The sequence below is a fragment of the Perca fluviatilis genome, chromosome 18, assembly GCF_010015445.1.
Source record: "Perca fluviatilis chromosome 18, GENO_Pfluv_1.0, whole genome shotgun sequence".
NCBI classification, from domain to species: domain Eukaryota; kingdom Metazoa; phylum Chordata; class Actinopteri; order Perciformes; family Percidae; genus Perca; species Perca fluviatilis.
In genome coordinates this window covers 6,570,761-6,642,849 of record NC_053129.1, presented here as the reverse complement: position 1 = coordinate 6,642,849, position 72,089 = coordinate 6,570,761, and the positions used below count along the sequence as shown (strand labels likewise).

General features: G+C 41.9%; 2 protein-coding genes across 2 annotated transcripts; both read right to left on the bottom strand.

Annotated features, from left to right (window-relative positions):
* Positions 1-28,625: 28,625 nt before the first annotated feature.
* Positions 28,626-36,596, bottom strand: LOC120546791. Its single transcript, XM_039781995.1, has 9 exons — positions 35,922-36,596; positions 32,802-32,943; positions 30,627-30,761; positions 30,420-30,488; positions 30,228-30,322; positions 29,772-29,898; positions 29,555-29,672; positions 29,279-29,355; positions 28,626-28,963 (listed from the first exon to the last, which is right to left on the bottom strand). Exons 3-9 carry the CDS (start codon positions 30,744-30,746, stop codon positions 28,796-28,798), a joined length of 774 nt encoding a protein of 257 aa, XP_039637929.1. The 5' UTR covers positions 30,747-30,761; positions 32,802-32,943; positions 35,922-36,596; the 3' UTR covers positions 28,626-28,795.
* A 12,539-nt stretch (positions 36,597-49,135) lies between these two features.
* On the bottom strand, positions 49,136-53,913 carry LOC120546783. The gene is made up of 11 exons (XM_039781980.1): positions 53,719-53,913; positions 53,344-53,547; positions 53,126-53,252; positions 52,710-53,008; positions 52,495-52,585; positions 52,291-52,407; positions 52,050-52,125; positions 51,693-51,950; positions 51,390-51,561; positions 49,889-50,037; positions 49,136-49,187 (listed from the first exon to the last, which is right to left on the bottom strand). The coding sequence occupies exons 2-10, from the start codon at positions 53,448-53,450 to the stop codon at positions 49,914-49,916; spliced, it is 1,371 nt and encodes a 456-aa protein (XP_039637914.1). The 5' UTR covers positions 53,451-53,547; positions 53,719-53,913; the 3' UTR covers positions 49,136-49,187; positions 49,889-49,913.
* Between the last annotated feature and the right edge of the window lie 18,176 nt (positions 53,914-72,089).

Genomic DNA, 72,089 nt, shown 5'->3' with positions numbered 1-72,089 from the left:
AACCGTTTGATGTAGACCCTTGTGTGTGGTGTCATTGAACTCAGCAGAGACTTCCTTCTTCATTGGTGATGGTTTGGCCGGCCCCCTATGCTTAAGCCACGCCCCCTTTTCCTAACATTTCAACCGTTTAAGGTATACCCTTATGTGATGAATCATTGAACTCAGCAGAAGCTTCATTCTTCAATGGTGATGGTTTGGCCCAATCCCTATGTTCAAGCCACTCCGCCTTTCATACATGATGACCCATCTAGGGTATACCCTTGTGTGAGGTATCATTGAACTCAGCAGAGACTTCCTTCTTCATTGGTGATGGTTTGGCCTGCCCCCTATGCTTAAGCCACGCCCCCTTTCATAAAATTTGAACCGTTTGATGTAGACCCTTGTGTGTGGTGTCATTGAACTCAGCAGAGACTTCCTTCTTCATTGGTGATGGTTTGGCCTGCCCCCTATGCTTAAGCCACGCCCCCTTTCATAAAATTTGAACCGTTTAAGGTAGACCCTTGTGTGTGGTGTCATTGAACTCAGCAGAGACTTCCTTCTTCATTGATGATGGTTTGGCCTTCCCCCTATGCTTAAGCCACGCCCCTTTCATAAAATTTGAACCGTTTAAGGTAGACCCTTGTTTGTGGTGTCATTGAACTCAGCAGAGACTTCCTTCTTCATTGGTGATGGTTTGGCCTGCCCCTATGCTTAAGCCACGCCCCTTTCATACAATTTGCACCGTTTAAGGTAGAGTCTTGTGTGAGGTGTCATTGAACTCAGCAGAGACTTCCTTCTTCATTGGTGATGGTTTGGCCGCCCCCCTATGCTTAAGCCACGCCCCTTTCATAAAATTTGAACCGTTAAAGGTAGAGTCTTGTGTGAGGTATCATTGAACTCAGCAGAGACGTCCTTATTCATTGGTAATGGTCTGGCCTGCTCCCTATATTTAAGCCACGCCCACTTTTATAACTAATGAACCGTTTGATGTAGACCCTTGTGTGTGGTGTCATTGAACTCAGCAGAGACTTCCTTCTTCATTGGTGATGGTTTGGCCCGCCCCCTATGCTTAAGCCACGCCCCCTTTCATACCATTTGAACCGTTTAAGGTAGACCCTTGTGTGTGGTGTCATTGAACTCAGCAGAGACTTCCTTCTTCATTGGTGATGGTTTGGCCTGCCCCCTATTCTTAAGCCACGCCCCCTTTCATAACATTTGAACCGTTTAAGGTAGTCTTGTGTGAGGTATCATTGAACTCAGCACAGAGTTCCTTTTTAATTGGTGATGGTTTGACCCGCTCCCTAAGCTTTAGCCACGCCCCCTTTTTATAACTAATAACACTTTTGATGTAGACCCTTGTGTGTGGTGTCATTAAACTCAGCACAGAGTTCCTTCTTCATTGGTGATGGTTTGGCCCGCCCCCTATTCTTAAGCCACGCCCCTTTCATACAATTTGAACCGTTTAAGGTAGAGTCTTGTGTGAGGTATCGTTGAACTCAGCACAGAGTTTTCCTTTTAATTGGTGATGGTTTGACCCGGCTCCCTAAGCTTTAGCCACGCTCGCTTTTATAACTAATGACACTTTTGATGTAGACCCTTGTGTGTGGTGTCATTAAACTCAGCACAGAGTTCCTTCTTCATTGATTATGGTTATGTTTAAGCCACGCCCCCTTCCATAACATTTGAACCGTTTAAGGTAGAGTCTTGTGTGAGGTATCATTGAACTCAGCAGAGACGTCCTTATTCATTGGTAATGGTTTGGCCTGCCTCCTTTATTTAAGCCACGCCCACTTTTATAACGAATGAACCGTTTGATGTAGACCCTTGTGTGTGGTGTCATTGAACTCAGCAGAGACTTCCTTCTTCATTGGTGATGGTTTGGCCGGCCCCCTATGCTTAAGCCACGCCCCCTTTTCCTAACATTTCAACCGTTTAAGGTATACCCTTATGTGATGAATCATTGAACTCAGCAGAAGCTTCATTCTTCAATGGTGATGGTTTGGCCCAATCCCTATGTTCAAGCCACTCCGCCTTTCATACATGATGACCCATCTAGGGTATACCCTTGTGTGAGGTATCATTGAACTCAGCAGAGACTTCCTTCTTCATTGGTGATGGTTTGGCCTGCCCCTATGCTTAAGCCACGCCCCTTTCATAAAAATTTGAACCGTTTGATGTAGACCCTTGTGTGTGGTGTCATTGAACTCAGCAGAGACTTCCTTCTTCATTGGTGATGGTTTGGCCTGCCCCTATGCTTAAGCCACGCCCCCTTTCATAAAATTTGAACCGTTTAAGGTAGACCCTTGTGTGTGGTGTCATTGAACTCAGCAGAGACTTCCTTCTTCATTGATGATGGTTTGGCCTTCCCCCTATGCTTAAGCCACGCCCCCTTTCATAAAATTTGAACCGTTTAAGGTAGACTCTTGTGTGTGGTGTCATTGAACTCAGCAGAGACTTCCTTCTTCATTGGTGATGGTTTGGCCTGCCCCCTATGCTTAAGCCACGCCCCTTTCATACAATTTGAACCGTTTAAGGTAGAGTCTTGTGTGAGGTGTCATTGAACTCAGCAGAGACTTCCTTCTTCATTGGTGATGGTTTGGCCTGCCCCCTATGCTTAAGCCACGCCCCCTTTCATAAAATTTGAACCGTTTAAGGTAGACCCTTGTGTGTGGTGTCATTGAACTCAGCAGAGACTTCCTTCTTCATTGGTGATGGTTTGGCCTGCCCCCTATTCTTAAGCCACGCCCCTTTCATACAATTTGAACCGTTTAAGGTAGAGTCTTGTGTGAGGTGTCATTGAACTCAGCAGAGACTTACTTCTTCATTGGTGATGGTTTGGCCGCCCCCCTATGCTTAAGCCACGCCCCTTTCATAAAATTTGAACGGTTTAAGGTAGACCCTTGTGTGTGGTGTCATTGAACTCAGCAGAGACTTCCTTCTTCATTGGTGATGGTTTGGCCTGCCCCCTATGCTTAAGCCACGCCCCTTTCATAAAATTTGAACCGTTTAAGGTAGAGTCTTGTGTGAGGTATCATTGAACTCAGCAGAGACGTCCTTATTCATTGGTAATGGTTTGGCCTGCTCCCTATATTTAAGCCACGCCCACTTTTATAACTAATGAACCGTTTGATGTAGACCCTTGTGTGTGGTGTCATTGAACTCAGCAGAGACTTCCTTCTTCATTGGTGATGGTTTGGCCCGCCCCCTATGCTTAAGCCACGCCCCCTTTCATACCATTTGAACCGTTTAAGGTAGACCCTTGTGTGTGGTGTCATTGAACTCAGCAGAGACTTCCTTCTTCATTGATGATGGTTTGGCCTGCCCCCTATTCTTAAGCCACGCCCCCTTTCATAACATTTGAACCGTTTAAGGTAGTCTTGTGTGAGGTATCATTGAACTCAGCACAGAGTTCCTTTTTAATTGGTGATGGTTTGACCCGCTCCCTAAGCTTTAGCCACGCCCCTTTTTATAACTAATGACACTTTTGATGTAGACCCTTGTGTGTGGTGTCATTAAACTCAGCACAGAGTTCCTTCTTCATTGGTGATGGTTTGGCCCGCCCCCTATGTTTAAGCCACGCCCCCTTTCATACAATTTGAACCGTTTAAGGTAGAGTCTTGTGTGAGGTATCGTTGAACTCAGCAGGGACTTCATTCTTCATTGGTCATGGTTTGGCCCGCCCCCTATGATTTAGCCACGCCCCCTTTTATAACATTTGAACCATTTAAGGTAGAGTCTTGTGTGAGGTATCATTGAACTCAGCACAGAGTTCCTTTTTAATTGGTGATGGTTTGACGCTGCCCCTAAGCTTTAGCCACGCCCCTTTTATAACTAATGACACTTTTGATGTAGACCCTTGTGTGTGGTGTCATTAAACTCAGCACAGAGTTCCTTCTTCATTGGTGATGGTTTGGCCCGCCCCCTATTCTTAAGCCACGCCCCCTTTCATACAATTTGAACCGTTTAAGGTAGAGTCTTGTGTGAGGTATCGTTGAACTCAGCACAGAGTTCCTTTTTAATTGGTGATGGTTTGACCCGCTCCCTAAGCTTTAGCCACGCCCGCTTTTTATAACTAATGACACTTTTGATGTAGACCCTTGTGTGTGGTGTCATTAAACTCAGCACAGAGTTCCTTCTTCATTGATTATGGTTATGTTTAAGCCACGCCCCCTTCCATAACATTTGAACCGTTTAAGGTAGAGTCTTGTGTGAGGTATCATTGAACTCAGCAGAGACGTCCTTATTCATTGGTAATGGTTTGGCCTGCCTCCTTTATTTAAGCCACGCCCACTTTTATAACGAATGAACCGTTTGATGTAGACCCTTTTGTGTGTGTGGTGTCATTGAACTCAGCAGAGACTTCCTTCTTCATTGGTGATGGTTTGGCCGGCCCCCTATGCTTAAGCCACGCCCCCTTTTCCTAACATTTCAACCGTTTAAGGTATACCCTTATGTGATGAATCATTGAACTCAGCAGAAGCTTCATTCTTCAATGGTGATGGTTTGGCCCAATCCCTATGTTCAAGCCACTCCGCCTTTCATACATGATGACCCATCTAGGGTATACCCTTGTGTGAGGTATCATTGAACTCAGCAGAGACTTCCTTCTTCATTGGTGATGGTTTGGCCTGCCCCCTATGCTTAAGCCACGCCCCTTTCATAAAAATTTGAACCGTTTGATGTAGACCCTTGTGTGTTGTGCATTGAACTCAGCAGAGACTTCCTTCTTCATTGGTGATGGTTTGGCCTGCCCCCTATGCTTAAGCCACGCCCCCTTTCATAAAATTTGAACCGTTTAAGGTAGACCCTTGTGTGTGGTGTCATTGAACTCAGCAGAGACTTCCTTCTTCATTGATGATGGTTTGGCCTTCCCCCTATGCTTAAGCCACGCCCCCTTTCATAAAATTTGAACCGTTTAAGGTAGACTCTTGTGTGTGGTGTCATTGAACTCAGCAGAGACTTCCTTCTTCATTGGTGATGGTTTGGCCTGCCCCCTATGCTTAAGCCACGCCCCTTTCATACAATTTGAACCGTTTAAGGTAGAGTCTTGTGTGAGGTGTCATTGAACTCAGCAGAGACTTCCTTCTTCATTGGTGATGGTTTGGCCTGCCCCTATGCTGCTTAGCCACGCCCCCTTTCATAAAATTTGAACCGTTTAAGGTAGACCCTTGTGTGGTGTGTCATTGAACTCAGCAGAGACTTCCTTCTTCATTGGTGATGGTTTGGCCTGCCCCTATTCTTAAGCCACGCCCCTTTCATACAATTTGAACCGTTTAAGGTAGAGTCTTGTGTGAGGTGTCATTGAACTCAGCAGAGACTTACTTCTTCATTGGTGATGGTTTGGCGCCCCTATGCTTAAGCCACGCCCCTTTCATAAAAATTTGAACCGTTTAAGGTAGACCCTTGTGTGTGGTGTCATTGAACTCAGCAGAGACTTCCTTCTTCATTGGTGATGGTTTGGCCTGCCCCCTATGCTTAAGCCACGCCCCTTTCATAAAATTTGAACCGTTTAAGGTAGAGTCTTGTGTGAGGTATCATTGAACTCAGCAGAGACGTCCTTATTCATTGGTAATGGTTTGGCCTGCTCCCTATATTTAAGCCACGCCCACTTTTATAACTAATGAACCGTTTGATGTAGACCCTTGTGTGTGGTGTCATTGAACTCAGCAGAGACTTCCTTCTTCATTGGTGATGGTTTGGCCCGCCCCCCTATGCTTAAGCCACGCCCCCTTTCATACCATTTGAACCGTTTAAGGTAGACCCTTGTGTGTGGTGTCATTGAACTCAGCAGAGACTTCCTTCTTCATTGTTGATGGTTTGGCCTGCCCCCTATTCTTAAGCCGCCCACGCCCCTTTCATAACATTTGAACCGTTTAAGGTAGTCTTGTGTGAGGTATCATTGAACTCAGCACAGAGTTCCTTTTAATTGGTGATGGTTTGACCCGCCCCTAAGCTTTAGCCACGCCCCCTTTTATAACTAATGACACTTTTGATGTAGACCCTTGTGTGTGGTGTCATTAAACTCAGCACAGAGTTCCTTCTTCATTGGTGATGGTTTGGCCCGCCCCCTATGTTTAAGCCACGCCCCCTTTCATACAATTTGAACCGTTTAAGGTAGAGTCTTGTGTGAGGTATCGTTGAACTCAGCAGGGACTTCATTCTTCATTGGTCATGGTTTGGCCCGCCCCCTATGATTTAGCCACGCCCCCTTTTATAACATTTGAACCATTTAAGGTAGAGTCTTGTGTGAGGTATCATTGAACTCAGCACAGAGTTCCTTTTTAATTGGTGATGGTTTGACCCGCTCCCTAAGCTTTAGCCACGCCCCTTTTATAACTAATGACACTTTTGATGTAGACCCTTGTGTGTGGTGTCATTAAACTCAGCACAGAGTTCCTTCTTCATTGGTGATGGTTTGGCCCGCCCCCTATTCTTAAGCCACGCCCCCTTTCATAACATTTGAACCGTTTAAGGTAGACCCTTGTGTGTGGTATCATTGAACTCAGCACAGAGTTCCTTTTTAATTGGTGATGGTTTGACCTGCTCCCTAAGCTTTAGCCACGCCCCCTTTTTATAACTAATGACACTTTTGATGTAGACCCTTGTGTGTGGTGTCATTAAACTCAGCACAGAGTTCCTTCTTCATTGATTATGGTTATGTTTAAGCCACGCCCCCTTCCATAACATTTGAACCGTTTAAGGTAGAGTCTTGTGTGAGGTATCATTGAACTCAGCAGAGACGTCCTTATTCATTGGTAATGGTTTGGCCTGCCTCCTATATTTAAGCCACGCCCACTTTTATAACGAATGAACCGTTTGATGTAGACCCTTGTGTGTGGTGTCATTAAACTCAGCACAGAGTTCCTTCTTCATTGATTATGGTTATGTTTAACCCACGCCCCCTTCCATAACATTTGAACCGTTTAAGGTATACCCTTATGTGATGAATCATTGAACTCAGCAGAAGCTTCCTTCTTCATTGGTGATGGTTTGGCCTGCCCCCTATGCTTAAGCCACGCCCCTTTCATACAATTTGAACCGTTTAAGGTAGAGTCTTGTGTGAGGTGTCATTGAACTCAGCAGAGACTTCCTTCTTCATTGGTGATGGTTTGGCCTGCCCCCTATGCTTAAGCCACGCCCCTTTCATACAATTTGAACCGTTTAAGGTAGAGTCTTGTGTGAGGTGTCATTGAACTCAGCAGAGACTTCCTTCTTCATTGGTGATGGTTTGTCGCGCCTCTATGCTTAAGCCACGCCCCTTTCATAAAATTTGAACCGTTTAAGGTAGACCCTTGTTTTGTGTCATTGAACTCAGCAGAGACGTCCTTATTCATTGGTAATGGTTTGGCCTGCTCCCTATATTTAAGCCACGCCCACTTTTATAACTAATGAACCGTTTGATGTAGACCCTTTTGTAGTGTCATTGAACTCAGCAGAGACTTCCTTCTTCATTGGTGATGGTTTGGCGCCCCCCCTATGCTTAAGCCACGCCCCTTCATAAAAATTTGAACCGTTTAAGGTAGACCCTTGTGTGTGTGTCATTGAACTCAGCAGAGACTTCATTCTTCATTGGTGATGGTTTGGCCCCTATGCTCCTAAGCTTGCACGCCCCTTTATAAAATTTGAACCGTTTAAGGTAGAGTCTTGTGTGAGGTATCATTGAACTCAGCAGAGACGTCCTTATTCATTGGTAATGGTTTGGCCTGCTCCCTATATTTAAACCACGCCCACTTTTATAACTAATGAACCGTTTGTAGACCCTTGTGTGTGAATTGTCATTGAACTCAGCAGAGACTTCCTTCTTCATTGGTGATGGTTTGGCACCCTATGCTTAAGCACGCCCCTTTCCTTTTCCCATTTGAACAGTTCCCAAGGTAGACCCTTGTGTGTGGTGGTGTCATTAGACTCAGCAGAGACTTCCTTCTTCATTGGTGATGGTTTGGCCTGCCCACTATGCTTGAGCCACGCCCCCTTTCCTTACAATTTGAACCCGTTTAAGGTAGAGTCTTGTGTGAGTGTCATTGAACTCAGCAGAGACTTCCTTCTTCATTAGTGATGGTTTGGCCACCACCCTATGCTTAAGCCACGCCCCCTTTCATAAAATTTGAACCGTTTAAGGTAGACCCTTGTGTGTGAATTGTCATTGAACTCAGCAGAGACTTCCTTCTTCATTGGTGATGGTTTGGCCTGCCCCTAATATAAGCCCGCGCCCTTTCAGCCTGAATTTAGACCGTTTAAAAGATTAGCAGGAGTCTTGTGTAGTCATTGAACTCGGCAGAGACTTCCTTTCTTCTTCATTAATTGATGGTTTGGCCGCCCCTAATGCTTAAGCCCCCGCGGGCTACGCATTGCTCAAAAGTTATTGAAGGAATTTTGCTATCGTTAGTCTGGCGTATTTGACGACAAAACAAATTGTCCTAGCTACGGCCACACACATATCATATCATATCTCCGCCAAATTAAATGCAAATAACTTGGGTTCCTTTGTTCAACATCTGACGCCGATCCTCTAAATTCACAAATTTTGAAGATCGGCCTTTAGGGTGCGTCATAAGCAGTGTATTTGTTGCCCGTCAATGCATTTCAATGGAAATTTGTAATTGCAATATCTCTGCCACAGTAAAAGCAATCAACACAAAATTTGTGGTGCTCGTTCAGCATGGCGTTCTGAGGCTTTAACAAATTTGGCAAAGATTGGCCATTAGTGGGCCTATAATCAACATAAAAGTGTTTTGCCCTGTCAATCAGCGTTAATGGAATATTTGCAATGGAATGTATCAAGGACCTTGCACCTCACACTTCTCAATATTTACGGATGTTTACCCTCTACCGTTATTGTTTTGGTTTTCGTGGGCGTCCTCCCTGGAGTGTACTCTGGTAAAAAGCTGGTTTTGGCTTAACGAGCTAACTTAAGGCACCAACCCAGAATTGTCTGTACCACGAAGCGTGGATCGTTGCTATCGGGTTCAATCACTGTGGTAACTCATGCTGGAACACCTAACCTGGCTGGTGGAGCAGGTTAAGTTGGAGATCAGAGATCAACCGGGTGTTAAAGCACAGCTTCTACCGACCAATCAATAGGTCGATTGATAACAGCCGCCACTGTTCTTAAAGAAGATCAGGTGGAGCTCGGTACAGAGAGAGAGAGAGAGAGAGGGGGGTGCGCTCCATAAAAGTTAAACATTGAGAGACCAACAACCCCGCTAACATGGGTGTTTTCGGCAAATATAGCCTATATATTTTAATGGGAGGGAATTACATATCGGCTTTTGAGCCATGTGCCAGTGCGCCATACCGGTTTGAATTATGTTTTTATATATTTTTATTTGCTCTCACGATCGCTTCCCACCGCCAGGGTTGCAGACTGAAATAATAGGCTAAAGCAACGGCACAGTTTATGGAAAGCACAAGTGTAATTATGGTCAGATCTTGGTCCTGACTGATGGGGAAGTGATATTACTGCCAGCATTTACACATCTACAGCGTCGGCTATTCATTTTTTTTCCAGCTTCCTTCCGTTTTAGGAAGCAGCGACTGTAGTGCGTTTCTGTAAAACCGTGGTTCTGTGCTTCTTCACATTTATGGAGAGAATCCAGCATTAACGGATTGGGGAAATCTCCTGAGTTGACTGAACTAGTTGATAACCAGCATCGTAGTACAGGTTATGATGGACCAGGTTGTTAGGTTAGGTGAAGCCGGATTACAGAAAGAGATCCAGGACAAGTTGATCTTGCTTCAGTAGTACAGGCCTCTGGTGTTATATACAATAAACAAACTTCTTAACCCACCTTGACAAAGTTTCTACAACCTTCTCAGTGGACAAAATGTAACTCTTTCTCCCACTTTTTCAATCCAAAATCAACACCATTCATATGCGCTGATACTGTGGAAATAAACATTGCAGTTGGTGCTAAGTTGAGAGTCTGTCATAGTGTGATTGGGTATGTTGGTGGCATTGATTCTTAATTTCCCATGAAGGTGATCCGGTTACGTATCAGTTAAACTTCCTCATCTCCAATCCTATCTGTATTTGTGAGAAGTGGCGCTTGTCCTGAGTTGAAAGCCTACTTTTACGGCTTTATTATCGAAGTTAATAGGCTGCTGTGTTCGTACGGGCCGCTGTCCATTTCCTAAGGTTTTGAAATGCAAACAACTTTTGACTACTTTTATTTTTTAACCATCGCGCACGCTGTGAGCACCCAAGGGAGGAAAACATCAGTCGGCGCCTATGACACCATTTACAACAACCTGACCACCTCCCCTGCTCTTCAACCACCACACCTGCCGGTACCTCCAACCTCGAAGTCACTCTCTCATTTCTCTCTGCTGTCCCCTGTGGTCCGGGGTTAAGAAGTTTGTTTATAGTAGAGAATTGTTAAAGCTACTCTGTACATGCATGGAGAGGCACTGTTAACCACTACATTTGCAACGGCAGAGTACCCCAGACCTCGTGCATCAAACCTCGATATTCACCAACGTTTCTTCCCCTACGCATGTGCATCGGTCCCGTGACATGACCTCGCTGGGTCATCGGGCGTACTGGCGGCCCCCCGGGGCGTCGCGGACGACTGGCATCAAGGCGAATGGCATCGGAGGCGAATGGCATCGAGCCTAAACCTAACCAGCCCAACCGTAGCAGGGTATATATATGAGTCTTCCCTACCACTCTCCAAAATGATTTTGCGTCAAGGGGCCCTGACTTGCGCAAGTGCATGCAAATTATCCAATCCAAAATGAAAATGAAAAACAAGATCACCTCACTGGGAAATCAACCTGCAGACTCCCAGACCAAAGCTCGTGGGTTAATAACCACTGACCTAGCAGTTCATACAGAATGTTGTACAACTGTTTACCAATTTGCGTGTGTCTTCAAGACTTCGGTTGCTAGGTAACCATAACTGTATACAAAAAATAGGTACTAACTAACAACGGTTGTATGCTTTCACTGAAGACAGTGCAACTGTAGTATCCATTTTCCGCTAGAAATTCAATTGTTATAAACTTTAGAGACAAAACTCTCCTAATACGCCAGTTTCTGCTGTCATGGAAGACTAACGCCCACCATGATTCTCGTGCACGCGAACGCGCGTTTTTGTTGTTATGCTCAGCTGTGTGGCGAGGCTATTCGTACTCGGGGGTGCAAATAGACACTCCGGAAGTTTATTGATAATTACAAGCTGTGATGCCTTAAGATTATGCAGTAACTGTCAGACTGTATGTCAGACAGTATGTATACAAACCAACATGGTTGGTCTGTGATGGTCCACACGTAGAGCTCTTTAGTCTCTCTGTCTGTCTGTAAACACTTTGGTCACTAGTTGTTGGGCTATTTTCTTTTTGGATAGATTGTCACAAGATTTATCATTATGCATAGTCATGGTCCCCACTATGATTTCAGTAATGCTGGCATCATTGTCAGATTAGAATGCACTGTGGATATTCATGGTCTCCAGAGGATGACTACTAATGTGTTTTCAAACACATTGTGTTTTCTCTGGCACTAGTTTCAGAACCAAGTTTTCTTTGGGCAAATGAGGACAATTTATAAAGCGAGAGGGCTTTTTTCAATAGAGTATTTCATATATTTCCTATTTTCAATACTCTGACTGCTCACTTGAATACATTTCTCTTTCTTCTTCTTTTGTGTTATATGAACAGGTCTGCCAGGGCAGCGTGCTACATGGAGCACTATGGGTAATGTAGTCCAAAGGGTGAATGTGGTTCTTAGGGAGCGTGGAGACAGACTGACTCGTGCTGAGGACAAGACTGTGGAGCTGATGCACAAAACCCAGCAATTTGCAGACGGTACATTCTAAACATACATCTTTTTTTCTTAACACCCTACTTTTTAAAAATATCTTTTATTTTTATTTTTTATATATATATATATATATATATATATATATATATATATATATATATACACGTTATAAAAATTATGAAGTTCAGATTTGAATATGTTTTTAGCCTACATTCATGATATTATTCCCTCAGCTTTTCCTTTTTTTTTTTTTTTTTTTTTTTTTTTTTTTTTTTCTGTTTGTTTTTTTTTTTTTTTCCCTCCCTTCCTCTTTTTTTTTTTTTTCGGCTGGCCTTGAAATTTTCAAAGTAGAGTCTGTTGGAGGATGAATGGAATTCTTCAGGATGTCAAACATAAATCCTGTAACATGGACACTAACACGCAGTATGCGCACAGCATACAGCTAACTCCTCATGAATGTATATAACTGAGTGCAAAGGCACCTGGATAGCTCAGTTGGTAGAGCGCGGGCACCCATATATAGAGGTTTAGTCTTGAAACAGCAAGCCCAGGTTCAACTCTGCACCTGCAGCCCTTCCCGCTGTCATTCCCCCCCTCTCCTTTCATTTCTTCTGCTGTCTTGTCAATAAAGGCCCCAAAAATGCCCAAAAAATAATCTAAAAAAAATTACTGAGTGCAACACAGAGAACTAAATAAATACTCTGTCTTTGTATTTTTGCTTTTGCTGTTGGAGACACCTCTTTCCCACAGTCTCAGGATCATCTGCAATGTGTTTAGTTTAAATGTTTTCCTGTTGTCAGATGAAGATTCAGATGAATCTAATGTATTTGTACATGGTTTGGACTTAATTAGATTTCATTGCACTTAATGTTTAATTTGACGTTATGCACCACTTGTTGCCATCATTCTGTGTTTGCTAATGTGTGTGTGTGTGTGTTTCTGTGTTTCTGTGTGTCTGTGTGTCTGTGTCCGCGGCAGAATACAGTGCAGTGTCATGTTCTCAAAATTGTGTTATCTATGTTCATATCAATGTGTCCTGACCACCTGGCACTGCTTACTGTGTCATCCGGTCTGTGTATGTCATCATGTTTTTTAACTTAATGTTTGTCTGTTAGAGGTCTTGTCTTGAGAGAGGTGAGTGAAGGTGGATCAGGTGGTTTGAGCAAGTTGGAGTATTTTTTCTTATAGGGAGTTTCATAGTGAACAATGCGAATGAAGCTGGTCTGTGTAAAAGTCAGGGTGACAGAAGGTTAAAATTTTGACTTTAGTTGAAACCGTTTACGTTACTTCTTTCAGTAATTTGGTGTAATACTGATGTGGGTGGAGATTTATTCCTATAAGGATAATCCAATTTGGTTTAGATTGCATAGTCACAGACATAATATGTCTGCAAAGCAAATTAATAAAACACACTTGATCCATTTTACAGTTACGTAACTTTACTGCATTTCACGTAAGTGAATCAAGGGAATTAATTCTAAGCAAGCTTTTCTTTTATGTTTTTTGATTTTGGCTACAGTCTAATGTGTGTTGATGTAAATGTCTCTGCTGTATTAACTAAGTCTCAATGCTTTGAACCGATTAAATAAGCCTGGACCTGTATGTTGAGCACTGTGCTTTGTTTTGAAAAATCATCCAGAATATCGACTGTTTAGCTTTGATCACCAGATGGCACTCCTATACGACAGACGAACAAAGACCCACTTCAGCGCATAGCATTTCCCATGTTTTTGTATCAAAGTGACTGATGAGAGCAACCGTTTTTTAATTGGTCCATTATTAACGCAAGACTGCTGCAGTTGGCAGTACGGAAAACAAGCTGAACATTAATAGTCAAATGCGCACTTTTAATTTCCGCACTATAAAAGTTCTTGTTTTGCAACTGGCATGTTTAGATTGACTGAAAAAAAGTGTCTGAAAACATTATGGAAAGGACCCTACAGAGGTCGCCGTTTTTATTGAATAGTAAGATACTTATTGTTTACCATGAAACAGCCCCAAAATCACTGTCCCACCAGATTCTATTAAATTTCAGTTCAATTTAATTAAATTTAATTAAATTTAATTTAATTTAATTAGCAGTAGCGGGGCACGCGGCCGCAGTAAGCAGGGTGCCGAGCAGGACCACGGGCCAGCTGCAACCATGATTTAGGTGCCACCCTAAACCAAGGAAAACTGTAGTGAAAACTCCGGGAATAAGCTCCCCAGAGCTAAGTTAGTAACAAGCATTTTGGGACGGTGAATGAACACAGGTGGAAAGAGAGACGAGAGGGAGTTAAGTGTGTCAAAGCCAGTCCCCCAGCAGTCTAAAACTATAACAGCATAACTAAGAGCTAGTCCGGGCGCAAATCTGAGCCAGCTTTATAAGGGATGTAGATGAATCTGACAACTCAGCACAGAGTTCCTTTTTAATTGGTGATGGTTTGAACCGTTCCCTAAGCTTTAGCCACGCCCCCTTTTTATAACTAATGACACTTTTGATGTAGACCCTTGTGTGAGGTGTCATTGAACTCTGCAGAGACGTCCTTATTCATTGGTAATGGTTTGGCCTGCTCCCTATATTTAAGCCACGCCCACTTTTATATCTAATGAACCGTTTGATGTAGACCGTTGTGTGAGGTATCATTGAACTCTGCAGAGACTTCCTTCTTCATTGGTGATTGTTTGGCCCGCACCCTATGCTTAAGCCACGCCCCCTTTCATAACATTTGAACCGTTTAAGGTAGAGTCTTGTGTGAGGTATCATTGAACTCAGCAGAGACTTCATTCTTCATTGGTGATGGTTTGGCCCACCCCCTATGTTCAAGCCACGCCCCCTTTCAAAACATTTGAACCGTTAAAGGTAGAGTCTTGTGTGAGGTATCATTGAACTCAGCCCCCTAAGATTTAGTCACGCCCCCTTTAATAACTAATAACCCGTTTGATGTAGGCCCTTGTGTGAGGTATCATTGAACTCAGCACAGAGTTCCTTTTTAATTGGTGATGGTTTGACCCGCCCCCTAAGCTTTAGCCACGCCCCCTTTTTATAACTAATGGCACTTTTGATGTAGACCCTTGTGTGAGTTATCATTGAACTCAGCAGAGACTTCCTTCTTCATTGGTGATGGTTTGGCCCGCCCCCTATTCTTAAGCCCCGTCCCCTTTCATAACATTTGAACCATTTAAGGTAGAGTCTTGTGTGAGGTGACATTGAACTCAGCAGAGATTGCCTGGTGATGGTTTGACCCGCCCCTATGCTTAAGCCACGCCCCCTTTCATAACATTTGAACCGTTTAAGGTAGAGTCTTGTGTGAGGTATCATTGAACTCAGCCCCCTAAGATTTAGTCACGCCCCCTTTAATAACTAATAACCCGTTTGATGTAGGCCCTTGTGTGAGGTATCATTGAACTCAGCACAGAGTTCCTTTTTAATTTGTGATGGTTTGACCCGCCCCTATGCTTAAGCCACGCCCCCTTTCATAACATTTGAACCGTTTAAGGTAGAGTCTTGTGTGAGGTAACATTGAACTCAGCACAGAGTTCCGTTTTAATTGGTGATGGTTTGACACGCTCCCTAAGCTTTAGCCACGCCCCCTTTTTATGACTATTGACACTTTTTATGTAGACCCTTGTGTGTGGTGTCATTGAACTCAGCACAGAGTTCCTTCTTCTTCATTGGTGATGGTTTGGCCTGCCCCTATGTTTAAGCCACGCCCCCTTTCATAAATGCTGACCCATCTAAGGTAGAGTCTGCGTTTAGCGTTGAACAAAGATGTTGTTGTAACTTGAGTGTATTGTCGTCATTCGTCCGAAATTTCTCAAGAATCACAATGGTCCAGGCCTGAGGACACCTACAGGCCAAAATTGACTTTGGGTTATAGCGACCCGCTGTCAACAGGGGAAATCGCGCTCTTTAAATGACAAACATCAGCCGATATACATAAAACTTAGAATGTGTGGTCTACATGTGATACTGAGCCGGCCCCTATAATATGACCACGCCCACTTACTCAGGCCACGCCCCCTTTTATAACATTTAACTGTTTAAGGTAGAGTCTTGTGTGAGGTGACATTGAACTCAGCAGAGATTGCCTGATGATGGTTTGGCCCGCCCCCTATGTTTAAGCCACGCCCCCTTTCCTAACATTTCAACCGTTTCAGGTATAACCTTGTGTGAGGTATCATTGAACTCAGCAGAGACTTCCTTCTTCATTGGTGATGGTTTGGCCCGCCCCCTATGCTTAAGCCGCGCCCCCTTTCATAACATTTGAACTGTTTAAGGTATACCATTGTGTGTGGTGTCATTGAACTCAGCACAGAGTTCCTTCTTCATTGGTGATGGTTTGGCCCGCCCCCTAAGCTTTAGCCACGCCCCCTTTTTATAACTAATGGCACTTTTGATGTAGACCCTTGTGTGAGTTATCATTGAACTCAGCAGAGACTTCCTTCTTCATTGGTGATGGTTTGGCCCACCCCCTATGTTCAAGCCATGCCCCCTTTCATACATGCTGACCCATCTAAGGTATACCCTTGTGTGAGGTATCATTGAACTCAGCAGAGACGTCCTTATTCATTGGTAATGGTTTGGCCTCCCCCCTATATTTAAGCCACGCCCACTTTCATAACTAATGAACCGTTTGATGTAGACCCTTGTGTGAGGTATCATTGAACTCAGCACAGAGTTCCTTTTTAATTGGTGATTGTTTGACCCGCTCCCTAAGCTTTAGCCACGCCCCCTTTTTATAACATTTGAACCGTTTAAGGTATACCCTTGTGTGAGGTGTCATTGAACTCAGCAGAGACTTCATTCTTCATTGGTGATGGTTTGGCCCACCCCCTATGTTCAAGCCACGCCCCCTTTCATACATGCTGACCCATCTAAGGTATACCCTTGTGTGAGGTATCATTGAACTCAGCAGAGACTTCATTCTTCATTGGTGATGGTTTGGCCCACCCTCTATGGTCAAGCCACGTCCCCTTTCATAACATTTGAACCGTTAAAGGTAGAGTCTTGTGTGAGGTTTCATTGAACTCAGCCCCCTAAGATTTAGTCACGCCCCCTTTTATAACTAATAACCCGTTTGATGTAGGCCCTTGTGTGTGGTATCATCGAACTCAGCACAGAATTCCTTTTTAATTGGTGATGCTTTGCCCGCTCCCTAAGCTTTAGCCACGCCCCCTTTTTATAACTAATTTCGCTTTTGATGTAGACCCTTGTGTGAGTTGTCATTGAACTCAGCAGGGATGTCCTTATTCATTGGTAATGGTTTGGCCTGCCCCCTATATTTAAGCCACGCCCACTTTTATAACTAATAAACCGTTTGATATAGACCCTTGTGTGAGGTATCATTGAACTCAGCAGAGACTTCCTCCTTCATTGGTGATGGTTTGGCCCGCCCCCTATGCTTAAACCACGCCCCCTTTCATAACATTTGAACCATTTGAAGTAGGCCCTTGTGTGAGGTATCATTGAACTCAGCACAGAGTTCCCTTTTAATTGGTGATGGTTTGACCCGCTCCCTAAGCTTTAGCCAAGCCCCCTTTTTATAACTAATGACACTTTTGATGTAGACCATTGTGTGAGGTGTCATTGAACTCAGCAGGGACTTCATTCTTCATTGGTCATGGTTTGGCCCGCCCCCTAAGCTTTAGCCACGCCCCTTTTTTTACAACTGACACTTTTGATGTAGACCCTTGTGTGTGGTGTCATTGAACTCAGCACAGAGGTCCTTCTGCTTTGGTGATGGTTTGGCCTGCCGCCTATGCTTAAGCCACGCCCCCTTTCATAACATTTGAACCGTTAAAGGTAGAGTCTTGTGTGAGGTTTCATTGAACTCAGCCCCCTAAGATTTAGTCACGCCCCCTTTTATAACTAATAACCCGTTTGATGTAGGCCCTTGTGTGTGGTATCATCGAACTCAGCACAGACTTCCTTTTAATTGGTGATGGTTTGCCCGCTCCCTAAGCTTTAGCCACGCCCCCTTTTTATAACTAATTTCGCTTTTCATGTAGACCCTTGTGTGAGTTGTCATTGAACTCAGCAGAGACTTCCTCCTTCATTGGTGATGGTTTGGCCCCGCCCCTATGCGTTAAACCACGCCCTCTTTCATAACATTTGAACCATTTGAGTAGGCCCTTGTTTGAGGTATCATTGAACTCAGCACAGAGTTCCCTTTTAATTTTTTTTTGGTGATGTTTGCACCCGCGTCTTACTTTAGCCAAGCCCCCTTTTTATAACTAATGACACTTTTGATGTAGACCATTGTGTGAGGTGTCATTGAACTCAGCAGGGACTTCATTCTTCATTGGTCATGGTTTGACCCGCCCCCTAAGCTTTAGCCACGCCCCTTTTTTTACAACTAATGACACTTTTGATGTAGACCCTTGTGTGTGGTGTCATTGAACTCAGCACAGAGTTCCTTCTTCATTGGGGCCAAACCATCGTTTTGCCCGCCCCCTATTCTCAAGCCACGCCCCCTTTCATAACATTTGAACCATTTAAGGTAGAGTCTTGTGTGAGGTAACATTGAACTCAGCACAGAGTTCCTTTTTAATTGGTGATGGTTTGACCCGCTCCCTAAGCTTTAGCCACGCCCCCTTTTTATAACTGTTGACACTTTTGATGTAGACCCTTGTCTGTGGTGTCATTGAACTCAGCACACAGTTCCTTATTCATTGGTGATGGTTCGGTCCGCCCCCTATTATTAAGCCACGCCCCCTTTCATAACATTTGAACCGTTTAAGGTAGAGTCTTGTGTGAGGTATTATTGAACTCAGCACAGAGTTCCTTATTAATTGGTGATGGTTTGACCCGCTCCCTAAGCTTTAGCCACGCCTCCTTTTTATAACTAATGACACTTTTGATGTAGACCCTTGTGTGAGGTGTCATTGAACTCAGCAGGGACTTCATTCTTCATTGGTCATGGTTTGGCCTGCCCGCTAAGATTTAGCCACGCCCTCTTTTATAACTAATGACCTGTTTGATGTAGACCCTTGTGTGAGGTATCATTGAACTCAGCAGACTTCCTTCTTCATTGGTGATGGTTTGGCCCGCCCCCTATGCTTAAGCCACGCCCCCTTTCATAACATTTGAACCGTTTAAGGTAGAGTCTTGTGTGAGGTAACATTGAACTCAGCACAGAGTTCCGTTTTAATTGGTGATGGTTTGACACGCTCCCTAAGCTTTAGCCACGCCCCCTTTTTATGACTATTGACACTTTTTATGTAGACCCTTGTGTGTGGTGTCATTGAACTCAGCACAGAGTTCCTTCTTCATTGGTGATAGTTTGGCCTGCCCCCTATGTTTAAGCCACGCCCCCTTTCATAAATGCTGACCCATCTAAGGTAGAGTCTTGCGTTTAGCGTTGAACAAAGATGTTGTTGTAACTTGAGTGTATGTTGTCGTATCTGCCCGAAATTTCTCAAGAATCACAATGGTCCAGGCCTGAGGACACCTACAGGCCAAAATTGACTTTTGGTGATAGCGCGCGCACTGGCTAAGCAATAAATAATGCGCCTTAAATGACAAACATCAGCCGATATACATAAAACTTAGAATGTGTGGTCTACATGTGATACTGAGCCGGCCCCTATAATATGACCACGCCCACTTACTCAGGCCACGCCCCCTTTTATAACATTTAACTGTTTAAGGTAGAGTCTTGTGTGAGGTGACATTGAACTCAGCAGAGATTGCCTGATGATGGTTTGGCCCGCCCCCTATGTTTAAGCCACGCCCCCTTTCCTAACATTTCAACCGTTTCAGGTATAACCTTGTGTGAGGTATCATTGAACTCAGCAGAGACTTCCTTCTTCATTGGTGATGGTTTGGCCCGCCCCTATGCTTACCGCGGCCCCCGCCCCCTTTCATAACATTTGAACTGTTTAAGGTATACCATTGTGTGTGGTGTCATTGAACTCAGCACAGAGTTCCTTCTTCATTGGTGATGGTTTGGCCCGCCCCTAAGCTTTAGCCACGCCCCCTTTTTATAACTAATGTGGCACTTTTGATGTAGACCCTTGTGTGAGTTATCATTGAACTCAGCAGAGACTTCCTTCTTCATTGGTGATGGTTTGCCGCCCCCCCTATGTTCAAGCCATGCCCCTTTCATACATGCTGACCCATCTAAGGTATACCCTTGTGTGAGGTATCATTGAACTCAGCAGAGACGTCCTTATTCATTGGTAATGGTTTGGCCTCCCCCCTATATTTAAGCCACGCCCACTTTCATAACTAATGAACTGTTTGATGTAGACCCTTGTGTGAGGTATCATTGAACTCAGCACAGAGTTCCTTTTTAATTGGTGATTGTTTGACCCGCTCCCTAAGCTTTAGCCACGCCCCCTTTTTATAACATTTGAACCGTTTAAGGTATACCCTTGTGTGAGGTGTCATTGAACTCAGCAGAGACTTCATTCTTCATTGGTGATGGTTTGGCCCACCCCCTATCTTCAAGCCACGCCCCCTTTCATACATGCTGACCCATCTAAGGTATACCCTTGTGTGAGGTATCATTGAACTCAGCAGAGACTTCATTCTTCATTGGTGATGGTTTGGCCCACCCTCTATGTTCAAGCCACGTCCCCTTTCATAACATTTGAACCGTTAAAGGTAGAGTCTTGTGTGAGGTTTCATTGAACTCAGCCCCCTAAGATTTAGTCACGCCCCCTTTTATAACTAATAACCCGTTTGATGTAGGCCCTTGTGTGTGGTATCATCGAACTCAGCACAGAATTCCTTTTTAATTGGTGATGCTTTGCCCGCTCCCTAAGCTTTAGCCACGCCCCCTTTTTATAACTAATTTCGCTTTTGATGTAGACCCTTGTGTGAGTTGTCATTGAACTCAGCAGGGATGTCCTTATTCATTGGTAATGGCTGGCGGGCCGCCTATATTTAAGCCACGCCCACTTTTATAACTAATAAACCGTTTGATATAGACCCTTGTGTGAGGTATCATTGAACTCAGCAGAGACTTCCTCCTTCATTGGTGATGGTTGGCCCGCCCCCTATGCTTAAACCACGCCCCTTTTTAACATTTGAACCATTTGAAGTAGGCCCTTGTGTGGAGAGGTATCATTGAACTCAAGCACAGAGTTCCCTTTAATTGGTGATGGTTTGACCCCGCCCGCTCCTAAGCTTTAGCCAAGCCCCCTTTTTATAACTAATGACACTTTTGATGTAGACCATTGTGTGAGGTGTCATTGAACTCAGCAGGGACTTCATTCTTCATTGGTCATGGTTTGGCCCGCCCCCTAAGCTTTAGCCACGCCCCTTTTTTTACAACTGACACTTTTGATGTAGACCCTTGTGTGTGGTGTCATTGAACTCAGCACAGAGGTCCTTCTGCTTTGGTGATGGTTTGGCCTGCCGCCTATGCTTAAGCCACGCCCCCTTTCATAACATTTGAACCGTTAAAGGTAGAGTCTTGTGTGAGGTTTTATTGAACTCAGCCCCCTAAGATTTAGTCACGCCCCCTTTTATAACTAATAACCCGTTTGATGTAGGCCCTTGTGTGTGGTATCATCGAACTCAGCACAGACTTCCTTTTAATTGGTGATGGTTTGCCCGCTCCCTAAGCTTTAGCCACGCCCCCTTTTTATAACTAATTTCGCTTTTCATGTAGACCCTTGTGTGAGTTGTCATTGAACTCAGCAGAGACTTCCTCCTTCATTGGTGATGGTTTGGCCCGCCCCCTATGCTTAAACCACGCCCTCTTTCATAACATTTGAACCATTTGAAGTAGGCCCTTGTGTGAGGTATCATTGAACTCAGCACAGAGTTCCCTTTTAATTGGTGATGGTTTGACCCGCTCCCTAAGCTTTAGCCAAGCCCCCTTTTTATAACTAATGACACTTTTGATGTAGACCATTGTGTGAGGTGTCATTGAACTCAGCAGGGACTTCATTCTTCATTGGTCATGGTTTGGCCCGCCCCCTAAGCTTTAGCCACGCCCCTTTTTTTACAACTAATGACACTTTTGATGTAGACCCTTGTGTGTGGTGTCATTGAACTCAGCACACAGTTCCTTATTCATTGGTGATGGTTCGGTCCGCCCCCTATTATTAAGCCACGCCCCCTTTCATAACATTTGAACCGTTTAAGGTAGAGTCTTGTGTGAGGTATTATTGAACTCAGCACAGAGTTCCTTATTAATTGGTGATGGTTTGACCCGCTCCCTAAGCTTTAGCCACGCCTCCTTTTTATAACTAATGACACTTTTGATGTAGACCCTTGTGTGAGGTGTCATTGAACTCAGCAGGGACTTCATTCTTCATTGGTCATGGTTTGGCCTGCCCGCTAAGATTTAGCCACGCCTCTTTTATAACTAATGACCTGTTTGATGTAGACCCTTGTGTGAGGTATCATTGAACTCAGCAGACTTCCTTCTTCATTGGTGATGGTTTGGCCCGCCCCCTATGCTTAAGCAACGCCCCCTTTCATAACATTTGAACCGTTTAAGGTAGAGTCTTGTGTGAGGTAACATTGAACTCAGCACAGAGTTCCTTTTTAATTGGTGATGGTTTGACCCGCTCCGTACGCTTTAGCCACGCCCCCTTTTTATAACTAATGACACTTTTGATGTAGACCCTTGTGTGAGGTGTCATTGAACTCAACAGGGACTTCATTCTTCATTGGTCATGGTTTGGCTCGCACCCTAAGATTTAGCCACGCCCCCTTTTATAACTAATGACCCGTTTGATGTAAGCCCTTGTGTGAGGTATCATTGAACTCAGCAGAAACTTCCTTCTTCATTGGTGATGGTTTGGTCCGCCCCCTATGCTTAAGCCACGCCCCCTTTCATAACATTTGAACCGTTTAAGGTATACCCTTGTGTGTGGTGTCATTGAACTCAGCACAGAGTTCCTTCTTCATTGGTGATGGTTTGGCCCGCTCCCTAAGCTTTAGCCACGCCCCCTTTGTATAACTAATGACACTTTTGATGTAGACCCTTGTGTGAGGTGTCATTGAAGTCAACAGGGACTTCATTCTTCATTGGTCATGGTTTGGCCTGCCCCCTAAGATTTAGCCACGCCCCCTTTTATAACTAATGACCCGTTTGATGTAGGCCCTTGTGTGAGGTATCATTGAACTCAGCAGAGACGTCCTCATTCATTGGTAATGGTTTGGCCTCCCCCTATATTTAAGCCACGCCCACTTTTATAACTAATGAACCGTTTGATGTAGACCCTTGTGTGAGGTATCATTGAACTCAGTAGAGACTTCCTTCTTCATTGGTGATGGTTTGGTCCGTCCCCTATGTTTAAGCCACGCCCCCTTTCATACATGCTGACCCATCTAAGGTATACCCTTCTGTGAGGTATCATTGAACTCAGCAGAGACGTCCTTATTTTTTGGTAATGGTTTGGCCTGCCCCCTATATTTAAGCCACGCCCACTTTTATAACTAATGAACCGTTTAAGGTATACCCTTGTGTGAGGTATCATTGAACTCAGCACAGAGTTCCTTCTTCATTAGTGATGGTTTGGCCTGCCCCCTATGCTTAAGCCACGCCCCCTTTCATAACATTTGAACCGTTTAAGGTATACCCTTGTGTGTGGTGTCATTGAACTCAGCACAGAGTTCCTTCTTCATTAGTGATGGTTTGGCCTGCCCCCTATGCTTAAGCCACGCCCCCTTTCATAACATTTGAACCGTTTAAGGTATACCCTTGTGTGTGGTGTCATTGAACTCAGCACAGAGTTCCTTCTTCATTGGTGATGGTTTGGCCCGCTCCCTAAGCTTTAGCCACGCCCCCTTTGTATAAATAATGACACTTTTGATGTAGGCCCTTGTGTGAGGTATCATTGAACTCAGCAGAGACTTCCTTCTTCATTGGTGATGGTTTGGCCCGCCCCCTATGCTTAAGCCACGCCCCCTTTCATAACATTTGAACCGTTTAAGGTAGAGTCTTGTGTGAGGTAACATTTAACTCAGCACAGAGTTCCTTTTTAATTGGTGATGGTTTGACCCGCTCCCTAAGCTTTAGCCACGCCCCCTTTTTTATAACTAATGACACTTTTGATGTAGACCCTTGTGTGAGGTTTCATTGAACTCAACAGGGACTTCATTCTTCATTGGTCATGGTTTGGCCCGCACCCTAAGATTTAGCCACGCCCCCTTTTATAACTAATGACCCGTTTGATGTAAGCCCTTGTGTGAGGTATCATTGAACTCAGCAGAGACTTCCTTCTTCATTGGTGATGGTTTGGCCCGCTCCCTATGCTTAAACCACGCCCCCTTTCATAACATTTGAACCGTTTAAGGTAGAGTCTTGTGTGAGGTAACATTGAACTCAGCACAGAGTTCCTTTTTAATTGGTGATGGTTTGACCCGCTCCCTAAGCTTTAGCCATGCCCCCTTTTTATAACTATTGACAATTTTGATGTAGACCCTTGTGTGTGGTGCCATTGAACTCAGCACAGAGTTCCTTCTTCATTGGTGATGGTTTGGCCTGCCCCCTATGCTTAAGCCACGCCCCCTTTCATAACATTTGAACCGTTTAAAGCCCATGTTGCAAGTTAACCACCACTGTTGATTAATAAGTACATATAGCACTCAATATATGTATATCATTGTTAAAAATGTCTCCAAATAGTGTTAAAGGCCAGTTTTTTTTTCCGGAATTCGGTGATGACTTCACGTTGGGGAGACGTGTATCAGCCTGGTACTAGAACTATGGTGACTGACTGGGATGAGGAAGAGGGTTTTTTACTGTCCGTGAATAGCACCAAGTGAAAGTCAACGTTTTATTTATATCTAGTGACAGTGATCATGTCGTTAGTTCAGATAAGTACCGCTAAACTTATCTAGATCTAGAAAATACAAGGCATCATGCTAGCTATGTGCTAACTTGCCAGTCCCACCTGTGAAATCCCCCGATGGTTGTAAACACATAGATATGATTGATATCATGATTAGATATCTCACGTTTTGATGGTAGGCTACTAGCTCCAGTAACAACATATTTGCCTGGTGTTTATTTATTACTTGGACGGGGATGCTGTTCAGCTTTTCATAAGTTTAGACAGCTAGCTTAACGCTACGCCGACGTTTCGCTAACGTTAGCGCAACAGCGTTAGTCTAGCCGGCTAGGTAAATATTACAACTGCCTTCAGAGTTTCCTATATCTGCGTCCACGTTGTCAACATAAGACTTGTGGCGTTAGCTCCTTTTGTACCATAACTTTATTGAATGAAACGTTAAACTTCGCTCCTACGAGATGGTTTTTGTTAGTTAGTGAGTTGCACGCAAAGCTAACTGGCTATAGTTAGTCTGTACGTATGCTAGCGGACATTAGCTAACGTTGCATAGCCAGCAAGCAGCTTCGGCGAGCTAACCTCGACAGCTAACACATCCATGTGTCTCCATTTCAAAACATCACTGCAGATTGACTGCTTTTAACAGCAGAGGTTGATTGTGGGCAACATACTGTCGCAGTTAGCTCGCCGAAACTACTGCCGATTGCCGAAGTTGCTGGCTGGCTATGCAACGTTAGCTAATCCCGCTAGCATACGTACAGGCTAACTATAGCCAGTTAGCTTTGTGTGTAATGTTACAAAAAAAAACACCTATTTCGTAGGAGCGAAGCTTAATATTTCATTCAATAAAAGTATGATACAAAAGGAGCACTAACGCCACGTCTTGTGTTGACAACGTGGACGTAGCTCCGAAGGCAGTTGTAATACCGGTATTTAACTAGCAGTCTAAGCTAACGCTGTTGCGCTAACGTTAGCAAACGTCGGCGTATCGTTAGCTAGCTGTTTAAACTTGTGAAAAGCCGAATAGCATCCCCGTCCAAGCTGCCTTTCACTTCCCCCCCAATATTATTATACACATTGACTCGGTCGAGACCAAAAGCCATATTTTGCTAGACCAGCGGCAGAAACCGGGACCGGGACAGTGAACCGAGACGGGGCTTTCGCCTGTCGTCTCCCCAACGTGATGTCATGCAATGCATTGTGGGGGAAAGACAAACCACTGTAAAATAGTACCTACTTTTTTGTGTTATATTCTGTTTTGTGATACCTAACAACATCAAATACATGAATAACAGTTTAAATGTTTATTACCAACAAGCAATTACCACAAATTTGTTGGAAAATTAAACTTGCAACATGGGCTTTAAGGTAGAGTCTTGTGTGAGGTAACATTGAACTCAGCACAGAGTTATTTTTTAATTGGTGATGGTTTGACCCACTCCCTAAGCTTTAGCCACGCCCCCTTTTTATAAATATTGACACTTTTGATGTAGACCCTTGTGTGTGGTGTCATTGAACTCAGCACAGAGTTCCTTCTTCATTGGTGATGGTTTGGCCTGCCCCCTATGCTTAAGCCACGCCCCCTTTCCTAACATTTCAACCGTTTAAGGTATACCCTTGTGTGTGGTGTCATTGAACTCAGCACAGAGTTCCTTCTTCATTGGTGATGGTTTGGCCCGCCCCCTATGTTTAAGCCACGCCCCTTTCATAAATGCTGACCCATCTAAGGTAGAGTCTTGCGTTTAGCGTTGAACAAAGATGTTGTTGTAACTTGAGTGTATGTTGTCGTATCTGCCCGAAATTTCTCAAGAATCACAATGGTCCAGGCCTGAGGACACCTACAGGCCAAAATTGACTTTTGGTGATAGCGCCCCCCCGCTGGCAACAGGAAATGCGCCTTATATGACAAACATCAGCCGATATACATGAAACTTAGAATGTGTGGTCTACATGTGATACTGAGCCGGCCCCTATGATATGACCACGCCCACTTACTCAGGGCACGCCCCCTTTTATAACATTTTAACTGTTTAAGGTAGAGTCTTGTGTGAGGTGTCATTGAACTCAGCAGAGATTGCCTCATTCGTTGGTGATGGTTTGGCCCGCCCCCTATGTTTAAGCCACGCCCCCTTTCCTAACATTTCAACCGTTTAAGGTATACCCTTGTGTGAGGTATCATTGAAGTCAGCAGAGACTTCCTTCTTCATTGGTGATGGTTTGGCCCGCCCCCTATGTTTAAGCCACGCCCCCCTTTTATACATGCTGACCCATCTAAGGTATACCCTTGTGTGAGGTATCATTGAACTCAGCAGAGACTTCCTTCTTCATTGGTGATGGTTTGGCCCGCCCCCTATGCTTAAGACACGCCCCCTTTCATAACATTTGAACCGTTTAAGGTAGAGTCTTGTGCAGGGGCGCCGTATAGGGGGGAAAAGTTAGGACAATTCCAAGGCCCCATGACTGACAGGGGCCCCAAAGAATAGGTAAAAACTAATATAAAATGATTAAACCATCATCATTCAAGTATATATATTTCAAATATAATAATAAAATTAATGATCTCTTTGTTTTACTTTGTTTTTGGCAGTAAAAGTTAAATATCCCCATTGACCAAAAAGTAAACATCCATATTGACCGACCACCCCCCTGTATCTGCATGAAATGGTTTGGTCCTGCCTTAACGCACTCAGCGATGGTGTTTAGTTGCAGTCAGTAGGTCCGCCAGAACTACAGTGACCACAATTGTCACGCACGGAAGGAGCAGGAGTCAGATTGGAGTAAGTGCAGTGAGCTTTATTCACAAATCCAACAGAGAGTAGTGTGAACAGGCAGGATGCCGGCAGGAGACAAGGTAATGCTCAGAGCAGCAGCAGACAACAGGATGCTAAACAACAGGTAAGTAAGTACTTGGAATAAACTAGGAATGCAAGAGCAAGTCAGAGTGTCGTGAACAAACGTAAGACTCGACAAAGAGTGAGTGTGCCTGTGCTGCTTAAAGAGCAATGTGCAGGTTGGACACCCCTATATAGCATAGTGCATATTAATGATAAACTAGATTTTCAAAACTGGAGGAATATATAACCGCCATAAACGATATTTTGAGATAAAATTGTGATAAAATAACTTCCGCATCTATCTATCACTGACCGGAAGTGACGTAACGCGAGCAGTGGCGGTTCTACACGGAGGCCTAGGGAGGCCCGTGCCTCCCTAGAAATGTCCCTGGCCACCCCTGTGCACCCCCCGTGCTGACCAAATAAAAAGATTATTGATTTATTATGATTTTACACGCGAGCGCCAAAAGCGGAACTAATGTGCGACGCAACGTTCTACACGGGTAAATTAGAGCGCCGCACCCACACACTGTAGCCTGCCTTCCACGCATGCTTCCACGCCCACATGTGGTGCTGCTCGTTGAATGAGACACTACTCTTGGAGAGAGGAACTCCGATTTCTCCTGTTGCAAGAGTCGAAGGTAAGCAAAATAATTTCATCTTGTAGTGACTTGTTGTTCTTGCACATAACCGTATTACTTTTGTTCCTCACACTGATAATGAAATCAAGTTTGTAAATGTCTGGTCTCGATATGTTTAGAACTTAATCATATCTAAACAAACTCATCGAAGCAGAAGCGAATATCCAAATGTCAGTATCGTTGCTAAGTCTACACAATGCTGTGATGTAAACCACGTAACTTCATCCGTCTTGGCTGTTGCATTGCGATAACAAATACATTTGAGTAAAGTAATCAACAGGCTATCTGACCGTGGTAAAGTTGGTTTTATATTGGACGTTGGATATTCGACACATTCGAAAAATCTATTATGCAGCTTGCCCTTTCAACCTATTCATGTCAAACCACTTGTGATGAAATCAGCTAACCCTCCTACACATTGCACAAAGCTTCTTTTTTCAAAAAACCCATCCTTTAATTTTTTTAATATTTTTTAATGTAAGAAATGCTTTGAATCTATTATGCGGCCTGACCTTTTGACCTATTCATTTCAAACCACTTCTGATGAACTCAGCTAACCCCCCTACACATTGCACAAAGCTTCTTTTTTCAAAAAACCCAAAATTTAATTTTATATATTTTTTATTCGACAAAATTTGCGCAAATTACGCACAAACAAATTTGTGTAGGTAACTATGAAAACATCTACTTTGATATATCTCAAACAAAATAAGAAAATAAATGCTACCAACATAAAACTTTAGATCTTATTTTGCCATGACCCTCTGGGGGTCCCCGACACATTCTATGAAGGTCGTCCATTAGGGGCCAGTCGTAGCCATCGTAGACCAGTTTTGGCCCTTCTACTGAATCAATGTTAATGTAATATTTGCACCGTCAACGTAGTGCAGTACTTGCGGCTCACACCTCTCAATATTAACTGTCTTTTGCCTCCTCACCATAATGTTTTGGGTCCAACTTTTGGAATAGCAGAAATCGTGGAACCATCTTCTGCATGAGTCACATTGGGTCTACAAAGAGAAACAAATTAAACTTAGACTTGTCATATAGGTTAAGTGATATTTTGGTGCATAATGTAAATGACATAATTACAAATTTGTCACAGATTTGACATTTTATATCCACAATAGCGTTTCTAGATTTTATACATAATTTCTTTACACATAATATATTTTACACAGTAACTAACTAGCATAATTAACAACATCATTTTGTGAGGGTGCAAATGTATCCTCTATTTATGTAACTTTGGTTCCCTTAACAACAGGACAGGATATTCCAACCACTTTCTAATCTCCAATTGTTGTTGGATTCGAGGCACCTACCCAGTCAATTACAACAGCGTTGATATTTGTGTCCCTTGGCACATCTTCCAGGCCACACATTGAACCGTAGTCTTTCTCTACGATAAGAATAACAGTAATTTATGTAGTGCTTTCAAATTTACTCCCACACTGCATTACTGAAGTGGAGAACCTCAACAACAAAGCGCCAGCATGCAGAAGCTTCACAGTTACATTACAGCATTCAGTTAAAATTAATTGGGTTATCATTAAGATCTATTGCCTAATTCAGCTAAATAAATGTTTTTAAGTATTTACCAGATGCGGACAGTAATTCCGCTGCCATTTCTGCACGGAGACGACTCATAGCTCTTGGTGTAGTCTTCATGGTGAATGAAGGTATTGCCGGGAAGGATTTGATTGCCTCTTTAGCCATCTGATAGACATGATGATATGCTAAATAATATGCCTTACTAGAGTGTAGTCAAGTACTTGTCAAGCATGCTTTGGGGTATTCAGAATCTTCCTGTAATACCTGCATCACAAAGACTCCGCAGCTTGTGGAATCTTTTTGGACTGGGTGTGGAGTAGTTGCAGCTTTCCACTTTATACTGCTCCACACCTGTTTCCCATAGACGTTCTGCCGCATCTGAAAGTAGCGGCTGGAAGACACAAGGAAATGCACCAATGTCAAATATTGTGTAAACTCAGAACTTTAGCATGTATGCAAATATTTTGAGAGTATCATCCAGATACTGTTGAAACATTAGTCCCCAGATGATGACCAAGTTTATGCTCATGTCTGACTACTTTACAGATCTATAACCATTTGCCAAGGTTTATTACTGAATTGCAAATTATGTTTAAGTGTGACACATCACATCAATTTCAGATTGCAGTTGTATTTTGGAGAATTTATTTATACCCACAATTGAAATGATGCTTCACTGTTAGTCGGACATTTAAGATATATTTGGTATTATTTTCTTACTTGTAACGCTGAACAGCAGTTGTGGAGAGGTGAAAATCTTGTTCTGCAGTGGCAGGATCCATCACAAATAAAGTCCTTAAAGGCGCATGAAGGTACTGGGCAAATACATAAGAAAAAAGCAGAAGCACAGTACGAAATCAACAATTATTCTCTGCTAACGTTCTTTGCAATTATTTGTGTTGTTGTACTCACCACGAAACGCCAGTGGTTGTTATTTACATTAACAAATGACACAGCAGCGTCAAAGGTATCCAGGTTCACCTGTGAAGAAATTAGCACAACAGCATGAGGCATAACATGTCCAATATTTTATTGTTTTTTGGGGGATTTTTATTCTGGGAAAATTGCCAGTAAACATCAATCCTAGACGTGTTGTCGTTCAAATTACGGTAGACTTACTTTTCGCATCAGGTGTCGATTCATTTGCTCGCTTGAACCTCCAAGAATTACACCGTTTGTGTAATGGTCTATTTGAAAGATTCGATGAGCAGGGTCGTACTGGTTAAGGGTAGCTCGCATGTAAGCTTCGATGACCTGTAAGGACATTCACCACATGTTCAGTTCCCTAATATATGAGGTGATCAAGTTAGTCACTTGCTTCATGCATATTTAAAGTTTTGAAAAAGGGACTTCTTTTACCTGTGAATTTCATAATACTTTTTTTTTTTTTTTTTACAATCTTTTAACTTCATTAATTCATCATTATCAATGTATTTGAATATTAAATTATGATTTCATCGTCATGATTTTAGGAAGGATGGCCCAAATGCATGACCAGTGAAACAAGGCTTGAATCTATCCAGACTTTACTCAGAACAGAATAGTGTCTCAATAACACTTATGCAGAAATACTCTGTATACACTTACTCTTTGGAAGCAGAAATCGCACGACAAAGACACAAATCTCACACATAACCCAAATACACAGAACAATTAAGTTGATAATCAATGACAGAGCAGATGATAAATGCAAACACATGTGCAAACTATTAACAAAGGTGGCTGAGACAAAAGGGATTCGGTGAGAACACAAAATGGAGGGAACAAACAGAGACAGGAAGCAAAGGGGTCCGTTCCATGAAGGAGGTTTAACAAACTCTGAGTCTAACCCTGATCTCTGAGTTGATTTACCCTGAGATGGGAAACTCAGTTTTCGGTTCCAGAAAAGCTGATATGAGTTGGTTCAATCAACTAAGAGTATTTTCACGCACGTGCACCACCACAATAAAAAGGTAGTATGAATGGAGCCATGATTCTATGATTCACCATGGTAACAACCACAAACAAACGGGTCGGCGGAAATACTCATGCACACAAACAACAAGTTTGAACATGCATTTCGTTAAAAAAGCAACACAGCGGCTGCTGCTGCAACAGAGAGACAATTGGTGTGGGAGAAAATTGCTGCTCGTGTCAATGCGTAAGCATTAACAGTGTATTAATTTCATATTTAATCACAGTTAACTTATAATATTACTGGTGAAAACTGTAATTTCATATAGGGGTGCAATCCTGTGAGTGAAAAAGTAAGATACTACTTATCCCATTCTGAGGCTGCAGCACCATGGTAATTAACAGAACTATAATCTATAACCATTTATTTCTTTTTAATGTCTCTCGCTGGTTTGTGTCCAGGGAACACTACAAAAAACATCTAAAAACCATTTTAGAGCGAGCCATTTTTCTGACGGCTCACATACACTGGCTTTACTATTACAGTATGATCCTTATACACACCAATAAAGACAACTGCCGATCGTAAAAAAACGGAATGCGACACAAAGAATCTGCTGGGATGTTAAAGCATGTCCACGACGGTGGATGATAGTGATAGGAGGACGGATAAGGTATCTACATATCAGATGGACTGTGAAAAAATGTGGAAATGAAAATAGGCTACATTTAGTCGGGACTCAATATCATCTCCCGACGTAAACTCTGTGTGAATTAATACAGCTTTTTCATCAATGTGATCGTCGACAAAAGGACTTGACATGTTTGAGAAATAAACGTTTTATAATCTGCCTAACAATACGTTTTTTTATTCATGCAGATAAACTGCATTAAAATGCGCCTGATACAGGCTGAATGAATGAATGAATGAGGAAATGAGAGAGAAGAAACCTCGTTTCTCTCAGTCTCCTCCCTCTGACACTGTGTCAGAGGGAGGAGACTGAGAGAAACAAGGTTTCTTGAAGAAAACCTGCTCCCGACCAGGTTAGGTTCACAGACTCAGTTATCATAGTAACTGACTCAGAGGTTAAGTTACCATAGTAACTGACTGAGGTTAAATCTCAGAGTTTCCCTCATCTCAGGGTTAATAAACTCAGAGTTTCAGTAATTCTGCTTTCTGGAAAGGACCCCAGGAGAAGGGCGGAGACAACACATCACAGATAAAGGATAAACAAAACAACAGAAACAAGGAGCAATACACAGAATGCCCAGCAGGTTGGCCATTGTGTTCAAGTACAAACTGAATTCACAACATGAATCCCTTTTGATATTGCAAGGTTCGAGTAATTTGTTCATATTTATTGCTATGAACTCAACAGAACACTGATGTGAGTTACTTACCTCACCACAGATCAGTTCTTGTGGGCGTAAGGTCAGAAATTCAGAATGCCGCAGAGTAAAACACTGGTCCTGTGACTTTATCACTGACACCACAAGTTCAGTCTGACCTTGTTCCCACAGTGTTTTTGTCTGTAAAGGAATTCTGTTTTAAATGACAACAAAATGGTTGAAAAACATTATTGTAATAATACTTTGTGATATGTTGTCATACCAGTGTACGTGATTCTTTCCCCTGGTCTACTTTGACTGTCAGCTGATTTTGTGTAGCAGGAATTTTGACTGTGCTTTTCTCATCTTTTTCTGAGGTAGTTGGTTCCTGTTTGCTGTCTGTGCCCTTTCTTTTACCAGCCTTTCTGATTGGTTCTGGTTTTGTCTGTGATGGATTGCTTTTCTCATCTTTTTCTGAGGTAGTTGGTTCCTGTTTGCTGTCTGTGTCCTTTCTTTTACCAGCCTTTCTGAATGGTTCTGGTTTTGTCTGTGATGAATTGCTTTTCTCATTTTTTTCTGAGGTAGCTGGTTCCTGTTTGCTGTCTGTGCCCTTTCTTTTACCAGCCTTTCTGATTGGGTCTGGTTTTGTCTGTGATGGATTGCTTTTCTCAGCTTTTTCTGAGGTAGCTGGTTCTTTTTTTCTCCCTGCGTCCTTTTTGCTAGCCTTTTTTTGGGTTCTGGAATTGTTTGAGGGATATTGAAAAATTTGGATTTCTGAACTTGGACAATGGGTTTTCCACGTTTCAGCCAGGTCTCTTCAGCCTGTGGCACATTTTGTCCCGATTTGGTTTGTTTTAAGAGTATTTGTTCTGGGAGATTATGCCTGAGAATGTGTTCAATGTACCTCCCTTTTAGAGAGGAGTACATACTTCTGATAAATTCTGCAGGCCTAAGGTTTTTTTTTTTGTTGATGATGGAGTGTTTGACAATGCCAAACCATGTTTCTACATGGCAGTTAGTGTCTCTGGACTGTACATCAGATGTTGTATCAGGATCAAGGGTCTTGTCTCGGGCATAGCGCCTTAGGTCGCCAAGCATAGCACCACTCCACAGTGGGAAGATCCCCATGTAATTACCCAATAGCACCTTTAAGATGTCAGGACAGTGGTAGCGGTTGGGCTGATGTCCATCCTTATCCTCCTCTGCCTCTCCTATTGCTGCCTGTGCTTCTTGAAATGCTTCTTGGAAGCATTTGGTATATGGGGACCTACCCACAATCGTCTGTGCCGCTTATGCTCTTCCTCCTCCCATACACTCTGTGACTCGCTGTCTATGTCCCCATTTTCAAGTGTTGGGTTGTTGCCCTTGGCTATCAACTGTTGCAGAAAGGCTAGGCTCTGATGAACATTTGGAAGCACTTGTTCTGCCAGCAAGACAGTACAGAGATGCTTGAAAATGTCCTGGCCTGACTGCAGGGACACTGAGTTTTGAATTCGTGCAAACATGAAAGTAACAAACTCTCTGAGACCTGGGTCATCCGTCCTGCGGCTGACGGTGTTGCTCACTGCTTTAATGACGTGTGCTGAGCAAAGGTGGAGTATTGTGGTGGGTTTGATTTCATCCCACCTTTTCTGCCTATTAATTATGGTGAACGTTCTTGCCAGATATGCATCCACAGTTTCTCTGTTGAATGCCAGTAGTGTGGCTTGCATTAGTGCCCAACTAAAGTCTGTTTCAACTTGATTGACACGGTGCGTTGTATATTTGGCCAATGTATGCAGAAACTGAAGTAGCCAATATGCCAGAGGTGGAACTGAATGGTTATTTGAAAGAAGCTCACAGACAGGGAGAGGGGGAGCATCTCGGCCTGCTCCAGGCAGGGTAAGGGCATAGTAAAAAACCCTTTTGTTGTCACCTGGTATCTTTCTGACAACACCTCCTGTAGCATCGAGGTACAATGCCACCTTTTTTTTCCTCCTTAGATGGTTGACCAAAATGCTTACACCTACCTCTGTGTACAAGTGTGCAGCAAATGGATTAATCTGCAGGACTTGAATGTAGCCTGGCATGTTGACATGATTGCTGTCACATTCTCTGATAATATCCTGCGTGAGTGTAAGTTCAAGAACAACATTATCGTGAAGCTGCTTGCTTTTTTTCAGTTCTGATGCAATTACCTTGAGAATGTTCTTGCTTAAGCTGTGGGATACATTGCCAGCAATTACTTCAGGCAGTGGAGTGGAGCGCAACAGACTGTAATACACCCTGCTAATGCCTTTTTCTCACTTTGTTTCTATGCTGTTTCATGTTAGAACATTTTAATTTTTTTGCGTTAGTCTTTCTGCCATTTGGATCAAAAACCTGGCCTTGCAAGTTGAAAACTTGCATACTGCATGGACAGACAAGTATGGGGCCTTTCGTTTTCTGCTACCGGGTACACGTATGTGGTGATATGTGAACTTTAGAACACAAGCTGGATGTTGTTTTACTATCTCATTGTAGAGCATATTGGTCCATGGTGTAGTTAATTTCCATTTTTCGGTGCTATTAATAGCCACTGGTCTTTTGTCAATGTTATATTAAATTTACTTGTCACTGGTGGTATCTTTCTGTAACGGGTTGTGTCCTTGACATTCATCGTAGACTCCACAGAATGTATTGTTCGCTCTGTGTCCTCATCATCTTTCCCTTGCTCCACCTCTAAGTCCTCATCTTCCTCAGACTCCATGCCTCTCTGTTTGACTTTTACAGTTTGCTTCTCCAGCTGCTCACCATCTGAATCACTTTTTTTCTGATTCTGGGCCTGTCTGTCTTCATTTGTATTAACAAACGTTTTGATCTCTGAATCATCTTCTTCCTCTTCTTTAAAGTCTGTACCTGTTTGTGTGATCTGTTCTCTTTTACTCTCCCCCTGATCCACCTCTGAATAATTGTCTTCATCTTCCTCAGACTCTGTGCCTATACATGTTTTTATTTCAATGTTGTCCACCTGCTCCTGTTTTGCAGTGTCATCATTTCTTTCCTTCTCAATCAATAGCTGTTGTTTCACTTCCTCTGACTCAGTGCCTGTCTGTGTCTCGTTCTCATCGGTTTTATTTGCCTGAGCATGCTCACTGTCTCTCTCGTGGATTGCCTCCACCCTGGATTTAATGCCTTTACGGTTGTGTGTCCATATTGTGTGTAGCCACTTACGTTTTTTTGGGTTGTCTTGGCCAAAAACCTCTGAAGCCAGTCGAGACCAAACCTTGGAGCTTGATGGTATAGTATTTGGCAAAATCCCAATACCAATGAAACTATGTAACACTCTGTCTTCTCCTCCAGCAAGTGTCCAAAGGTCCCTTCTGGTACCTCCACATCCCCTTCGTTTTTTTGGCATGACTTCTTCTCTAAAGTTTAAGTACACATAGAACAATAAATGGAATACAATGATATTATTACCATTTTGTTGCCATTTTTTTGTTGCCATTTTGTTGTCATACAATGATATTATTACAATCATTAAACTAATTGATGCTACATATGAAATTGTGGCTGGAAATTATTTTTAATTGTACAACATTTTGTAATTAACCATGGAGGGAATTCGTCTATAATACCCTGTTAACAATAAAAAGGAAACTTGTTTTGGAGAGAATAAATTTACTAACCTTACCAAAAAGGCTTTTGATGCTGAAAATGTTAATAGAATACGAAATCTGTCAATGGCTTGTTGATCTTTACATTCTTAGTTAATGTCCTACTTTCCAGGGGGCAGGGACACACATTCATACGGTTTGATAAAGTACTTTACTTTAACTGATCATTCTACTTACAATAACGTGTGTAGCTGTCCTCAATGTAGGTCATCCTGTAGGTCTCATCTCCGATTTTCACTGCATCCACCGTGTGTGTGTGTGTGTGTGTGTGTGTGTGTGTGTGTGTGTGTGTGTGTGTGTGTGTGTGTGTGTGTGTGTGTGTGTGTGTGTGTGTGTGTGTGTGTGTGTGTGTGTGTGTGTGTGTGTGTGTGTGTTGTGTGTGTGTGTGTGTGTGTGTGTGTGTGTGTGTGTGTGTGTGTGTGTGGGCATCTGCAACCCCGCCTGCTGCAGATAGCAGACAGGATCGGAACAGCAGAAGCAACAGAGTGAAAAAACGTTACAGGTTATATTTATGTTAAAATGTACACCGGTTGGAAGCACGGTCTGCAATGTCTTACGCTAGAGTTTCGTTCGAAAATGTAAGAAGTTCGAGTCACACGGAGAAATAATGAAATTAATTTTGCGACGTAGCTGTTCAACAAGTCGTTTCACTCCCGCCTGGTCAGTGGCTCTCAGAGTTACATAATGTCTGGCACGTGGGACGGAAAGGATTGGTTGAAGTGGCGGGAAATTAAAGATTAAATTAAACGTTTAAAAAAAATAAAAGAAGCTTTGTGCAATGTGTAGGGGGGGGTTAGCTGAGTTCACCAAAAGGACAGGCCGCATAATAGATTTATGGCATTTTTTTACATTAAAAAATATTTAAAAAATTTAATTTTGGTTTTTTTGAAAAAAGAAGCTTTGTGCAATGTGTAGGGGGGTTAGCTGAGTTCATCACAAGTGGTTTGACCTGAATAGGTCAAACGGTCAGGCCGCATAATAGATTTAAAGCCTTTTTTTACATTAAAAAATATAAAAAAAATTAAAGGATGTTTCTTTTGAAAAAAGAAGCTTTGTGCAATGTGTAGGGGGGTTAGCTGAGTTCATCACAAGTGGTTTGACCTGAATAGGTCAAAAGGTCAGGCCGCATAATAGATTCAAAGCATTTATTTACATTAAAAATTATTTAAAAAATTAAATTTTGGGTTTTTTGAAAAAAGAAGCTTTGTGCAATGTGTAGGGGGGTTAGCTGAGTTCATCACAAGTGGTTTAACCTGAATAGGTCAAAAGGTCAGGCCGCATAATAGATTCAAAGCATTTATTTACATTAAAAAATATTAAAAAAATTAAAGGATGGGTTTTTTGAAAAAAGAAGCTCTGTGCAATGTGTAGGGGGGTTAGCTGAGTTCATCACAAGTGGTTTGACCTGAATAGGTCAAAAGGTCAGGCCGCATAATAGATTCAAAGCATTTATTTACATTAAAAAATATTTAAAAAAAAAATTTTTGATTTTTTGAAAAAAGAAGCTTTGTGCAATGTGTAGGAGGGTTAGCTGAGTTCATCACAAGTGGTTTGAAATGAATAGGTCAAAAGGTCAGGCCGCATAATAGATTCAAAGCATTTATTTACATTAAAAAATATTAAAAAAATTAAATTTTTGGTTTTTTGAAAAAAGAAGCTTTGTGCAATGTGTAGGGGGGTTAGCTGAGTTCATCACAAGTGCTTTGACCTGAATAGGTCAAAAGGTCAGGCCGCATAATAGATTCAAAGCATTTATTTACATTAAAAAATATTTAAAAAATTAAAGGATGGGTTTTTTGAAAAAAGAAGCTTTGTGCAATATGTAGGGGGGTTAGCTGAGTTCATCACAAGTGGTTTGACCTGAATAGGTCAAAAGGTCGAGCCCAGATAATAGATTCAAAGCATTTATTTACATTAAAAAATATTTTAAAAATTAATTTTTGTTTTTTGAAAAAAAAGCTTTGCGTGTGTAGGGGGGTTAGCTGAGTTCATCACAAGTGGTTTGACCTGAATAGGTCAAAAGGTCAGGCCGCATAATAGATTCAAAGCATTTATTTACATTAAAAAATATTTAAAATTTTTTATTTTGGGTTTTTTGAAAAAAGAAGCTTTGTGCTATGTGTAGGGGGGTTAGCTGAGTTCATCACAAGTGGTTTGACCTGAATAGGTCTAAAGGTCAGGCCGCATAATAGATTCAAAGCATTTATTTACATTAAAAAATATTTAAAAAAATTAAATTTTTGGTTTTTTGAAAAAAGAAGCTTTGTGCAATGTGTAGGGGGGTTAGCTGAGTTCATCACAAGTGGTTTGACCTGAATAGGTCTAAAGGTCAGGCCGCATAATAGATTCAAAGCATTTATTTACATTAAAAAATATTTAAAAAATTAAAGGATGGGTTTTTTTAAAAAAGAAGCTCTGTGCAATGTGTAGGGGGGTTAGCTGAGTTCATCACAAGTGGTTTGACCTGAATAGGTCTAAAGGTCAGGCCGCATAATAGATTCAAAGCATTTATTTACATAAAAAAATATTTAAAAAATTACATTTTTGGTTTTTTGAAAAAAGAAGCTTTGTGCAATGTGTAGGGGGGTTAGCTGAGTTCATCACAAGTGGTTTGACCTGAATAGGTCAAAAGGTCAGGCCGCATAATAGATTCAAAGCATTTATTTACATTAAAAAATATTTAAAAAATTAAATTTTGGGTTTTTTGAAAAAAGAAGCTTTGTGCAATGTGTAGGGGGGTTAGCTGAGTTCATCACAAGTGGTTTGACCTGAATAGGTCAAAAGGTCAGGCCGCATAATAGATTTAAAGCATTTTTTTACATTAAAAAATATAAAAAAAATTAAAGGATGTTTCTTTTGAAAAAAGAAGATTTGTGCAATGTGTAGGGGGGTTAGCTGAGTTCATCACAAGTGGTTTGACCTGAATAGGTTGAAAGGGCAAGCTGCATAATAGATTTTTCGAATGTGTCGAATATCCAACGTCCAATATAAAACCAACTTTACCACGGTGGTGAAGGGTATGTGATGATGTGAGGGGTATGTGATGATGTGGGGGTATGGTGAAGGGTATGTGATGATGTGGGGGGTATGGTGAAGGTTATGTGATGATGTGGGGGGCTATTTTAATTCCAAAGGCCAAGGGAACTTTATCAGGATGCATAGTATCCTGGATCCATGAAATAACTGGCCTTTAAAAATAAACATCTGCCTGCCTCTATGGGAATTTAACAGAGGGGTGTACTGACTTATGCCCCCTGTATTTTAAGGAAGAACATTTATTTATTTACGATACATTATTCATTCACAAAGAAAATTGTTGTCCTTAAAGGTTGGATTTTTCCTCATTTTTTTAACTAAGGCATTAAGATCAATTTCCAAAAGATGATTTTTTAATTCCTCTTTTTAGTCAAATTTAGCATGGGTTTCTAAATTTATGCATACCACTGTATGCATGTATATCTGCATGTATTTCAAAATGTGGGCCAAGTATTTACTTAAAAAAAGAAACCGAGCCACACTGACAAACAAAAAAGTTGGCCCTCTCTCCATCCTCCACCGACTCCTCTGGATCTCCCTCTGGACTGACTTATGCCCCCTGTATTTTAAGGAAGAACATTTATTTATTTACGATACATTATTCATTCACAAAGAAAATTGGAGTCCTTAAAGGTTAGATTTTTAAATTAAAGCATTAACATTAAGGCATTTTTTTTTGTCAACTTTAGCATGGGTGTCTAAACTCATGCATACCACTGTAAGTAAATAAATGTTGTAGTTGTGCCCTATGTTTACTGTCCATCTTTCTACAGATATCAGCAAGTCCAAGAATGATGTCCCAGTACAGCCCAACCTGGATATACAGTGCCTTGCGAAAGTATTCGGCCCCCTTGAACTTTTCGACCTTTTGCCACATTTCAGGCCTCAAACATAAAGATATAAAACTGTAATTTTTTGTGAAGAATCAACAACAAGTGGGACACAATCATGAAGTGGAACGAAATTTATTGGATATTTCAAACCTTTTAAACAAATAAAAAACTGAAATATTGGGCGTGCAAAATTATTCAGCCCCCTTAAGTTAATACTTTGTAGCGCCACCTTTTGCTGCGATTACAGCTGTAAGTCGCTTGGGGTATGTCTCTATCAGTTTTGCACATCGAGAGACTGACATTTTTGCCCATTCCTCCTTGCAAAACAGCTCGAGCTCAGTGAGGTTGGATGGAGAGCGTTTGTGAACAGCAGTTTTCAGTTCTTTCCACAGATTCTCGATTGGATTCAGGTCTGGACTTTGACTTGGCCATTCTAACACCTGGATATGTTTATTTGTGAACCATTCCATTGTAGATTTTGCTTTAGGTTTTGGATCATTGTCTTGTTGGAAGACAAATCTCCGTCCCAGTCTCAGGTCTTTTGCAGACTCCATCAGGTTTTCTTCCAGAATGGTCCTGTATTTGGCTCCATCCATCTTCCCATCAATTTTAACCATCTTCCCTGTCCCTGCTGAAGAAAAGCAGGCCCAAACCATGATGCTGCCACCACCATGTTTGACAGTGGGGATGGTGTGTTCAGGGTGATGAGCTGTGTTGCTTTTACGCCAAACATAACGTTTTGCATTGTTGCCAAAAAGTTCGATTTTGGTTTCATCTGACCACAGCACCTTCTTCCACATGTTTGGTGTGTCTCCCAGGTGGCTTTTGGCAAACTTTAAAACGACACTTTTTATGGATATCTTTAAGAAATGGCTTTCTTCTTGCCACTCTTCCATAAAGGCCAGATTTGTCCAGTATACGACTGATTGTTGTCCTATGGACAGAGTCTCCCACCTCAGCTGTAGATCTCTGCAGTTCATCCAGAGTGATCATGGGCCTCTTGGCTGCATCTCTGATCAGTCTTCTCATTGTATGAGCTGAAAGTTTAGAGGGACGGCCGGGTCTTCGTAGATTTGTAGTGGTCTGATACTCCTTCCATTTCAATATTATCGCTTGCACAGTGCTCCTTGGGATGTTTAAAGCTTGGGAAATCTTTTTGTATCCAAATCCGGCTTTAAACTTCTCCACAACAGTATCTCGGACCTGCCTGGTGTGTTCCTTGTTCTTCATGATGCTCTCTGCGCTTTTTACGGACCTCTGAGACTATCACAGAGCAGGTGCATTTATACGGGAGACTTGATTACACACAGCTGGATTCTATTTATCATCATTAGTCATTTAGGTCAACATTGGATCATTCAGAGATCCTCACTGAACTTCGGAGAGTTTGCTGCACTGAAAGTAAAGGGGCTGAATAATTTTGCACGCCCACTTTTTCAGTTTTTATTTGTTAAAAAAGTTTGAAATAGCCAATGAATTTCGTTCCACTTCATAATTGGGACCCACTTGTTGTTGATTCTTCACAAAAAATTACAGTTTTATATCTTTATGTTTGAGGCCTGAAATGTGGCAAAAGGTCGAAACGTTCAAGGGGGCCGAATACTTTCGCAAGGCACTGTATTCCCAACCATTTTGATGGGGGACAGAAGACCGAGCTTCAGGCCAAACTGGTCTAATCTTCATCCATGGCTCGAGTATTCTGTCATGATGGACTGTACATATTACTATGCATGTAGACATTTTTCATTTTTTACAGCCCTACCTCTCTTGCACCTGCACTCATTATTGTACAAAATAAATGTTTATATGATTTTAAAGTAAAATAAAGTTTATAATCTTTAAATATCATTTGTTGCCATTTTTAATGTGCCCCTCTGGTTAAACACTGGCCCCTCCTTGGCCCCCCTCGTAAAATGTGTCTAGAACCGCCACTGAACGCGAGGGAGTCTGGTCAAGTTCATGCTCAAATTACAATGGACGTGGATGAAGAAACCGAGCTCTCCAGTGTCGGCGATCATGCCTATGATGGCCCACAGGCCTATAATTATGAGCCTCCTAGGAGAGATAGAGGTCAGGGGGAGATTAGGGGGGAGATCAGGGGGAGGAACAATGGGCAGAGGAGAGAAGTAGAGTTGTGGTGTCAACAAAACCAGTGGCGAATAGGGCAAGTGACTTGGTGAGTTACTGTGTAGTGCGGTGGCTAATGCTGGTCCATCTAGGCTAGTACATTGGTGTTATACAATAAATCTGTTGTAGCAAACATACTTTCGATCTTTTTTTAGATTAAACATACATGTAGATTGTCTTAATTTAAGCCAGAAACGTTTTGTCTAGTGATATTCTACAACCTAAGATTTTAATGCTGAGACAGGGACTGTGCAGTCCATCCAAGCAGGTTAGCACTAGCACATAATCGTTTTGTTGGCTAGGTGCTTGTGCGGACATTGTGAGGCTATGGCGTCGGCGGTAGACAGCATGTGTTGTCGAGAGGTGGATGCCTACTGGGCTCTAGTTGAGCGTTTAGCCACGGACATTACCTGCCTGACGCTCCATCCCGGCTTTGATGCCGGCTGCCTCAACCCGTTCTCGCTGCAGGTAGCATACCTCAGCTTCAGGCAGGAGTATGGTCCTCTCCAAGCCAGCAGACCAGAGTAGGTTTAGACGAGACTAATTTATAACACTTATATTATTATACACTTCTATTATAGTCGTCAGTTTTCTACACAAATAACAAACCGTATCAAAATGAATATACTGTAACTACTTATATATAGCCATATTCTACTTCTCTTCATACTATTCCTCCTGCACATACAGTACACTTATTCTTACTTTACAGTTTCTGCACTACAATGGTACTGTTACCACATTGCACATATCCGTCTATGGTTCATACTGAATATCCATATAGTTTTTCTTTTATATTCTGTTAATACTCTGCATACATCTATATTATTCTTACTACTACCGGTATGTTACTCCTACTACATTGCACATATCTGTACATGTTCATTACATAGCTATATTTATGCTTTTTTTTTTTTACTTCTGGTTGGACGCAAACTGCATTTTGTTGTCTTTGTACTTGTACTCTGCACAATGATAATAAAGTATAATCTAATCTAATGTGCATTATTGATGCTGAGGGTTTAGCAGATTTTTAAACTCTGATGTGCATACATACCTTTATGGAATAGAATAACTGAAAATGTTATATCTAAGTCTATCACTCTTGGTCAGAATGACTAAGAGTGTTCACAAAATGATCACACAAAATCAAAGTCTTGTTGTACAAAATGTATTCATAATTTCATTGATCGTAACGAGCAGTGTTGGGAAAGTTACTTCCAAAATGTAGTTCATTATAGATTACTAGTTACTGTCATTTGAGGGTAATTTGTTATATTACAATATTACCGTCTCTGAATTGTAATGCTTTACACTACTTTTGCATTACTTTCGGGAATGTTTGACTTGGCAGGTAGCTTGTTAATTTCACCGTAACGATCACCATTACATCATAACCAGTTATTTCAAGACACTTTACAAATAGAGTAGGTCTAGACCACACCATAACTTACAGGGACCCAACAATTCCAGTAATTCCCCCCAAGAGCAAGCATTCAGTGTGACAGTGGCGAGGAAAAACTCCTTTTAGGGAGAAACCTGGGACAGACCCAGGCTCGTGGTAGGTGGTGTCTGATGGTGCCAGTTGGGGGGTGTGATGAACAGTGGCAATAATAGTCACAATAAAGATACAGTGCCTTGCGAAAGTATTCGGCCCCCTTGAACGTTTCGACCTTTTGCCACATTTCAGGCCTCAAACATAAAGATATAAAACTGTAATTTTTTGTGAAGAATCAACAACAAGTGGGTCCCTATTATGAAGTGGAACGAAATTCATTGGCTATTTCAAACTTTTTTAACAAATAAAAAACTGAAAAAGTGGGCGTGCAAAATTATTCAGCCCCTTTACTTTCAGTGCAGCAAACTCTCTCCAGAAGTTCAGTGAGGATCTCTGAATGATCCAATGTTGACCTAAATGACTAATGATGATAAATAGAATCCAGCTGTGTGTAATCAAGTCTCCGTATAAATGCACCTGCTCTGTGATAGTCTCAGAGGTCTGTTTAAAGCGCAGAAAGCATCATGAAGAACAAGGAACACACCAGGCAGGTCCGAGATACTGTTGCGGAGAAGTTTAAAGCCGGATTTGGATACAAAAAGATTTCCCAAGCTTTAAACATCCCAAGTAGCACTGTGCAAGCGATAATATTGAAATGGAAGGAGTATCAGACCACTACAAATCTACGAAGACCGGCCGTCCCTCTAAACTTTCAGCTCATACAATGAGAAGACTGATCAGAGATGCAGCCAAGAGGCCCATGATCACTCTGGATGAACTGCAGAGATCTACAGCTGAGGTGGGAGACTCTGTCCATAGGACAACAATCAGTCGTATACTGCACAAATCTGGCCTTTATGGAAGAGTGGCAAGAAGAAAGCCATTTCTTAAAGATATCCATAAAAAGTGTTGTTTAAAGTTTGCCAAAAGCCACCTGGGAGACACACCAAACATGTGGAAGAAGGTGCTGTGGTCAGATGAAACCAAAATCAAACATTTTGGCAACAATGCAAAACGTTATGTTTGGCGTAAAAGCAACACAGCTCATCACCCTGAACACACCATCCCCACTGTCAAACATGGTGGTGGCAGCATCATGGTTTGGGCCTGCTTTTCTTCAGCAGGGACAAGGAAGATGGTTAAAATTGATGGGAAGATGGATGGAGCCAAATACAGGACCATTCTGGAAGAAAACCTGATGGAGTCTGCAAAAGACCTGAGACTGGGACGGAGATTTGTCTTCCAACAAGACAATGATCCAAAACATAAAGCAAAATCTACAATGGAATGGTTCACAAATAAACATATCCAGGTGTTATAATGGCCAAGTCAAAGTCCAGACCTGAATCCAAGCGAGAATCTGTGGAAAGAACTGAAAACTGCTGTTCACAAACGCTCTCCATCCAACCTCACTGAGCTCAAGCTGTTTTGCAAGGAGGAATGGGCAAAAATGTCAGTCTCTCGATGTGCAAAACTGATAGAGACATACCCCAAGCGACTTACAGCTGTAAATGCAGCAAAAGGTGGCGCTACAAAGTATTAACTTAAGGGGGCTGAATAATTTTGCACGCCCAATATTTCAGTTTTTTATTTGTTTAAAAGGTTTGAAATATCCAATAAATTTCGTTCCACTTCATGATTGTCTCCCACTTGTTGTTGATTCTTCACAAAAAATTACAGTTTTATATCTTTATGTTTGAGGCCTGAAATGTGGCAAAAGGTCGAAAAGTTCAAGGGGGCCGAATACTTTCGCAAGGCACTGTAATTGAACTAAGACTATAAATAGTAGTTGTAGTAGTTCATGGTGTAGCAGGGCATTACAGGACATAGCAGGGAACTGCACAGCATAGCAGGGTGTAGCAGGACCCCGGCGACAGTTGCAGCCATGATTTAGGGGCCACCCTAGTCCAAGGAAAACTGCTAGGCGAAAAAAAACATAAGGACTCTGGGGAATAAGCTCCCCAGAGCTAGGTTAGTAACAAGCATTTCTGGGACATGAATGCACACAGAGAGAGGAGAGAGAAGCTCAGTGTGTCAGGAACAGTGTTGCGGAAGTGACTTTTAAAAAAAGTGTTTGCTCGTTACTTCTTAAAAAAGCATTTTTTTTTTTTTTTTTTTTTTTTTTTTTTTTTTTTTTTTAAAAGCAGGCATCTCTGGCAGAGACTGAAGTTAATTATACAAAAACTATCTTTGACCATAAAGCCAATCTCTGGTTTATCACTGAATTGTCTGAACTACAATGCAGACTGGATTCTCTACTCACAGAGTGACGGCTGATTCATTATGAACGTCACCATCGACACCTTGGACGGGCACGAGTCTGATGACTCAACTCCCCTGAATGATGATTCCCTCACCAGGGACACTGCTTCAGCGGTCTTCCCCTCTGCCACAGATGGCCACGTCCCTATGGAGCTAAATCGGGGCCAAATGTTTTGCTAATTTGAAAAAAATATATATAGTTGAAAAACTAAAGCTTGAACTTGAAAATTTAAGTTTTGTTCAAAACTTGGAAAAAATAAAACCATGTATTCAAACTAAAAATAAGTGTACCAATTTTTCTTTCAGTTTGAATAAAATTTAGATTCAATTCTGGAATTATTTTGAATAAATTATAAATTTTCATTTTTCACTTTTATATTTCTTTTCAGTTCCACATTTCATGTTTTCAGATTCAAAACTTATTTTTTTTACGGCTTCAAATCTTTTTTTTTCGGTTTCAAATCTTTTTTTTTCGGTTTCAAATCTTTTTTTCACTTTCAGATCATTTTTTTCCGGTTTCAGACTTTTGGCCCTGATTTTGCGCAGGGGGCGTGGCTTCAACTCAGAGGGGCGTGGCATTATGAATGACAGCCTAACAAAGAAGGCATGTTGCCTTCAGGAAATTGTGTTACTGTGAGAACTATGACTGAATGCTTTCTATCCACTATATACATGTGCTTTTTACTTAACAAACTGATACCAGTGACAAAGTTCCATTTAAAAAATTGTTTTGGACAACACATGGTACCAATTACACTATAAGAGCAATAAACTGTGCCAGATTGTGCAGTTCAGCAGGAACAATGACTTCTCCCACTTCCATGTATGACTTATAGCACCACAGTATTCACTAGCACCAGCCCACAGGTAAGACATGTGAAAGATATTAGCATTTTTGAGTAGATACCCTGCGACATTATCTCCGCGGTGGCATTTTTTTGTGATTAACACATAAAGGGAATATAGGTGGACAGCTGGACAAAGCTGGGAATCAAGCATCGCTAGCACTAAAGTTAGCTTCACACTAGCTGGGGTTTTTACACTAATTTCAGTGTCCAGCTCAAGTTTTTTGACTTTAACGTGTAGTGGTCTTTGTGAACCTCTGTTTGTCAGAATGACCATAACTCGACAGAAGGTCTCTTTTTACAGAGTAGACAAATATGACTTTACATTAATGCTCTGGCCTGATAAAGTACGTTTTACACACATAACGTTACATGTAACAGCATGACAGTTATGCCTTACAAAATATGCCAAGTGGGCAAACTTCTACCACAGCCTAACTGTATCAGAATACACTAACTTGTCTTTTTGTATTTGTAGGTCTACTGTCTGTTTTCTGGACCGTGTGTGTCCGTAATAAAAGCTTTGATTGATTAACAAAGCAGACCAGGACATGTTTAAACTAACCATGAAAAGGTAACACTATTAACTTAGCAATGTTAGTTATCTATAATGTTTTACATTTATAAGGCTCTGTACGGCTGCAGGCAGCCACTGTCGAGTTATGGTCATTCTGACAAACAGAGGTTAACAAAGACCACTACACGTTAAAGTCAAAAAACTTAAGCTGGACACTGAAATTAGTGTAAAACACCAGCTAGTGTAGCTAACGTTAGTTAATGCTAACTTTAGTGCTAGTGATCCTTCATTTCCAGCTGTCCACCTATTTTCCCTTTATGTGTTAATGACAAAAATGCCACTGCGGGATAATGTCCCAAAGTATCTATTCAAAAGGCTAATATCTTTCATATGTCAACGGGTAAAGCAGGTTGCCTTGGCAGAGCGAACGCTACGGCTGACTGCCGAAAGTGAATACTGTGGTGCTACATTCAAAGTCGTACGTAAGTGGGAGAAGTCATTGTTCCTGCTGAACTGCGCAATCTGGCACAGTTTATTGCTCTTATAGTGTAATTGGTACCATGTGTTGTCCAAAACAATTTTTAAATGGAACTTTGTCACTGGTATCAGTTTGTTGAGTAAAAGCACATGTATATAGTGGATAGAAAGCATTCAGTCATAGTTCTCACAGTAACACAATTTCCTGAAGGCAACATGCCTTCTTTGTTAAGCTGTCATTCACAATGCCACGCCCCTCTGAGTTCCCCAAAAAGCCAAAAAAGGCCAAAAGTCTGAAACCCGAAAAAATGATCTGAAAGTGAAAAAGATTTGAAACCGAAAAAAAAGATTTGAAACCGAAAAAAAAAAATTTTTGAAGAAAGCGTAAAAAATAAGTTTTGAAACTGAAAACATGAAATGTGGAACTGAAAAGAAATATGAAGTGAAATGTAAAATAAAATTTATAATTTATTCAAAATAATTCCAGAATTGAATCTAAATTTTATTCAAACTGAAAGAAAATTGGTACACTTATTTTTAGTTTGAATACATGGTTTTATTTTTTCCAAGTTTTGAACAAAACTTAAATTTTCAAGTTCAAGCTTTAGTTTTTCAACTATATATATTTTTTTCAAATTAGCAAAACATTTGGCCCCGATTTAGCTCCATACGTCCCACCTTCACCAGGCGGCCAAGGAAGCTGAGCGGATACGGCGGCTCGGCTCCTGGAAGGCGGCTCCTCCCACTTTTTCTTCTTTCCATCACCACCGCATCCATCTGCTACTACCAGCCTCTGTCACGTCCCGTGTGGAGCTTGTGAGCGCGCAAGTTGAGAAGGCAGCGTCGCTGTCAAATCTGTCCCTGGGAAAAGTAACGTTGCGCCGAATTGAAAAAGGAACTACGTTTCGTTACCAAATTTTCAGCAGTAGCGCGTGAAACTATTTTTTTACCCGAAAAAAGTAGTTCTGTTACTGTAAAGCGTTACTTTGTTACTCGTTACTATGTGTTACACCCAACACTGGTCAGGAAGGAAGTCCCCTGGCAGTCTAGGACTTAAAACGTGAATGACGTTCAAGATGGTGGCCGACTGCCTCATCCTTGGCGATCTTGTGATGCGTGGAAAGAGGGGCAGGTGCAGCTGAGGACAGGACGGCGCTGTCTTCTTTGAGGGCCTGTGGTGACCTTATGTATACCTCTCTCAGTGAGATCATCAGGGCCGATGCATATTCTTGATGAGGGAAACAAATATTGATATCACAATGTAATGGGAAAATTACATTTAAGCACAATTCCTTATATTTTTAGGTTTAATTCGTCCTTTAATTCTCTCACAAATGCTGAAAGAGTCCATCTCATTTCCCACATGCAGATTTTGATTCTAACTTTGTGAGACATGCAGTCTGGAACATTATGTGAGCTGTTAGCCTGAACCGATAAAGGTACAAGGTCACCCTAAAACTCTCTAGTTTTCTCATGCCAGTTTAGCTGTAACTGGGGGGATGACAGTCGTACAGGGAGGAGGAGGTGAGATGGCTCCGAGATGTCTCTTGTATTCATCTGATTGTCTTCATGTGTATCAGATTGCCTGTCAAAATTGTAGCGTCATAATAATCCAAGTGCGTATGTGTTGTCACTCTGAAGATGCATAAAAGCCTAGTGTTCTTGTGCACTCATTTGAGAAACTGACTCCACACTGGGCTGCGGCCTTTTGTGAAATCATGTTGATCCTATTTGCAAATATATCTTTTTTAATAAAATACAAAAACCCAACTTGGTTTTAGTCTCAGTCTGTCTTATTTGTTTCAATTTACTAAACTCTGAAAACTCTTCCCCCTGCTGCAAAGGAAACTTCCACGACAACATTCAGTGAAATAGTTAATTCATTGACTGAGTCACCTGCAAAATGATCTTTAGAATAAAACTGCTCACCATATGATGGTTTCTCCTTTATGGGTCAAACGACCCAGCCACCCTTCCGAAACCGGGGGTAACGGACTGTATAGCGTGCCTCACCACTGTTTGTTCGGGCTAATTCTCTGTCTCCATTGTTATTGAAGTGGAGGGCCGCTAACAGAAGTCTGTAGGGAAAAGGTACACTAGAGTATTAGGTACGACAACTAAACCAATGTGGTGGGATATGTGACGTACACAAAATGTATGGTCACATTTTATGTCATTTTGTCTGTTTTATTGCAGGATATTATTTATATGAGAGAAAAACATTTGATAAGAGTCATAATGGTTAATCATTTATTTCTGGTAAGAGTACAAGGCTCTTTCTAATACAGCATTATGGTGCTGTCAGTAGGGGGCAGTGTGGCACTGTGCTTCGCTCTCACGGACAGTGAGAGCGGACTCTCATTGCTTAGTCATTCCTGTCTGATCTTGTCCTGTTTTACAGGTTTGTGAAGCTTTAAAAGTTGTATACTTATACATATCTTGTTAAACAGTACATTTGTAATGTTAGATCGGTTTGGTGGATGGGAGATTGTACATTTATATGGTTTGTGTACAAGTAGAGAAAAAGTATTGTTGTCGCGGCTGTCTCAAGATGGCGCCGGCAGTGAACTTTCCGTTAAGATCAATAGAGTGAAATTAGATTTAAATATTTCTTAGTTTTTGGCTCCAGCGCATTTTAGGTTGGTTTTAAATGCATATTTGTGATGATATAGCAACTCGTTTTAAATTAATATGTTGTTGTAATTTGATGTATATTTGATGTATAGTCTTCAGCTCAAGCAATTGTACAGTACTGACAGCCGTTAGTGGCCATGTAAAAGGTGTTTTCTTTATTTTACATTTTAAGAAAATAAGTGAACAGCCTAAAGATGCAATGTTTATTGAATGGTACCTTCTTTTAAGGGGTTGTTAACTAACTGAAATGCTGGCTCAGTTATAGTACTGAATGAGGTTGAATGTAGTAGGACATACTGAAATGGTAAATTGAATCTGTGTTTCATTTGAAAGCTAAGGAGAAGGCTAACTAGCTATGGTATTTTGCTTTGTTTGTTTGGGATTTTGTGTTGATGCTAAAAAGGTATAAAAGCAAAATAGAGAAACAAAAAGAGATATTTTTGCATATTAGCAAATAAAGTTTCTGCTGAGCATAGCTGCAGTGAACGCAAGCACTCGTCTCCCGTCTGATCTTTTGTCCTGTTTTACAGGAAATCTTACTGTATCAGTTTACGGGTTCTCAATCTGAGACCTGTAACATGATACAACAGCAATACAATACATTCCAGCATGAGGTTAGTAAGGTTAAAAATGTTTCAAGAGGCGATGATTCGATTTCATGATTTTTTCTACAGACAGCAGGCAATGTGATGCTGTTGTAATGAACAATTTTCACCTTTTTCAATGAGGTTTGGCTGCTGTGTTAGACTGCATTAGCTGTAGCCATATTCATCCATTAACCTTCATCAACATTTACCTGCTGTTCATTCCAAGAAAAGAGAAGCCGGTGTGCTTTGGTGCAAAGTGCAGGATTAAAGAATGGAATGCCTCCAAGGAAAATGTTTGGTGTTGCGGTGAAAGCTGTCGAATATCCTTCAGCAGGGCCTTTCTGGAAGCAACACTTTCCAACTTTATCGCAGCTGTTGATCCTTTATAAAAACCGTGCATTTAATTATTATTATTATTACTACAAACACTGACAAGGCATGATTACATTTAGTTCACATTTTTTACTTTATCATGATTAAGGCTGTTGAACAAATGTATAACTCTATAGTACCTGGTTCCAGCCACTGCTTGTTTCTTCCCTCTCCTTCCAGAGGTGGGTGTGCACATTGCGGAAATGAAGGGTAACTGTGTTCATGTATATCCTGAACATGGTTCAGCATGCTCTGCCACTTGGCCTCCATCTTATCGGGATCGCCATTTGGGGTGGAAGACGCAGTCCAGTATAAATGGTCGATGATGGCAGGTCTCCATAGCTTCAGGTCCTCGCAATCCTTCTCCTTGGCCACAGTAACCAGTGCTTTTTGTAAACCTGTTCCAGAGCAGAAACATGAAATATTGAACAAGCTAATATAATCACAAGTAACATCCAAACTAAGCAAAACTTCGGTACCAACATTACATTACATACTTTGCCCAATATGCCAGATGTCGTAGAAATGGCTTGTTCCTTCTGGACACAACTCCTCACGGACCCACTTAGCAACCTAAAACATGTAACCCAAAGAATGAGAATATTTACTTAAAGTGATTCTGTGCAAATCAAGATCGTCAGGGGTAAATGTGGCATGTTTGTCTTTTTTTTTTTTTTATAGTAGATGTTTTGATATAGATGTCCATCTATCTATATTGGTCTGTCCAAGCATCTTTACCTGGCGATTTCTGTCGGTTATTAGGGCTGACACCTGCATGACTTGGTCCTTCAGGAACTGCACACTGCGCTTCAGTCCCTCTATCTTACACCAGGTGCTGCTTGGGACTTCTGAGCTCTGAAAAAAAAAAAAAAAAATAGATGTGGTCATGTCAGTAGCTTTGAAACCTGACACCTGATTTATGTGTCTAGGATATTAACCTACCTGGACAAGTTGAAGATCCAAAACCTTGTTTATTCGGTCTTCAATGAAGGAATATGTTCCATATTTGGCACAATGTCCTGGGGAGTCTGATCTATGAATGTCAAAAACAGGTTTTTTGTAGGTTAATGGAAACAAAAATCACAGACACGTTATGTATCCGTTAATACTGTTTTGGCCTGTTTTCTGTATCAGCAATAGGAGCTGAATTGTACTACCTGCAGTCACCAGAGAGGATCAGTCCACCCCCAATCTCCTTCAACTCTCTGATGATCCCTCTCTGCTCATTCTGCCAGGCCTGCACGATGGTAGGAATTGTGTAGAAGCGCTGATGGCGGAAAAAAGTGCTTGCACTGATGCACTGCAGCCCAAACAGCTTCAGCATTCTGATGGTCTGAGTAGCCATGCAGCCCGAAAAGTGAATGGCACCGCTGAGTTGAAGATTGCAGGCGGGCATGTTTCGGTGCAGCATATTTTGATTCTGCCAGTAACGCTGATAGCCACATGCTGTGCAGGCCTGACGATGTAAATGAAACAGGAAATTAATACAACTACTAATACCAATAATCCTCTCGATTTCCAGGGTAAGGCTATGATTCAACTCCAGACAAACGGTTCAAAAATATTCTCTTACCTGCTTGATTTTTATGTAAGTCCCTTCCTGGTACTCTATTTGTCCCTGGGTTTCCCCACAACAGACCGAGCAAATTGTGAACAGACACATAAGCTGGCTTAGGCAAACAATGAACTTGTCAGCCACACTGGAAAATGAAAAGAAGAATGCTCAGTAATGCTGACTATGACAATTTGTGGACACACAATCAAAATAAAAATAGGTATTAATTGTTTTACTTGGGGTCATTGAGAGATTCCTGTATTGGCTCTTCTGAATTCTCCTCATCAGATGACTCACTACTCATCTCCTCGTCTGGGATCCATGACAGATCAGAATGGTCCATGACATCAGAGGATGATTCATCCTCACTTTGGACAGAACTGGGCAGTGTTGCTCAGTCTGAGTCCCCACACTAACCATTTCAGCCTTTGCCTGAACAGCTAAGATGAAAATAGATTCATGTTGACAGTTGCACAACATCACAGTCAGTGGTCACAAAGCATGCACAACCTAATACAATCCAGTATGAAATGTCTTCTTCCTACCATTAGAAGTAATTTGTAAATGTTTAGGTGTCATATACAGCTAATGATAGATACAAGTTACACTACCTGATGAGCGTTGCAGACATTTGATGTTGCACTGTGACCCACGATGAAGCACTAATGGTCCAGGATCCTGTAGAGAGAAGCCCTCTGTCTCTTCAAAATCTACAGTGCTAGGTGCATCTATCCCTTCATTACTGGCTGCACTCTCTGCCAAAATCTGAAAAACACGGAGGTTCAAAATCACTCACAAAAATAGGATACAAGCTACTGGATCAGTAATAATAATTAAAAAAAAAGAGAAATAAAAACAAAGCAGCTCATCTGACATGTCAAAACCTCTAGTGGCGAAACCTAGGAGATCTCAGCATATTGATTAATATATCAATTTGGACTTTGTAAATTACCAGAGAGTAGCCTACTGGGATATAAAATAGGGCGGGAGAACGGTCTGAATTGAAATGCGGGGAAAGGGGGGTGTTTGGGCTAGCTAGCTGCCTGCCAACAGCTCATAGCTAGCTTAATAAAATGCGGGGGAAACGGGGATATTTGGGCTAGCTAGCTGCCTGCCAACAGCTCATAGCTAGCTTAATAAAATGCGGGGGAAACGGGGATATTTTGGCTAGCTAGCTGCCTGCCAACAGCTCATAGCTAGCTTAATAAAATGCGGGGGAAACGGGGGTGTTTGGGCTAGCTAGCTGCCAACAGCTCATAGCTAGCTATAACTTTGTGCAAACTGCATTGATGTCAAGGCAGACAATTACGAAAACCTGTTCTAAAGCTCAGTCTCTCCCTCTCTCTGTATACAGAAGCCCTGATGCTAGGAAATTGCAGTCAGCATTTTTAATCCACATGAGGGAATGGTTTCAGACGTAATTTTAGCTACTCCTGTCATCAAATCATCAGCTACCAAATGTTTGCTAATGCAATAGCCAAGCTAACATGTAGCTATGTTACTAGTTAGATGGTGGATTGCCCGATACATCAAATCACTTATTTATTCTGAAATTATTAGACTAAAACATTACAAAATCAGCCAAATTAAGAGTTAAAAGAATTTTTTAAGACTTACTCTGCTAAGAGCTCTTTTTTGGTGCATGGAATTTCTGCAAGTGCTAGCACTTGGTCCTCCAGTCTTGCCCGCGCCAGATTCAGGTGGTGGACTTGATTCCATCGAGTGCACCGAGGGAACAGCATCAGTAATCAGCCTTACATGGTCCTTACTCCGAAATCCCATCCGAGACTCCAACAAATCTCCAGGTCTATAACTCTCCGGAGTGAAATGAGCGCCACAAACGACCGAGTGTGTGGTGACAGACGCGGCAGTGAAGTCTGCTCTCTTCACCTGCACAAAACGCACCCAAAAACGAAAAACCTTGCTTTTCCTAGAAGGAAAATGATGTACACGATTTCCTGACAGGCTGGAATTCGTGCAACCAGCACAAACACAATAATTTACCATTATGACTTAACTTTCTAAAACTCAATCTAAAACTTTCTCTATAGCTCGCTCTCTCTCACCACTGTAGAGTAGTGATGTGCGGATCGATAATAAAGTATCCATATTTACGAACCCGACGTCTCCTGCTCTAGTATCGATTCTCATATAAAAAGATCGATATTTAAACTCAGTAATTTGGAGTGAGTTTTTATGTTATAAGTAACTTGTTGTCCCCAGAAAAGTCTAATTATATCCGGTTAGGGGAAGGAACTACTTCTCCTTCCGCCGGTCAGTTGTGTGTGCACTGCGGCTTTGTGACGGAGCCGGCCGCTGCAACAGCCCTTCTTTAGTTTCCGGCTACGAAGAAGGTGTATGGAAAGTGTGTGGAAAGACAGTGAAATACAGTGGTAACACTACAAATCTCGCTAAACATGTGAGTCATAAGAGTGAATACTGATGTAAATATATAGCGTCAGTCTGAGGAGGAGGTCCAGGGCGAGAAGACGCAAAGGTGCTAGGGCGAGACATACTTCAATCGGTGAGTAATTTGGCAGCAGCGGCAGAAGTTATCCAGGTACAGGGAGATAGCGTGATAGTCGCGTTATCACTGACTGGGAAAGTTATTCACGTTAAGGCTTTAGTTTTTTAATGTTCAAGAGTTCCCCAGAATCCCAGCATTCTTACAACAAGCTAACAGAAAACGTGTGGTATCGCACATCACTACTGTAGAGTGAGAAGCGGAGCGGGAGCGCAACCTATTGTTTACCTCTGCCTACATCATATGACGCGTTGCTAGCGGGAAAGGCATATTTCAGAGCCTAGCTTAAAATGGGCACACTTTTATAAAAAATTCTGCTTTAGGGTTTGTGTAACATAGCAATTTCTACTTATGTGTTTTTAAAAGACCTCTTCAGACAACATTAAGTATTAATTTAGTTATGAATTCAACCTGCACATTGCTCTTTAAGAAGCTGGTCACTAATGAGATGCAGGTGGTGAACTGATGATGAGGCGTAATGCAGTGCAGGTGCGTGTAATCGGTAATGAACGGCCGAGAGGAGTGAGTGCTGGGGAATGTGAATGGGAAACACAATCTGAAAGTCCATGAAAACCTAGAAAGTCCATGAAAACCAACTGAAAAGTCCATGTAAACCTGACAACAATGATGCCAAGTAACGTTATATCAAAATCTGGTTTTCAGAAAAGGAAAGAGAGAAAAGAGAGGAAAAACAAATGAAAGGGTGTCAAACTGTAACCCAGTTTTTCACCAAGAAAGGTGGGTATCCTCTAGTCTGAGTGATATTAACCTGTTGGCTTAATGTCCATAGTGAAATAAGCTAGCTAGCTAGCTACAGACTAGTGTTAGCCTACATTTAATCACCATTTAATCAGTGCAGGGAAACATTTAGCAAGATATTCATATTCAATCATTGTCCCTGCTCCTCCCTGTCCCAGTGAAGAAGGTCAGCAACATTGTGGTCAATGACATGCCTGTTAGCATCATTGCAGGGAGTCTGTGGGGATTTCTCTGTCTCTCTTGCTCTTTTTACCATTACAAAAAAAGAAAACGAAATATTTGTTAATGACAAAAATTCAAACCCATTAATAACAATTATTTTATCACATAATGATCATTATGAAATTAAATTAAAAAAAAACAACAACCTACTGTCTGTACTGGATGCTGGACAGTTGGAAACAGTGAGTAGCTTACCTGTACCTGCATGTAAGATACAGACAATATTAAAATAATCCAGTTTGATACATTCATTTGATACAGATAGAATGCCTTCTCATAAAGCTAAAAACCCCGTTCGCAGCGGTGGAAGCTCGGTGCTCGGAAGCTCCGCCGCGACCCCAAGTTCATGTCGCTGACCAAGCCGTGGAACCGGCTTTCCCGTCTCATCTCCTCCAGCGGCTCGCCTCCGAAGCATAGAGAGCCGCGTACCGGTACTTCGGTAACGTGTGTTGCGTGTTGTTAGTGTGTGTGTATGTTATGTAAGGAGAGAGAATGGGAGAAGGAAGTTTGTGTGAGGTGGACCTGGTGACCACAGACCCAAATCTTCTCAGCTGTTGCTATTGTCATATGCTGCACATGCATATGCTGTCTCTTCATGTGGCACATTATGTTTGGCACATTGTATGGGTCATTTCTGATATCATAACCAGTGTTGGTCAAGCCTTGTGTGTGGTGTCATTGAACTCAGCACAGAGGTCCTTCTGCATTGGTGATGGTTTGGCCTGCCCCCTATGCTTAAGCCACGCCCCCTTTCATAACATTTGAACTGTTTAAGGTATACCCTTGTGTGTGGTGTCATTGAACTCAGCACAGAGTTCCTTTTTAATTGGTGATGGTTTGACCTGCTCCCTAAGCTTTAGCCACGCCCCCTTTTTATAACATTTGAACCGTTTAAGGTATACCCTTGTGTGAGGTGTCATTGAACTCAGAAGGGACTTCATTCTTCATTGGTCATGGTTTGGCCCGCCCCCTAAGCTTTAGCCACGCCCCCTTTTTTACAACTAATGACACTTTTGATGTAGACCCTTGTGTGTGGTGTCATTGAACTCAGCACAGAGTTCCTTCTTCATTGAGGCCAAACCATCGTTTGGCCCGCCCCCTATTCTCAAGCCACGCCCCCTTTCATAACATTTGAACAGTTTAAGGTAGAGTCTTGTGTGAGGTATCATTGAACTCAGCACAGAGTTCCTTTTTAATTGGTGATGGTTTGCCCGCTCCCTAAGCTTTAGCCACGCCCCCTTTTTTACAACTAATGACGCTTTTGATGTAGACCCTTGTGTGAGTTGTCATTGAACTCAGCACGGACTTCATTGGTCATGGTTTGGCCCGCCCCCTAAGATTTAGCCACGCCCCTTTTATAACTAATGACCCGTTTGATGTAGGCCCTTGTGTGAGGTATCATTGAACTCAGCAGAGACTTCCTTCTTCATTGGTGATGGTTTGGCCTGCCCCCTATCCTTAAGCCATGCCCCCTTTCATACATGCTGACCCATCTAAGGTATACCCTTGTGTGAGGTATCATTGAACTCAGCAGAGACGTCGTTATTCATTGGTAATGGTTTGGACTCCCCCCTATATTTAAGCCACGCCCACTTTTATAACTAATGAACCGTTTGATGTAGACCCTTGTGTGAGGTATCATTGAACTCAGCAGAGACTTTCTTCTTCATTGGTGATGGTGTGGCCCGCCCCCTATCCTTAAGCCACGCCCCCTTTCATAAAATTTGAACCGTTTAAGGTAGAGTCTTGTGTGAGGTATCATTGAACTCAGCACAGAGTTCCTTTTTAATTGGTGATGGTTTGACCCGCTCCCTAAGCTTTAGCCACGCCCCCTTTTTATAACATTTGAACCGTTTAAGGTATACCCTTGTGTGAGGTGTCATTGAACTCAGCAGAGACTTCATTCTTCATTGGTGATGGTTTGGCCCACCCCTTATGTTCAAGCCACGCCCCCTTTCATACATGCTGACCCATCTAAGGTATACCCTTGTGTGAGGTATCATTGAACTCAGCAGAGACTTCATTCTTCATTGGTGATGGTTTGGCCCACCCCCTATGTTCAAGCCACGCCCCCTTTTTATAACATTTTTTTTAATAAATCACTTAAACAACTTGTAAATTGCTCAAAACTACCATAAATGTAATAATTTTCTGGATTTTAACCCTTTAAATGCCAGTTTTAAATCTTTGAAGTAACAATTATTTATGAAAAACCCAACAAAACATAAATTATTTTCCATAAAATAAATCATAGGGGAATGGGGGGGGTGGTGGGGGTTTGGGGGGGGGTAAAAAAAAAAAAAAAAAAAAAAAATGGATTTGTTTGCATTGTTTTTTTTATGTAGTTCCAGATACTCCCTCTGGACACCTTCGAGGCAAAAATGGCCCCATTGACTTCCATTATAACCACATGTTTTGATCTCACTGCCTTTACAGTATAAAACCATGCATTCTGTAATGTCAGCATTTCATTTGGAAGAAAACTAGTCATATTTAACATTTTTACAGTATTTCACCAGATTCAACCATTTTGCCCTTGTAGGCAGATGCATGAAATTATAGTTATATTATGGAGCTGTGTGTGTGTGTGTATGTGTGTTTGTGTGTGTGTGTGTGTATATGTGTGTGTGTGTGTGTGTGTGTGTGTGTGAGAGAGTTTGCGTAAACCTGTAAGCAAGCAATGATCATTTTAGGGCTGAAAAAAGGCATCTTTTGAAGGATGCATTTCATGTGTCTTGGAAGACTATGGAGCTAGAACAGTGACAGTAACCTGTGGTATTGAAAATAAAAATTGGCATTGAAACAACAAATATTGGTACTGAAAAATGTTGAACTGAAATATAAAACACAAACATCAAAAAGTAATAATCTCACAATGCTATTATTTTATTTCACTTTGACATTTGTTTGTATTATGATAGGTTTTTCAATGTCAATCTACATTTTTTCTTGATGTCTGACTTTTTTCAGTAACAGTTTTTTTTACGCTGTCAGGATTTTTACAATGTCACTGGTTTTCAGTTTCAACTTTCTGTCACTGTTTCGTGCTAGGGAGGGGGGGCCTGAGGGGAGGGACAACGAGGGCGTGGTTTACAGGTAATTTGCATATGATTTGCATACTGTGAGAGACTGCACCTCCACAGGCATCCTCACAGATTACTATATACTGCAATGGCTTCCACAAGTTCACCTGGAACCTCCAAATCTAAGTAAGTCTGTTTATCTCTGCCATTTTTTTCACTTAGAAGCAGGCTGGTTTAGTGTTAACTTTGTAATGTAGGCCTAAGTTGTGTTAGTTAATTGGCAGAGGTTAAATTTCTCTTTATCCGTGGTTAGCACCATTCGCCAGCTAACTTGTGGCTAATTGTAGCTAAGTCTCCCATCGAACAAGCGTTAACGCTAGCTAATACCACATCAGCTAGCCCACTTGGGGGTTGAAAGTGATATTAATAGTGCACTGATGTGTCAGTCTTTAAGAGGGTCACCTGCTAGATCCCTCCAACCCACTATATATTTGTACCACGCCGCCCCAGAGGGACCTTGACACTTTACCTGACCTCTCTCAGGACCCTGTGCAGCTTCAAAATGTTGAATTAAACCTTCTTTTTTATTTTGTTTGGATATTTATTATGGCCATATGTGCATAAAAAATAAAATGCACACCTAAAGTGTGCATTTTATTTACAAAAAAAAGTGTAATTGTTTTGTGAAGTATTATAAAAGCAACTGCAGTCTTTTAATAACATTACTTGTCAATTACAGGATATACATGATCTTTTCTTGGAGGGGGACCATGACAGAGTGACAGAAGAGTCTGCCAGTGGAGTACTTTTACCACCCATCCAGTGCCCTCTGAGGCTGCAGACTATGGCAGAACTGAGGGCAGCCATTGCAGCTTTGCAAGACTGCACTTAACAATGTGATTCTTCACACATAAACATGGCAGGATAACACAGGAAAACCATTTTGTTGTTTAAAATGACACATACCACTACTACTTTATATGTAGTACTGATTTTAATCCTTAACAGTTTTTGAAATGACATGCATTTACAGTATGGACTCCAGCAAAACAGTTAAATCTGTACCTTTTCAATGAATAACAAATAAATATATTCAAGTAAGAATTTGACTCTATATTTCATAACAAATTACAGTAAATGCAATGATAATGCATATGAGGGTTAATGTGTACTGGCCTATGCAAAAGGGTACAAGTCCCATTTCATGACTTAAACCAGTGTAAAACAGTGTAAAAGTGTAAATAGTCAAAATCCACAGGCTGATGTTGCAGAACTTCCTGAAGCCTTCTCAGCAGTCTCTCCATAAACTGCCTCCCAGTCGAAGGTGCCTGTAATTATACACAACTTAGTGAAATCAGTTGAAAAATGTAAAGGTTATGCCTTTAAGCCAGAAATACCTCAGACATACTAGTTTTTGTTTACCTTGTAAACCTTTAACCGATAATATCAGTTAAACAGTTATAAAATATTGTACTGGACTGGTTTACATGATAATGTTAACTGTTATGTTCAGTTAAGGCAGTTTTTCAGTAACTGTGTTTTCCAGTAATAAGGAAATTCTGTCAGTGAGGGTTGTTGATTTTCCTAGAAACCTGTCAGTCAGCAGTTATACTTGTGATTGGAGGATAGTTATGAGGGAGGGCGCTAACTTCCGTGCCTGTATCGGCAGGTAGAGAGAGCAGAGCTCGTTTTACATCTAAGACATGCATGGCGGAGCTAATGAAAGATGCAAGCGAAGTCAAGCCTCGTGCGCACCAGCAATAACACTGGCCTTAGACTTATAAAGGACACGAATTACTGTTATTATAAATACTAGATTATAGAAGATAGATTGACATCCCCGCCGGAGACTTAGCTACAATTAGCCACAAGTTAGCTGGCGGGCTAACCATGGATGAAGAGAACAGTTCTAACCTCTGCCAAAACAACACAGCTTAGGCCTACATTAAAAGTTAACACTAAACCAGCCTGCTTCTAAGTGAAAAAAAATGGCAGAAATAAACAGACTTACTAGAGTTGGAGGTTCCAGGTGAACTTGTGGAAGCCATTGCATCTATGTGGTTATAACACATGGATCTGTGGATGCCTGTGGAGCTGCCTTCTCTCCCAGTAGCCTATGCAAATTACCTGTAAACCACACCCTCGTTGTCCCTCCCCTCAGGCCCCTCCTCCCTACGCCAAAACAGTGACAGAAAGTTGAAACTGAAAACCAGTGACATTGTAAAAATCCTGACAGCGTAAAAAAAAAAACTGTTACTGAAAAAAGTCAGACATCAAGAAAAAATGTAGATTGACATTGAAAAACCTATCATAATACAAACAAATGTCAAAGTGAAATAAAATAATAGCATTGTGAGATTATTACTTTTTGATGTTTGTGTTTTATATTTCAGTTCAACATTTTTCAGTACCAATATTTGTTGTTTCAATGCCAATTTTTATTTTCAATACCACAGGTTACTGTCACTGTTCTAGCTCCATAGAAGACGTGCTTGAATAAAAACATTGTCTCCTGCATTTGCTGTAAACTGGTGCTTATCATTTCAAATCGTTTGTGGGACATGGTGGCCCTGAAGACTGGTCTCCCACTATGGACATCCCACAGGCTCCGGGTGGATTCCCCTTTGGACCGGTACACACCAGCCAGGTGTGAAGTCCCATGTATGTTAAAATCTCTTGAGCATCCACATTACTACATCCTGAGATTGAACACCTCCCGTGTAGGTTTGTCATTTACTGAATCCGCTGGATCAAGTCAAGAGTGAAGAAAAGGTCGAAAGAGGATGCCACATCATGGATTCTTGATATGGCATATCTCGTGGGCTCTGACATCATGCCGGTCGGTGCTTGAATGTTGCGCAGCGTCTCAGTATTAGATGGAGATCAGACTTGCCAATTCTTCACTGTCCATTCAATGTTAGGATGGACAGGATCTTCAGTGTCCTCTCCACTTTCAGAGGAAGGGTTAGAGGCACTCACAGAGTTGGAGGACACCAGTGACCATTTTGTCAGACTCCAGAAACTTGTGTCATCTTCAGATGAGTCCTGCAATGCAGTGCAAATGCAGTGCAGGTGCGTGTAATCGGTAATGAACGGCCGAGAGGAGTGAGTGCTGGGGAATGTGAATGGGAAACACAAACTGAAAGTCCATGAAAACCTAGAAAGTCCATGAAAACCAACTGAAAAGTCCATGTAAACCTGACAACAATGATGCCAAGTAACGTTATATCAAAATCTGGTTTTCATAAAAGGAAAGAGAGAAAAGAGAGGAAAAACAAATGAAAGGGTGTCAAACTGTAACCCAGTTTTTCACCAAGAAAGGTGGGTATCCTCTAGTCTGAGTGATATTAACCTGTTGGCTTAATGTCCATAGTGAAATAAGCTAGCTAGCTAGCTACAGACTAGTGTTAGCCTACATTTAATCACCATTTAATCAGTGCAGGGAAACATTTAGCAAGATATTCATATTCAATCATTGTCCCTGCTCCTCCCTGTCCCAGTGAAGAAGGTCAGCAACATTGTGGTCAATGACATGCCTGTTAGCATCATTGCAGGGAGTCTGTGGGGATTTCTCTGTCTCTCTTGCTCTTTTTACCATTACAAAAAAAGAAAACGAAATATTTGTTAATGACAAAAATTCAAACCCATTAATAACAATTATTTTATCACATAATGATCATTATGAAATTAAATAAAAAAACAACAACAACCTACTGTCTGTACTGGATGCTGGACAGTTGGAAACAGTGAGTAGCTTACCTGTACCTGCATGTAAGATACAGACAATATTAAAATAATCCAGTTTGATACATTCATTTGATACAGATAGAATGCCTTCTCATAAAGCTAAAAACCCCGTTCACAGCGGTGGAAGCTCGGTGCTCGGAAGCTCCACCGGCCGCTACGAGTTCATGTCGCTGACCAAGCCATGGAACCGGTTCTCACTGTCGCATCTCCTCCAGCGGCTCGCCTCCGAGCATTAGAGAGCCCGGTACCGGTACTCGGTACCGTGTGTGCGTGTGTGTTAGTGTGTGTGTGTATGTTAGTAAAGAGAGAGAATGGGAGAAGGAAGTTTGTGTGAGGTGGACCTGGTGACCACAGACCCAAATCTTCTCAGCTGTTGCTATTGTCATATGCTGCACATGCATATGCTGTCTCTTCATGTGGCACATTATGTTTGGCACATTGTATGGGTCATTTCTGATATCATAACCAGTGTTGGTCAAGCCTTGTGTGTGGTGTCATTGAACTCAGCACAGAGTTCCTTTTTAATTGGTGATGGTTTGACCCGCTCCCTAAGCTTTAGCCACGCCCCCTTTCATAACATTTGAACCGTTTAAGGTATACCCTTGTGTGAGGTGTCATTGAACTCAGAAGGGACTTCATTCTTCATTGGTCATGGTTTGGCCCGCCCCCTAAGCTTTAGCCACGCCCCCTTTTTACAACTAATGACACTTTTGATGTAGACCCTTGTGTGTGGTGTCATTGAACTCAGCACAGAGTTCCTTCTTCATTGAGGCCAAACCATCGTTTGGCCCGCCCCCTATTCTCAAGCCACGCCCCCTTTCATAACATTTGAACAGTTTAAGGTAGTCTTGTGTGAGGTATCATTGAACTCAGCACAGAGTTCCTTTTTAATTGGTGATGGTTTGCCCGCTCCCTAAGCTTTAGCCACGCCCCCTTTTTTACAACTAATGACGCTTTTGATGTAGACCCTTGTGTGAGTTGTCATTGAACTCAGCAGGGACTTCATTGGTCATGGTTTGGCCCGCCCCCTAAGATTTAGCCACGCCCCCTTTTATAACTAATGACCCGTTTGATGTAGGCCCTTGTGTGAGGTATCATTGAACTCAGCAGAGACTTCCTTCTTCATTGGTGATGGTTTGGCCCGCCCCCTATCCTTAAGCCATGCCCCCTTTCATACATGCTGACCCATCTAAGGTATACCCTTGTGTGAGGTATCATTGAACTCAGCAGAGACTTCATTCTTCATTGGTGATGGTTTGGCCCACCCCCTATGTTCAAGCCACGCCCCCTTTTTATAACATTTGAACCGTTTAACCCTTGTGTGGTCCTTCGGGTCCCAGTGACCCGAAGGACAACACAAGGATTATGTACTTCCGTTTACTTTGTTGAGAATTGCTCTCTAAAACCGGTTTCTTTTAAAGTAAGTAAGTAAAGTTTATTTCTAGAACATATTTAAACACAGTTTAAGCTGACCAAAATGCTGTACAAACAAGAACTAAGGTGCTGTATTAACCCTTGTTTAGAGAGCAATTCTCAACAAAGTAAATGGAAGTACATAATCCTTGTGTTGTCCTTCGTCACTGGGACCCGATGGACCACACAAGGGTTAAGGTATACCCTTGTGTGAGGTGTCATTGAACTCAGAAGGGACTTAATTCTTCATTGGTCATGGTTTGGCCCGCCCCCGAATATTTAGCCACGCCCCCTTTTATAGCTAATGACCCGTTTGATGTAGGCCCTTGTGTGAGGTATCATTGAACTCAGCAGAGACTTCCTTCTTCATTGGTGATGGTTTGGCCCGCCCCCTATCCTTAAGCCATGCCCCCTTTCATACATGCTGACCCATCTAAGGTATACCCTTGTGTGAGGTATCATTGAACGAGTCAATGAGTCCTGCAGTTGGCTGGAAGATAAAGGCTCCTTCTCTTTGCTCCAGGTCTTTCTCCTTCTGTAGAGCCAGGTGCATCAACACACTAATAGTTGTTTCTGTTTACAACTAAAGCAGGAGACAATGTTTTTATTCAAGCACGTCTTCAAAGACACATGAAATGCATCCTTCAAAAGAAGCCCTTTTTTCACCCAGATTTACACAAACTCTCTCTCACACACAGACACGCATGCACACACACACGCATGCGCACACACACACACACACACACACACACACACACACACACACACAACGGCTCCATAATATAACTGGCTAAAGTAAGGTGCGCTTTTTTCACCACTAAAATTATCATTGTTTGTTTACAGATTTACACAAACTCTCTCTCACACACAGACATACATACATGCATTACGCACGCATGCGCTTCGCAGCATACACACACACACACAGCAACGCCTCGCACGCCGCATACATACACACACGCATACATACAACATATGCATACATGCACACACACATACATACACGCACACACACACACACGCATACATACACGCACACACACACACACACGCATACATACACGCACACACACACACCCAACCCACACACACACACCCACCCAGCCACACACACCCACAGACACACACAAATATACATATATACACACACAGACACACATACACACACACACGCACGCACGTGCACACACACACACACACACACACACACACACACACACACAGCTCCATAATATAACTATAATTTCATGCATCGGCCTACAAGGGCAAAATGGTTGAATCTGGTGAAATACTGTAAAAATGTCAAATATGACTAGTTTTCTTCCAAATGAAATGCTGACATTACAGAATGCATGGTTTTATACTGTAAAGGCAGTGAGATCAAAACATGTGGTTATAATGGAAGTCAATGGGGCCATTTTTGCCTCGAAGGTGTCCAGAGGGAGTATCTGGAATTACTAGGGGTGTGACGAGACGCTTACTCCACGCGACGAGACACATCACGAGATTGGGTTCACGAGAACGAGACGAGACGAGATTTTAAAAAAAATTTAAAGAAATCCTCAATGATGAAATATATGAATGGAAAATTATTTTTTTATTCAACTGAAAAATCACAAAATGCAAAACAATTTAGGTGCATTTTGAAATCAACTATTAATGATTGTTATTTAACTTTTTTTTTTTACTATTTTAATGAATTATATGCAGTAAAGGACGTGCAAACACTGCAAAATGTTTTGTATAAACTCTACCAACTGGCTTCTGCCCTGTACAATTTCACATGAGAAATCTAACTCCTTTCCACAAATCGAACATAACAAATAAATGTGTGGAGGAGTCGCCGAAATCCGACATTTTCCACCACAGAAAATTGCCTCATATCAGCTGCAATGAAAACGCCTATGTCCCTCGTTATTGCCGTGGCTCTTGAACTTATCGGTGGCAGAGATGCAAAGGCTTTTAGAGTTGTTTGCCCTTTTAATGTTTTCGTCGCGGGTGCAGTAGTTAGTAGAGAGCTGTGGTGCTGCTGTAAGTGTTTTTGCATAGTACTCGTGTTAGCCGCAGTATACGGCATTTTTTTCTTACAGTGTTTACATATTGTGTTCGTCTTGTCTGTCACTCTTTCGCCGTTTATTATTTCCGCAGGAAAACCAAAATGTTGCCACACAAATGATTTAAAAGTGGCAGGGGGATCTTCAATAGTAATTTCACGCTCCATCACGCTGACATCACATCGCCTCACGAGACAACTTTTCACCTCGACGAGAAATCTTGTCACGTTTTAATCTCGTCACACCCTTAGGAATTACATAAAAAATACTAATGCAATCAAATCAGTTTTGTTGCTTATCTTTGACATATCCAAGCCTCTAATTACCACCAAAGCCCCATCTACATATTATTCATTATATGGGAAAAAAATCATTTTTTGTGTTTTTTTTTTTTTTATAAAAAATGACATACTTCAAATACATAAACTGGCAATTAAAGGGTTAAAATCCTGAAAATGATTGAATGTTTGGTGGTTTTGATTAGGTAAGAAGTTGTTTAAGTGATTCATGAAAAAAAGCAGGAAAAAATATTGATATATGATGATTTAATAACAGTTTTTGTGTGCGTGGACATTTTTGCCTCGAAGGTGTCCAGAGGGTACAAAATGAATCATTTAAGTATAAAAGACATGTAAGAGTAAAAAACACTGGATTTAAAAAATTTGACTGAAAAGAAGGATTCCTACAAAATGTCATGCCATAAGAAGTAACACAGCAAAAATGATCACGAAATGAAAAAAAAAACTTCAGAAAAATGTACAAAAATGACCGAAGAGGGCATGAGGGTTAAGACGCAATAACTTTTCGGTCACCTTCTTATAAATCTCACTATCTCGGTACTTTCTGCCGTCAACAAAAGACATTATATTTATGGTTTTCACAACACTAATGAAGAAATTGGTTTCCTCCTCGCACCAAAAGTGTGGTGCTGTGCCGCGTCTCGCCATGTTTACCTCTACTTCTTGTTTACTTCCGGTATACTGCGTGCAGGTTTTCTGCATTGACATATGTATAACTATATTATTATAGTATATAATTATTATTATAACTATGTTTTCTGGCGCATACAAGAAGTTCCTCTACTCAAAAGACCAAGATTCCTTGCAAATAGAACATGCGCAGAACACAAATCAATGTTCCTTTTGATGGGGATATGCCGATACGCGTTTACATGACCAAAATTTCGGGTTAGAAAAGGGGTAACCCAGGTAGCATATTAAGGTTTTTAAAAACCGGAATATGAGCATATTCGGGTTTTTGCCGGTGTTTACATGGCCGTGCGCGACCGGGTTATTGCTAATATTCCGGTTTTGAACGGGTTATTGGCTGCATGTAAACGTAGTCATTGAACTCTGCAGAGACTTCCTTCTTCATTGGTGATTGTTTGGCCCGCCCCCTATCCTTAAGCCACGCCCCCTTTCATAACATTTGAACCGTTTAAGGTAGAGTCTTGTGTGCGGTATCATTGAACTCAGCACAGAGTTCCCTTTTAATTGGTGATGGTTTGACCCGCCCCCTAAGCTTGAGCCACGCCCCCTTTTTTATAGCTAATGACACTTTTGATGTAAACCCTTTTGTGAGGTATCATTGAACTCAGCAGAGATGTCCTTATTCATTGTAAGTAAGTAAAATTTATTTATAGAGCGCATTTCACAGATATAAATCACAAAGCGCTTTACAAGGTACATACACATATAATTGGGAAGAAAATACAGCATGACATGAGGAGAGACGAGGAGAAAAAGGCAATTGGTAATGGTTTGGCCTGCCCCCTATATTTAAGCCACGCCCACTTTTATAACTAATTATCTGTTTGATGTAGACCCTTGTGTGAGGTATCATTGAACTCAGCAGAGACTTCCTTCTTCATTGGTGATGGTTTGACCCGCCCCCTAAGCTTTAGCCACGCCCCCTTTTTATAGCTAATGACACTTTTTATGTAGACCCTTTTGTGAGGTATCCTTGAACTCAGCAGAGACGTCCTTATTCATTGGTAATGGTTTGGCCCACCCCCTATGTTCAAGCCATGCCCCCTTTCATACATGCTGACCCATCTAAGGTATACCCTTGTGTGAGGTATCATTGAACTCAGCAGAGACGTCCTTATTCATTGGTAATGGTTTGGCCTCCCCCCTATATTTAAGCCACGCCCACTTTCATAACTAATGAACCATTTGATGTAGACCCTTGTGTGAGGTATCATTGAACTCAGCACAGAGTTCCTTTTTAATTGGTGATGGTTTGACCCGCTCCCTAAGCTTTAGCCACGCCTCCTTTTTATAACATTTGAACCGTTTAAGGTATACCCTTGTGTGAAGTGTCATTGAACTCAGCAGAGACTTCATTCTTCATTGGTGATGGTTTGGCCTGCCCCCTATATTTAAGCCACGCCCACTTTTATAACTAATGAACCGTTTGATATAGACCCTTGTGTGAGGTATCATTGAACTCAGCAGAGACTTCCTCCTTCATTGGTGATGGTTTGGCCCGCCCCCTATGCTTAAACAACGCCCCCTTTCATAACATTTGAACCATTTGAAGTAGGCCCTTGTGTGAGGTATCATTGAACTCAGCACAGAGTTCCCTTTTAATTGGTGATGGTTTGACCCGCTCCCTAAGCTTTAGCCAAGCCCCCTTTTTATAACTAATGACACTTTTTATGTAGACCATTGTGTGAGGTGTCATTGAACTCAGCAGGGACTTCATTCTTCATTGGTCATGGTTTGGCCCGCCCCCTAAGCTTTAGCCACGCCCCCTTTTTTACAACTAATGACACTTTTGATGTAGACCCTTGTGTGTGGTGTCATTGAACTCAGCACAGAGGTCCTTCTGCTTTGGTGATGGTTTGGCCTGCCGCCTATGTTCAAGCCACGCCCCCTTTCATACATGCTGACCCATCTAAGGTATACCCTTGTGTGAGGTATCATTGAACTCAGCAGAGACTTCATTCTTCATTGGTGATGGTTTGGCACACCCTCTATGTTCAAGCCACGTCCCCTTTCATAACATTTGAACCGTTAAAGGTAGAGTCTTGTGTGAGGTTTCATTGAACTCAGCCCCCTAAGATTTAGTCACGCCCCCTTTTATAACTAATAACCCAATTGATGTAGGCCCTTGTGTGTGGTATCATCAAACTCAGCACAGACTTCCTTTTTAATTGGTGATGGTTTGCCCGCTCCCTAAGCTTTAGCCACGCCCCCTTTTTATAACTAATTTCGCTTTTGATGTAGACCCTTGTGTGAGTTGTCATTGAACTCAGCAGGGATGTCCTTATTCATTGGTAATGGTTTGGCCTGCCCCCTATATTTAAGCCACGCCCACTTTTATAACTAATGAACCGTTTGATATAGACCCTTGTGTGAGGTATCATTGAACTCAGCAGAGACTTCCTTCTTCATTGGTGATGGTTTGACCCGCCCCCTAAGCTTTAGCCACGCCCCCTTTTTATAGCCAATGACACTTTTGATGTAGACCCTTTTGTGAGGTATCCTTGAACTCAGCAGAGACGTCCTTATTCATTGGTAATGGTTTGGCCTCCCCCCTATATTTAAGCCACGCCCACTTTCATAACTAATGATCCGTTTGATGTAGACCCTTGTGTGAGGTATCATTGAACTCAGCAGAGACGTCCTTATTCATTGGTAATGGTTTGGCCTCCCCCCTATATTTAAGCCACGCCCACTTTCATAACTAATGAACCGTTTGATGTAGACCCTTGTGTGAGGTATCATTGAACTCAGCAGAGACTTCCTTCTTCATTGGTGATGGTTTGACCCGCCCCCTATCCTTAAGCTACGCCCCCTTTCATAAAATTTGAACCGTTTAAGGTAGAGTCTTGTGTGAGGTATCATTGGACTCAGCACAGAGTTCCTTTTTAATTGGTGATGGTTTGACCCGCCCCCTAAGCTTTAGCCACGCCCCCTTTTTATAGGTAATGACACTTTTGATGTAGACCCTTTTGTGAGGTATCCTTGAACTCAGCAGAGACGTCCTTATTCATTGGTAATGGTTTGGTCCACCCCCTATGTCCAAGCCATGCCCCCTTTCATACATGCTGACCCATCTAAGGTATACCCTTGTGTGAGGTATCATTGAACTCAGCAGAGACTTCCTCCTTCATTGGTGATGGTTTGGCCCGCCCCCTATGCTTAAACAACGCCCCCTTTCATAACATTTGAATCATTTGAAGTAGGCCCTTGTGTGAGGTATCATTGAACTCAGCACAGAGTTCCCTTTTAATTGGTGATGGTTTGACCCGCTCCCTAAGCTTTAGCCAAGCCCCCTTTTTATAACTAATGACACTTTTTATGTAGACCATTGTGTGAGGTGTCACTGAACTCAGCAGGGACTTCATTCTTCATTGGTCATGGTTTGGCCCGCCCCCTAAGCTTTAGCCACGCCCCCTTTTTTACAACTAATGACACTTTTGATGTAGACCCTTTTGTGAGGTATCCTTGAACTCAGCAGAGACGTCCTTATTCATTGGTAATGGTTTGGCCTCCCCCCTATATTTAAGCCACGCCCACTTTCATAACTAATGAACCGTTTGATGTAGACCCTTGTGTGAGGTATCATTGAACTCAGCAGAGACTTCCTTTTTAATTGGGGATGGTTTGACCCGCCCCCTAAGCTTTAGCCACGCCCCCTTTTATAGGTAATGACACTTTTGATGTAGACCCTTTTGTGAGGTATCCTTGAACTCAGCAGAGACGTCCTTATTCATTGGTAATGGTTTGGTCCACCCCCTATGTTCAAGCCATGCCCCCTTTCATACATGCTGACCCATCTAAGGTATACCCTTGTGTGAGGTATCATTGAACTCAGCAGAGACTTCCTCCTTCATTGGTGATGGTTTGGCCCGCCGCCTATGCTTAAGCCACGCCCCCTTTCACAACTTTTGAACCGTTTAAGGTATACCCTTGTGTGTGGTGTCATTGAACTCAGCACAGAGTTCCTTCTTCATTGGGGCCAAACCATCGTTTTGCCCGCCCCCTATTCTCAAGCCACGCCCCCTTTCATAACATTTTAACCGTTTAAGGTAGAGTCTTGTGTGAGGTATCATTGAACTCAGCACAGAGTTCCCTTTTAATTGGTGATGGTTTGACCCGCCCCCTAAGCTTTAGCCACGCCCCCTTTTATAGCTAATAACACTTTTGATGTAGACCCTTTTGTGAGGTATCATTGAACTCAGCAGATACTTCCTTCTTCATTGGTAATGGTTTGGCCCACCCCCTATGTTC

Coding starts and splice junctions, on each gene's coding strand:
- LOC120546791 (XM_039781995.1), bottom strand. CDS start 30,746: ATGCGAGCTACCCTTAACCAGTACGACCCTGCTCATCGAATCTTTCAA. Junction 29,899..30,227: donor ACTGCTGTTCAGCGTTACAA/GTAAGAAAATAA, acceptor TGTGTCTTCCAG/CCGCTACTTTCAGATGCGGC. Junction 28,964..29,278: donor ACGCTGTTGTAATTGACTGG/GTAGGTGCCTCG, acceptor TTCTCTTTGTAG/ACCCAATGTGACTCATGCAG.
- LOC120546783 (XM_039781980.1), bottom strand. CDS start 53,450: ATGGACCATTCTGATCTGTCATGGATCCCAGACGAGGAGATGAGTAGT. Junction 53,253..53,343: donor GAATCTCTCAATGACCCCAA/GTAAAACAATTA, acceptor TTCATTTTCCAG/TGTGGCTGACAAGTTCATTG. Junction 52,126..52,290: donor TAACCGACAGAAATCGCCAG/GTAAAGATGCTT, acceptor TACATGTTTTAG/GTTGCTAAGTGGGTCCGTGA.